This window comes from Lynx canadensis, chromosome B4 (genome assembly GCF_007474595.2).
Source record: "Lynx canadensis isolate LIC74 chromosome B4, mLynCan4.pri.v2, whole genome shotgun sequence".
Taxonomy (NCBI): domain Eukaryota; kingdom Metazoa; phylum Chordata; class Mammalia; order Carnivora; family Felidae; genus Lynx; species Lynx canadensis.
Window position 1 is genome coordinate 76,274,247 of NC_044309.1, and position 69,258 is coordinate 76,343,504.

A 69,258-nucleotide genomic window follows, 5' to 3' on the forward strand; every position below is an offset into this window, starting at 1 on the left:
GTTTTCGTTTGAATGTCTGATTTCGACTCTTTGGGATATATACCTAGCGGTGGAATTGCGGGGTCATGCAGTGACTCTGTGTTTAACTTCGTAAGGAACAGTACACCCTTAGCCTCGCACTCGTGTGACCTCACTTAAAATCCAGTTGTGCGGCATGACAGGGGCAAAGGTGACATCTGAAAGTAAACCCTGTTCTTTTCCAATATTTTCAGTTTCTTTTCATCTCCTCTCATTCAGGTCGTTCAAAGTGGAGGAGAGCAGGCTGGGAAAGTCCATCGAGTTAAAGTGCCCCTTAGACTGAGAAACTGCCCCATGCAGGCGGCCCGGCCAGGCCAGGGATCTTTGTCAGTTTTGTTGCCTGATGTAGCTCAAGCCTAAAACAGTGGTTGGCACATGGCTGGGGCTCAATAACTACTTGTTGCATGAATAAAGAAATACAATGAACTGCTTCAAGTGCCCTAAAATCCCAAGGAAACAGACATTCATCAGCTAGAACCAGAGAGAATGGACCAACATTGCAGCCAGAAGGTAGGTGGTCAGATAAGGAAAGGATTTCCCAGAACCATGGGCCCCTGAGTCCTTGGGGGAAGCCTCCACTCCTGTTTTTGAACACTCACCATGTGCGGGCACTTTTACATTTGTTCACCTGGAAGCTAGGAGAGCCTGTGTGGCTTTGAATCCCATAGCCAGGCAGCCTCAGAGGTAGAATCGGGATCCAGGCCACTGGACATCCAGGCCTTGCCTTGCTCCCTTGGTGGGGACAGAGGTCCCTCCAACCTGAGGCCAGAGCTCAGCTCGGAGCATGCCCGGGGGTGCGGTCAGCCTGAGGGACTCACAAGGGGCCCTGAGAGGTGCTATAGGGAATCCTCAGCCCTCCCTTCCACCAGCAGAGGCTGGAGGGAGGAGGGAAGGATGGCAGCCGAGCGTGAAAATTGGAGGCTAATATTGAATTGCAGCAAAATGAGCAGAGCATTAGCTGCCCCACCTGGACCCACCCCCAGAGAATACCAAGGCCTGGGCTCGTGCTCGTGAGAAGCTGGCAGGCCCAGTACCAGGCGGAACTGTGGTTGGATGAACAGGGGTCATGAGGCGGTGACTGAGGCCGCAGGTGGAAGACATAGTTAGTTTGGCTGAGTTAGAGGCTCTCCTGGGCCCTCCACCCAGGCCTGGGTGTCCTACATTCACAGCGTTCCTTTTAGGTTCTGGGGGCAAAGCTGGGGGCATCAGAGCCAGGCTGAGATGCTGTCCCAGGACCCTGCCTTCAGGGAGCATAGGGGAGAGGGGGGATAGGAACATACCAAACACTCAGGGTTCTGGGGCGTGGGGAGAGGGAGGCGGCCTTGATTAAGTCAAGGAAGGCTTCTTGGAGGAAGGTGAAGGGTGTGGGGCTGGGTTGGGATCCAGGAAGATCTGACTTAGCTACTTCCTAGCTGTTTTGACCTTGGGTAAACAGAACATTCTACAAACATTCTTTGGAGTGTCTACTACATGCCAATCACCTGCTAAGCATTGGGACTACAAAGGTCACTTTGATCCAGTTCCTGCCCTCAGAGCTTAGCCACTCAGCCCGGACAGCATGGTCTGTGCCGTCATAGAGGTGAGGCAGGGGGCTGTGGAGTAGGGACAGAGGAGGTGGTAGCCAGCTGAATGTCCTTGAGCCTCCCTTCCCCTCATCCTTAAAATGGGACGGGTACCCACTTCACCACATAGTTGAGATGACAGGTGGAGAGGAGTGTGAGCCTAGCACCTCACACAGTGGACGAGCAGGGCAGGTCTCCAGGAGAGTGTGACGCTGGCAGAGGCCGAGGGAAGGACAAGAAGGGGTGTAGCGCCAGGGTGGGAGGAAGGTAGGCGCGACGCCACGTGGGGAGGAGAGGGCCCCTGCACAGAATCTCAGCAGGGTCCCACAAGTCACCTGATTGCTGGAGCCCACGGATGCTGGAGGCAGGCACCCAGGAGCCAGGGTGGTTTAGCTGCAGCTGTTCTGAGTGGGGAGTCAAACAGGTTTGGGTGACCTTTACGAACAAGGTTGTGGGGCGCTGCCCGCCACCCTTCCCGCTTGTTGCCACCCCCTTCTCTGGTAATGACCCGGGCACGACCTGGCATCTGCAGCCCCTCGCTCGCCCTGTAGGGCAAAGATACCAGCTCTCCTGGCCAGCTGGCAGATACTGTCCCACTCTGCCCTCGAGCCCTGTGGGAGGGGCTTCCTGGGGTGGATGAAACCCAGGGAGCTGTGGGGCCACCGAGGCACCCTTTGAGGCCTCCAGCCTCCAGCCTCCCCCTCCCAGCTGGTTTCCCCTCTGCTAGCACCCACAGTGGCTCCCAGCTGCTCCGCCTGTAAAGGAGGCTGCCCTGGGCTTCTCCAGGTGGTGGAGCTGTATGGGACCCCATCAGTCAGCTTCTCCAACCCTCCCCTTCATTCAGAAACTCCTGCCTCAGCTTCCCCGGTGTTTGCTCGGTCTTTGTTGGACCCCAAGCAACTGGGAACTCACTACTTCACAAGGCAGGGTTATTAGGGAGGCCCCCCTGCCCCCAGCCCCTTACGCACACCTGATCCTTTTCAAATGAAGACAAACTTGTTCCTGACCTTTCCTCACCCCACCGGACACAAATGCACACACTCACTCTCTCTACCTAAGCTCTGAGCTCTCTCCTGAATCCGGTCCCTGAAGAACGCCATGTGGCTACAACAGAGAAGGTGCAGGACAGGCTTCAAGGGGGCTTGGAGGGACAAGAACTGATGGTTTTGCTCATTTATTCACTGGATGAGCATTAATTGAACACCTACAATGTGCCAGACCTTGCCCTAGCCACTGAGGGCACAACAGCGAGCAAACCCAGATATGGTCTGGGAACTCACAGTCTAGAGGAGGAGGCAGACACTGAGCAGATCATTATGAGCCTCTGATTGATACAAAAGGGCAGGGCACACCACTGGGTGGGTGGTCCTAGGAGTGTGTGCTCCTGGGGCTGTAGGAAGCTCCCCCAACGAGCAAGTGATTTTTTTTTTTTCAACGTTTATTTATTTTTGGGACAGAGAGAGACAGAGCATGAACGGGGGAGGGGCAGAGAGAGAGGGAGACACAGAATCGGAAACAGGCTCCAGGCTCCGAGCCATCAGCCCAGAGCCTGACGCGGGGCTCGAACTCACGGACCGCGAGATCGTGACCTGGCTGAAGTCGGACGCTTAACCGACTGCGCCACCCAGGCGCCCCAAGCAAGTGATTTTTGAGTCAGGATCAAAAGCAGTATTTTTCAAACTATGGGGGGCAACCCATGAGTGGGTCATGAAATCAATTTAGTAGTTGTGACCTAAATTGGCTTTTTAGTGAAATAGAAGAGAGGAGTTTAGAACCTCACAGTTAGGGGACGCCTGGGTGGCTCGGTCAGTTGAGCGTCCAATTCTTGGTTTCGGTTCGGGTCACGATCTCACGGTTAGTGAGACTGGGCCCCACGTCAGGCTCTGCCCTGACAGGGTGGAGCCTGCTTGGGATTCTCTCTCCACCTCTCTTTCTGCCCCTCCCCTGCTCACTTTCTCTCTCGAAATAAATAAACTAAAAAAAAATGTTCCTAACCTCACAGTTAGGAAATGCTGTTTAGGAAATGCTAGTTTTACTTACCTATAACCATATCTACATCTACATATCCATCGACCTATTGAGCTAATGTCTATGGGTTAGGATATTAAATGAGTGTCTTCCCGCAGGCCTCAGTCAAAAAGCCTGGCAAGTCCCCGGCCTGGAGTTTGAGGAAGAGTTAGCAGTGAGAAAACAGCGGTGGCACTTGTTCCGGGCTGAGGGAACAACACTCATCAGGGCCCAAAAGGAAGGAGTGTGGAAGGAGGACGTGTCAAGCCCAAGGTCCTGCCTTGTCCTGTGGGCAGTGGGGGGCTCTGGGAGGCTAGGTGAGTTCCGTCTTCCTTATCCCCATGCCCCAACCCACGGAAGGAGACAGACGACAGGGGGAAGCTGTCTTTGCATCTCCCCAGGAGCCGGGACCTGCAATCTTCCCTGCCCACCCCCCTTCCCCTGGGGGCCTTGGCAATCAGGACTGTCTGACCTTTGAGGTGGGGTTTGGAGGACAGAGTCAGCCGATCAATGGGATAAAAACCTGAATTTCTGAATCTGACAGATCTGTATCCATAGCTCATTTCCTCTACTTACCAGCCATATGAGTTCAGGCAACTTTTACAACCTCTCTGGGACTCAAGTGTCTTACTGTATAAAAATCGGGCTAGTATGACTCCTCCCCCAAATTCCTTGTAAAGGCTTAGTCTGAAACCCAGCTATCCTTGGGCCTTCAGTCCTCTGGGTTCCCCCTTTGCTTTCAATTTTTTTTTTTTTTCAACGTTTATTTATTTTTAGGACAGAGAGAGACAGAGCATGAACGGGGGAGGGGCAGAGAGAGAGGGAGACACAGAATCGGAAACAGGCTCCAGGCTCCGAGCCATCAGCCCAGAGCCTGACGCGGGGCTCGAACTCACGGACCGCGAGATCGTGACCTGGCTGAAGTCGGACGCTTAACCGACTGACTGCGCCACCCAGGCGCCCCTGCTTTCAAATAGAATAGGGTTGGGGCACCTGGGTGGCTCAGTCGGTTAAGCGTCAGACTTTGGCTCAGGTCATGATCTCATGGCTCGTGGGTTTGAGCCCCGCATCGGGCTCTCTGCTGTCAGTGCAGAGCTCGCTTCCGATCCTCTGTCCCCTCTCTCTCTACCCCTCCCCCGCTCACTGTCTCCCTCCCTCTCTCTCTCACAAATAAATAAATAACCATTTTTTAAAAATTCAAATAGGGGCGCCTGGGTGGCGCAGTCGGTTAAGCGTCCGACTTCAGCCAGGTCACGATCTCGCGGTCCGTGAGTTCGAGCCCCGCGTCGGGCTCTGGGCTGATGGCTCAGAGCCTGGAGCCCGTTTCAGATTCTGTGTCTCCCTCTCTCTCTGCCCCTCCCCCATTCATGCTCTGTCTCTCTCTGTCTCAAAAATAAATAAATTAAAAAAAAAATCAAATAGACTAGGGTTGCAGGGACACCTGGGTGGCTCAGTAGGTTAAGCATCTGACTTTTGATTTCAGCTCAGGTCATGATCTCACGGTTCGTGCGTTCGAGCACAGGCTCTGGGCTGACAGTGCAGAGCCTGCTTGGGATTCTCTCTGTCCCTCCCCTTCTCTCTCTCAACTCTCTCTCAAAATACATAAATAAACTTAAAAAAAAAAAAAAGAATAGGGTTGCCAGATTTAGCAAATAAAAATACCGGACACCCAGTTAAATTTCAATTATAAATTAACGAATAACTTTTGAGTATGAGTATGTCCTAAATATTGCCTGGGAATATACTTATGCTAAAAATGTATTTGTTACTTACCTGAAATTCAACCATACTCAGGCATTGTGTATTTTATCCGCAGCCCTACATGGAAATCCAATGGCTCACCCTCTGTCCCAGAACTGCACAGACCTGATGCCCCACAATACTCCCCAGGCCTCCTGAGGGGTTGAGCCCCAGTCTCCCACCTCTCCTGCCACTGCCCCTGGGGCTGCTCTCTTCACTCTGCCCCACTCCAGCTGACCATGGACCTGCCCTGTCCCTCCTCCCTTATTCCCTGAAGGTCTAGCCTCACAGGCTCGGAAGTGTGACCCACTTTTACAGACCTTGTAGGGGGAATGGAAGGCACAGAGCAGGAAACACACCTTATGTCAGCTGTCAGACAGCACCAGTCCTGAATTCTGTCCCTGTGCTCCACATGGGGCCTCCTCACAGGCCCTGCACCGCACAGGCTCCCTCTCCCCACCTCCGCCTTCCCAGGCTCTCAGCCCCTCCTTCAAGCCACCAGCAGATGATACACAAATCCTTGTTTCTTGATCACCCAGAGTCCTTTAGACTTCTTTTTCACCTCCTTCCCATCTTGATGGGTTCAGAAGGTGAGGTAGGGGTTCACTTTCACAATCAAAAAAGTCCTTTTGAAGCCAGACCCCTGGGGTTCTAACTCTGTGTCCACCCTTACTAGCTGTGTGACCTCAGGAAAATCACTTAACCTCTCTGCCTCATTGTCCTCATCTCTAAAAACTGGGATGATCATATTTAGCTCCTAGGATTGCTGTCAGGGTTAAGAGAGTTAACACTTATAGGAATGTTTAGAGCAGCACACAACAGAATGAGCACTAATATTTAACATTACAACTGCTGCATTTCGTCACTTCTAAGGTGTAACTTTTATCCTCATTTTAACGCCTCTTACAGTTGTGGTGTCTTACAGCAGCTGGGAATGGCTGGCACTGCCTATGCATATTTAAATTACTCAGGTGATCAGCCCAGGTCATGATCTCATGGTTAGAGTTTGAGCCCTGCACTGGGCTTTGTGCTGACAGCTCAGAGCCTGGAGGTGCTTTGGATTCTGTGTCTTCCTCTCTCTCTGCCCTTCCCCACCCTGTATCAAAAATAAGTAAACGTTAAAAAATAAAAATAATTAAATTGCTCAGGTGAGTCTTGTGCCTTCTCATTCCTAAAAACTTAAAATGTCTTTAAAAGGTTACGTTCTACAGCCGCTATGGAAAATAGTTTGAAGGATCTTCAAAACATTAAACGTAAAACTACCATATGATCCAGCAGTTCTACTTCTGAGAATATATCCAAAGGAAACAAAACCCTTAACTCATAAAGATTTTACCTCCATGTTCACTCCAGCATGATTCACAATAGCCAAGACATGGAAACAACCTAAGTGTCCATCAATGGATGAATGGATAAACAAGGCTGATATATAGATACACACACACACACACACACACGCACACACGCACATACATACATACCTATATATACACATACAAATACACACACTCATATATATACACATACACACAATGGAATATTATTCAGCCGTAAAAATGAGGAAATCCTGCCATTCGCGACAACATGGATCTCAGTTGAAGACATTATATTAAGTGAAATAAGTCAGAGAAAGGCAAATATTGTATGATCTCACTTATATGCGGAATCTACAACAAAAACACAAAACTCATAGAAAAAGAGATCAGAGTTGTGGTTCCCAGCGTGGAGGAGCAGGGGGGAGGAGGAGCCGGAGGGAGGTGGTCAAAGGCACAAACTCCCAGTTATAAGATAAATAGGACGGAAGGCACAATGTGATGACTACGGCCGGCACTGCCGCACAGTACATAGGAGAGTTGTTGAGTGTAAATCCTGGGAGTTCTCGTTACAAGGAAATACTTTTCCTCTTTCTGTTTCTTTTTACTGTACCTATATGAGAAGGTGGATATTGGCTGAATCTATTGTGGTAATCATTTCACAATATGCATCAATCAAACCATCAAGCTGTGCACTTTAAACTTCTACAGTGATGTGGGTCAATTAATTCTCAGTAAAACTGGGGAAAGCAAGGTTACACTGTGGTTTAGCAGTTAAACAGAGTTATTGTGTATACAGTCAGACATGGAAACAGAAGAGCACAGCAAGAATTCGACATTAGTGAGGCAAGTGGTTATTACTCAAAGATGACCACCATTCCATATTTTCTTGCAAAACAACAGCCAGGTGTCTTAGGGGGCTCGGGAAAGGAAGAGTCCCAGGAGTAGATGTAACTGTGTTATGTTTGATCACTGAGACGAGGGCCAAGTGATTGCCAGTCACCTGTGAAGCAAGAAAAGGCCTGGACAAAGCTGCCGGAAGGAGTGTCTGAAGCTTGGGAAGAAATTCTGGACACAGTAGTGGACAGTCTTGTAAGAAATGGTACATCACTGTCCTCCTGATAGCACAGAAGGTGTTGTGTAAGAAAACATCAAGGACTCTGAATCAAAAAAGAAATTTAGGGGAGCACCTGGGTGGCTCAGGAGGTTAAGTGTCCGACTCTTGATCTCAGTTCAGGTCTTAATTTTTTTAATAAAATTTTTTTACTGTTTACCTTATTTATTTTTGACACACACACACTCGCACACACACAGAGTGTGAGTGGGGGAGGGGCAAAAAGAGGGAGACACAGAAGCAGACTCCAGGCTCTGAGCTGTCAGCACAGAGCTGGACACGGGGCTTGAACTCATAAACTGCAAGAGCATGACCTGAGCCAAAGTCGGATGCCTAACCAACTAAGCCACCCAGGCGCCCCTCAGCTCAGGTCTTGATCTCAGGGTCATGAGTTCAAGCCCCACATTGGGCTCCGTGCTGGGCATGAAGCCTACTTTAAAAAAAAAATCAAAAAGAAATTTAGGAAAGTTGGACTCTGAATGTGAAGACATTTGGGGACTGTTTTAGCCAACTTGTTTCACCTCTCATTTCCTTTTTGATACATGCATAAGAGTGATTTTGACTTAAAAAAAAAAAACACCTGATATCTAAACAAATCTGAAAGACTTCCTTCATTATATACAAAACAAAAATTGGTAAGAAAGCATTTGGGGGGGGCAGTTTCCCTCACTGCTTTTTTTTGAAAAATATTTTTTAAAGTTTATTTATCTTTTTGATAGCGCAAGCAGGGGAGGGGCGGGGGGGTGGACAGAGGATATGAAGTGAGCTCTGAGCTGACAGCAACGAGCCCAACATGGGGCTCGAACTCACAAACTGCAAGATCATGATCTGAGCCGAAGTCAGATGCTCAATCGACTGAGCCAGCCCGGGACCCCTTCTTTCACTGCTTTTGGAAATTATTTTTAACTGTGGCAAAATACACAGAACATAAACCTTCCCATTCCAACCATCTATAAGTGCCAGATAAGTGGTGTTAATACAGACACATTATTGGGCAAAGCATCACCACAATTCATTTCCAAGAAAGCATTTCTCTAATACTCATTAATGGTGCATCAGACAGCTGATGGCACCTTGGAGCTCATAAGACATGGAGTGGTGGTCACTGTAGACAAAATGCAGCCCTCCCCTGGGGGAGGTCTGCTGCCCACCAGGAACCACAGCTTGAACCGCCCCCTCCCCCACCGGCTTTGACAGGAACACCATCCCCCTCCCCAGCTCACAAGGAATGCACTGCACAAGTAGCCCAGTGGTGGTTGGCGCCCAGTCTTGGGCCCAGACCAGAACGGGAGCAAGTCTCAGTCTTTCTGGACTTCAGGTTCTAATGTGTAAAGTGAGATCCATAGGCTAGATGACCTCTACGATCCCACTGGGTTCCAACTTTATGAATGTGACTGAATGGCCACACACGCACACACACACACACACACACACACACACAATACCTACATACATGTACACACGTACATGAATACACACATGCACACATAAATACATACACACACCTACACACGTGTACATATATACACGGATATGCACACGGATATGCATACACACACATATAAACACACACGTGTGTATACCCACACATACACAAATTTGGTTGGGAATTAATGGATTTACAGAGAGAAATGCACCTCTTCTGCATTTCTGGGGAGGGAAGAGATTATCACTTGATTAGATGAGGGGAGGTCCTGCCCAGAATCAAGGGTCATCAGGCCACTCCTTCTCTCTGTCCCTCAAGATCATAAACACCTCGACCAAAGAGGAGAGACCAGAAGGGGCGCATGGTCCATCTAAGGGGCTCCAGCCTACATCTCCAATCCCTCCCAGACTTCTGTTCCTGGGACTGTGACCTGCCTGGGGACCCTCTGGACAGGAGGTAGAGCTGGGTCCGGAGCCAGTCTTCCTAACAGCACTCTGAGCCTAACCCTGCCTTTGGGTCCCCAGCAGAGGGAGCAGGGCCAGAGGGATTAGGGAAGAGCAGGGGAGTGGGCCCTGGGGACACCCAGACCTAAAAGTCTCCTAGATCCCAGGCCAGAGCAGCAGTGACGGTAGGAGGTGGCATTGCCCAGATGCTGGGTTGAGTGGGCACCGAAGCCAAAGAGTCGCTTATCGATCGTTGCAGCCTCCCTGAGCCTGCACAGCTCACTGCCCACAGAAACGTCCTGCCCATGTGGCTTGGGTGGCTCTGAGCTCCAGGGGGTGCCTACAACCTGTCACAGCTTCTGGGACCCTGCCATGTGAGTTTTGGGAGACCTGTTCTCCTCCTCAGAGTCTAAATAATGCTCTGAATAATACCTGATATTCACTGACAGCTTACCGTGGGCCAGGGCAGCTCTGAGCACTTCACATTATTTCACTTAATCCAAACCCCAACCCCGTGTAAGTTTATTACTCCTTGTTCACAGAGATGGACAAGAAAGGGTAAATCACAAAGATGGGGCAGGGTGATGCTGGAATGGAAGCCCAAAGCTTCCTCGGTCAACCCCAGGTTGACCCCAGTCCCCAGGGCCAGGGTCCTAATGCCACTGAAACCACTCCCTGCCTCTAGGCTATGGGAGCTGCTCTTTGGCTGGGGTTCGGGGGAGCAGGTAAAGCTTAATAACTTACGGGTAATTGACTGCAAGAAAGCAAGCACAGAAGAGACAAAACCTTTATGCCTTGGAAGGTTCATGTCACAAGCCAACCAGTTGTTTTCCATCCCCTTCAAGAGGGAATAATTGGAGTTTAACGACAGGAAGGACTTCCCAATCACGAGAAGGGGTAGCACTGACATCCTCTCTCATGGTCAGTTTTGGGAGAGGTGTTGTCCCTGCCTTGACCAACAGTTTGGGTCAGAGGGAGGGGGTTGGGCACAAGCCCCTGAGAGAATCCCCATTCACAGACCCGGTGGGGGTAGGGGAGGCCCTGGGGCAGCAGCCCTGGGGTAACCAGGGAACAAACACGGAAAAACCAGGGGACGTCAGTCCTTATCTGGAGTTCATTAATGGGGAACATTATTCAGCTGTGAAGGCCAAGATGGGGTGATAGGCATGTGGGTGGGCAGGGGTGGGGAGTGGGGGCAGGAGGCAGCCACAGCAGAGACAAGGTAATGGCCCAAACTCCACCTCTACCCCACGTGTCCGAATCCAGGATGGAAGAACTATAAATGCCCACAGCCCAGCCTCCCCAGAGACCCTGAGGGAGCAAGAGAGTGAGCGAGAGAGGGAAAGCACGCGAGAGAGCACTCCACAAGCTTCCTTCCACTCCAACTACTGGGCCAGCCCCTGGAAGGCCTCACAGCATGTGGGAACTCCGGTCCATAGCCTTCTCCAGGGCGGTGTTTGCAGAGTTCCTGGCCACACTCCTCTTCGTCTTCTTTGGCCTCGGCTCGGCCCTCAACTGGCCAAAGGCTCTGCCCTCTGTGCTGCAGATCGCCATGGCCTTCGGCCTGGGTATCGGCACACTGGTGCAGGCTCTGGGCCACGTCAGTGGGGCTCACATCAATCCTGCCGTGACTGTGGCCTGCCTAGTAGGCTGCCACGTCTCCTTTCTCCGAGCTGCCTTCTACGTGGCCGCCCAGCTGCTGGGGGCTGTGGCAGGGGCTGCTCTGCTCCATGAGATTACGCCACCAGACATCCGAGGGGACCTGGCTGTTAATGCAGTGAGTAGCCAGAACTTCACCCCTTCCGTAAGGGGCAGACCCTGGGGAGTCCCTCGTACAGGGTGAGATGGGAGGGACCAGATCTGGGTGAAGGTCTGGGTCGGGGGAGAGAGAGATGGAGGGAGGGAGGGAGAGATGCTGGAGCCAGAAACACCGGTGTCATAAGGGAGTCAGGGTGGAAGGAGGAGTAAGTTCAGAGCAGAGGCAGGATACAGGCAGGGTCTGCCGGCACCTTCTGCCCCGAGCCTCACCGAGGAAGAGAGCATCAGGGTTTCTGTTGACTCGATGCCTGCAATACAGTGAGGGCTGGGCTAGAACTCAGCAGAAGACGAGGTCCCAAAGCGGCTGTGCTTTCTGAACCGGGAGGAACCTCGGAGCGCTAGTCCTAAGGGTCTTCTTGAGGGAAGAAGGACCCGATGTTTCTTCGGCATCTACCGTGCGTGAGCTTCACGGCAGGTACTCCTCACAGGCCACATGGTGACACCTCACAACAGCCCTGCAAGGTAGGGATGCATACATCTGTGGCTTAAAGATGTGGAAACCGAGGTTCAGAAAGGGGGGAGTGTCAGAGCCAGCCTTCAAACCCAGACTGAGCCATCAGCTGAGACTTATTTAGCAAACAGGGAAACTGAGGCTCAGAGAAGGAAAAGGTGGGCCAAAAGTTTGTCAGTACCAGGGAAAGTACAGAAGTCAAGGGAAGGCTAAAGGGGCAAGGTCTCTCCAGACCCCGGAGAAGGTCCCCAGAGCCCGTGACTAATTGCTGATTACACAAACAGTGGTTATTTGGACACCTTAGGCACTTTGGGAGCTCAGGGGGAAGCCACAATCCCTCCCCCTCCACGTTCCCGCCCTCCGCCTCTCCTAGGTCTGTGCAGCGTCCCGGCATCTGAGGCCACAGGTGGGGGGGGCATAGTCTATGTCCCCTCAATACACTTGTTGCTCCACGCACCCCCCCCCCCATCCCCAGCCAGGGCAGCAAGTGCCTCTTTCGTGCCTCAATCTCTGGCCTTTCTTGGCCTGCTCTATCCCTGGGCCACTGGATAAAAGCTGTGATGTCTCCGAAGGGTCCTCCACAGTCTCCGTGGCCACCGCCTCCTTTGCACAGGTGGCCCCTTCTCATGCAAGGGGAAGAGGTGACCCAGTTGGGGAATTTCTTTCTTCTTCAAAATGGAAAATATGATGAGGCTGGGGGCTCAGGGATGAGAAAAGGTCTGGGGAGGATCCCCCAAGTCACTGCTCAGCATTAACATCTTGAGGAACTAGGGCGAACCCTGCCTGGCTGGAATGGGGCAGCAGTGGGGCTGGGTCGGCCTCAGGCTAGAGAGCTAGATGACCCCCAAGGCTGTTCCAGGTGTCCTCGGAGGTCACTGGACAGGCCAGCTAGCCACCAGGAAGACATCACTGATGTGAACCTCTCCTATGCCAGGCCGGATATCACCTACCTCTTGGTACAACGCTGTAAAATGAATTCTGTGATACCTCTACCCCAATTAGTAAGCTGAGGCTCAGCATTCAGTGACTCAAATCACAGAACAAGCTGGTGTCAGCACCTACAAGTGGACACAGAGCTGTCTGACACCAAAGCCACGTCCACACCTCTCCCTCAGAAAAGCTATTTAACAGTGAGAATGGGGCTGGGGCTCTGCCCTTGTCATTTCCAGTCCTCGCACAGTCCTCCAGAATCTGTTTTGTTATCCCATTTGACAGAAGGATGAACTGAGGCCGAAGGAAGTAGAGTCCTATGGCAAGTCACAGGCATCCAAAGTATCTGCCTTTGAAGCTCTTTTCGCTGGCCCCCACTAGAGGCTCTAACATTGGACGACACAGAGGGGACTGAGGTTAGACCCTAGAGACCCAAGGGGGCCGGCCCAATGGCTAGGGCCCAGGGGTGGAGGTTCAGGGCCCGGAGAGGGAGCGTGGGAGCTAAGAGCTGTCACAGTGCCAACAGGTGCAGTGCCCAGTGCTCTAAGGCAGGGTGTAGGACAGGATGACGAAACCAAGGGAGAAATCCAGTGCTGGGTGCGGCCCGGTTATGAAATTGCCTCTTTGCTCAGCCCTAAGTTCTCTCATTACCCAAGGCAGGGTCTACTGGGACCGTGGGCTCCCCACATGGGTGTGGAGGCATCATAGCATAGGGCACCAGCGCCCCCACCCCACCCTCCACAGAATGTGCAGGAAACAAATCCACGGGGCAAAACTGAGGTCTGAAACGCAGTGTGAAGCAGGCAAGATCAAGGGGAACAGGCAAGGTTAAAGGAAAGAGTTGTACCCTGGGCTCACGGGGTGAGGGGACGCCCTAGAACCATCCCCAGACCCAAGTCCCAAGACCCTTGCTGGGGGCCCTGTGCAGGAAGAAAGACGACAGACCTCTTGTTACACCCAGTATCTTAATGTCCTAGAGAGCAAGGAAGGCCCTTCTGTTACCTGCCCTGAAGCTTCCCACTGCAGTCAAAACCTCTTCCCTGTTGTTCAGGAAACAAATTTGAGACCTCAGCATCCTTTTCCTCTCACATCAGGCACACGACCACAGTCCCTAAATCCAACGGGTATGGAGTCAGTTTTCTACCTCTGGCCTGGGGACCACAAGCCAGCCTGGGATCCATCCCCCTGCCTTTGGGCCACAGTCCAGGAAAAAGCCATCATTCATTTGGGCTAAGGTGGCTGATAAGCCCAGGTGTTCCAGCCCCAGTCCAGAAGCCTCTCTGGAGCCTCGACTGCAGATGGGCAGGAGGAGGGAGCCAGAGTGGGGAGCCTGCTCAGCGCTCCCTTCCCCCCTCTCTTTCCCCAGCTCAACAACAACACGACAGCTGGCCAGGCCGTTACCGTGGAGCTTTTCCTGACCCTGCAGCTGGTGCTCTGCATCTTTGCTTCCACAGACGAGCGTCGCGGAGACAACCTGGGCACGCCTGCCCTCTCCATCGGTTTCTCTGTGACCCTGGGCCACCTCCTTGGGGTAGGTCATGGCCACTGCTTCTAGCCTCCCTGGAGGGACAGACATACAGACCTTCCCCCAAAGAAGCAGACACACAGACCACTCTGGAGATAGACACACAGAACCCCCCCCAAAGTGACAGACACAAAGACCCCCCCAGAGGGACTGATACACAGAACTCCCCAGAGGGACGGGCACGTGGCCACATCTCAGAAGCTTCGACTCCCAGACACCCCAAAGGAACAGGTCTCACTCTGGCCTCCAATGAATACAGAGCTCTGTAAATACATGGACTAATTGCCCATCCCGAGGGGGGGGTTCCCTTTCGAGCGAGGCCAAGCACTGCAGAGGGGCGCGAGGACTCCCTGCACCACCCCCATCCTCTCCCTTTCCTTTCTTCTCTGACCCCTGCCTCCCATTGTAGATCTACTACACTGGCTGCTCCATGAATCCCGCCCGCTCCCTGGCTCCTGCTGTTGTCACCGGCAAGTTTGATGACCACTGGGTAATGGCCGAAACCTCCCTCCCTGCCTCCCTTTCCCGAAGAACCCCATCTCAGCAAGGGCTGGAATAGAGTGGGCTCACAGCTCAGTAAACCCTTCCCACGCCTCCCCTCCTCCCCGGGGGAGCAGTGGGTTCCTCCCTCCGGTGTGATGCCCAAGACTTAGTTTCCACATCTGCAGGTGAGGATAGCAGCAGTTGTTAACCTCATGGGCTTTTGGGAAGAGTTAAGCGAAGTTACTTAAGTGAGGTGTGAAACAGCTCCGCACAGGGCACCGCAAGCTCCACAAGTGGTCATACTGATACCAGCTACACACGTGTATTTTTATTATTTAGGCTTACCTAGGGCTAGTATGTGCCAGGCCTCGTTCTAGGTGCTTTGCAAATACTAACTGCTCTAGTTTTCACGGCCACCCTAGGAGGTAGGCATTCTTACCATGCATGGAAACTGAGGCACACACAGTCTGCTTGGAATTCGCACCTCGAACCTCCCCCTGAGCCGTCCTCCCCAACAGCTGCTGCCGTCATTACCAAGCCAATCCGCCGGTGACTGCATTGATCGCGCGGGAGACACCCCCCCCACCACACACACCTTTCAACACGAAGTTGGGGTGGGGAGCGCGTCTCGAGGCTGAAGGGCGCGGCGGAGTCGGGGCTCGGCCCCATCGTGCCCACCGTCCCCCGCGCCGACCGTCCTCTCTGCCCGCCCCAGGTCTTCTGGATCGGACCCCTGGTGGGCGCCATCCTGGGCTCCCTGCTCTACAACTACGTCCTGTTCCCGCCGGCCAAGAGCCTGGCGGAGCGCCTGGCCGTGCTCAAGGGGCTGGAGCCCGACGCCGACTGGGAGGAGCGCGAGGTGCGGCGGCGGCAGTCGGTGGAGCTGCACTCGCCGCAGAGCCTCCCGCGGGGCAGCAAGGCCTGAGCGCGCCGCCCGCCCGGCCCCGAGGCACCCCCGCCCCCGGCTCGGGGGAGCGCCGAGTGACTGCCTGCGGGCCGCCCGCCCCGCCCCGCCCCTCCTCTCCCCAGGTCCGCAGCCGGCCCCGGTACCGAGCAGCCGCTGCTGGGGCTGCGGGGTGGCGGTGAGCCCGGCAGCCTTCCCCCCCCCCCCACCCCCAACGCCTGTCCCCAGGCTGCAGGCAGCGAGCAGTCGACCCTCTGGCCCCTTGCAGGGAGCTGGACGCTTGGGGAGGGAAGGCCAGTAGGCAAAGGGAGGCTGTGGAGGGGCCGACTCGGGTACTGCTGGGGAGGCGGGTCTGGGAATGGCGCGTCAGGTCTTGCTAGTGGGCAAGTGTGAGTGCCTCTCTGTCCCCAAGTGCACGGTTGTGTACGCTCCTGAGTGTGAGCGGCTGTGCCTGTGTTGGTGCAAGTGTACTGGGTGGCAACCTCTCACTCCCCTCTGGACCCCTTCCTCCCCCACCCGCAATAAATCCACTTCTTCTGCAGTCTGATCACCCGCAGGAGCTCTAAGAGAGTGCTCCCCAGGAGAAGGGAAGGGGAAGGTCCAGAGGCCACTGTAAGAGGGCTGAAGGGAGGGGAGGGCCCTGGTTGCCAACCCCTACCCTGCCTCTCGTGGAAAATTCCCCTGGGCTGCAGCGCTGGGCCCCAAGATTTGCCAACATCCACTGCTAGAGACAGAGAAATATCAACCAGAGAATGGCTCCCCTAGAAGTGGCCTCTGGAAAAAGGCAGGGTTGGGTGGCCAAGGATGGCCCGAGGGAAGACCTCTTCGGAGAAGGAAGTGGGCGTATGTGTGCGCATGCCTGTATGTGTGTGTACATCCCCCACATGCGTGCATGAGACCCGCATCTCCAGGGGTCTCCAGCCCGGGAGATTAGCCTGTGGCAGAGAAAACAAAAGCCCTCTGTGGGCCCCTGGCCTTTGTCTTGGGGAGAGGAGATTTGCAACCAGACACTTGGTGAAAGGAGACACTGTTTCGCAAGTGAGCCCTCTCTCCCAACACGCTTGCTCCTCAATGGCTGGCTGGGCAAGGCATTCAGGCCCCAGACCACAGGCGCCCTCCCCAGGCACTGCTCTTCCTCCCCAGGAACCTCTCTTCTCTTCCCCCCCCCCCTCAAGTTTCCACCATAGGACAGTTACTGGGGGGAGAGCAGCCTAGCACTGACAGGACCACGGAAGGGAAATGACCTGTCCAGGCAGAGATGGGTCTGTGTCTAGAGCCTGGGCTTCTAAATTTCCAGGCCAGTGCAATGGTTCTCAAATGAGATTAACTGGGATTAAGTGAGATGATGCATGTAAAGATGCTGTGTGAACTGTAATTCCTCATACCATTAGCACGCATTATTGAGATTATTTCATTATTTCCGCTTCCTGCGGGGAGAATACGGAAGGGGCCCGATCCTCGGCCTCTTTTACCTTCTTTAGTTGGCGGTCAGTGCCAAGGAAAGCCCTGGGAGCCCAGGCAGAAGGAGGTGGGCTTGGGGCTGGCCCCCTCCCCGTCCAGCCTCTTAACCTCTCCTGACCCTGAGCACCCCCTGCCTGTTCTCCCATTTTCTTCCTTCCACCACTCAGTCCATCCATTCTCTCCCTCCCTCTCCAGCCTGCTGCAAAGCTAACCTAAGAGTCGCATCTTCAGCCCCCTTTTCCATGCACTGTTGCCTCCATGCTTTCAAGGCTTTTATCTGTGTCTGTCCCACAGGGCACCAAGCACCCACTGTGCACCAGAGTCTCCAGCCCCTTCCTGACCTCCACTCCCTTCTGAGATGGACTGGGTATGAGGAACATCTGTGTGACTGTGACCACATCCTCATCTATGCTTTTCTTTCTCTTTTCCTCGACCAAAGCTCCCTTTGGGGTCACAAAAAGGCTGCCCTGGGCCACAGGTGCTATGAAGATGATTGTTCCAAACCCCAGACAGCTGGTGACAGCCACCTGGCTCACTACTCACTACCAGGGGAGGGGTTATATCAGAGACTAAAGAGCTAACCTCCAGGGCTGTACTCGTGGTAGCTGAGTGTCCTTGCTCTGGACATTCAAAGGCAGTAAGGCACTGAGCTGTGAGCCAAGCCTGAACGTGTCTCGGGCACCTCATCCCCACTCTACCTCACCCCAGCAGATCCCCCCTGAAGTTGCCAAGAATTTCTATGTCTATTCCACTTCCTGGATTGCACCTCCCCTAGAGCCAGATGTGACATCCCCACAAATTCCTGTCCTGATTGCTCAGATCGGGGTCACTAAGGTCAGAGGTCGAAGCAGGACTCAAAGTGATGAGGATGGAGGGGACCCGATGCCAACTGACCATCTCCTGTGTCCCAACCAGTGTGTTGGGTGTTTTATATGCACTGGCTCATCTAGTCCTCTTAAAACTTCAGGTGGGTTAGAGAAGGACAATGACTTCCAGCTACGCGGGCTTTTAACATTTCCGGCACAATCCCTATCATCTCCTGTGATTATCTCCCAACCCTGTGAGACAGGCGGAACAAATATCGTTCTTCCTATTCTATAGATTAAGGAACTGCATTTCAGAGACTGGTCTAAAGTCACACAGCTGAATGTAGTGGAGCCAAGGCTTGAGCTCAGGCCTTCTTATTCAAAAGCCCATGGTCTGTCCCTGCAGAACTCACAGGAGACCAGGTCTGGTCTGAGGCAAGTCCTGGTTCCCTCTTGGGAGCCCCTGAGCCTGTCCAAGCCCAGCCCTCTGTCTTGTGATGGACATGATCTCTTGGGGATGGCCACAGCAGGGTAGGGAGTAAAGGACAAAGAACACCAGGCTGGTTTCTGCCCTTGAAAAGCTCCCAGGCCGGAGGAGGATGGAGGTCAGACACACTCAGAACCAGACAGAGGCAGGGCACCATGGAGGCAGGTGGCTAGGCTTCCAGGTCCTCGAGCTGGGGACAGAGGGCTTTGAGCTAAAGGGAAAAGGTGGCTGACCACCAGGTCCCAGAAGCACCCATTCCCACATCCTCACTGTGCCTGCAAAATGTTGCCTTGACGTTGTCTTGTATCTTTAAGCTGTGATTCTGTATATATGCAGTGCCTCCCAGGCAAGACTGTAAGCCCTTTGGGGGCAGGGCTCCTTCCGGCTCTTGGATGGTATTCTCCTATCTATCTTCCTTCCTCTGTCTTGTCTGGCACAGTGCACTGTAAATAGTAAGCACTCAATAAATGCTCATTTGCCAATAAGTGCTATTTCTTCCACAACTTAGAAATGGTCAATATCGTCCAAAGTGCCAGAAGACAGACTGGCGTCTCTCACGTGTCATGAGCTCCCCAGAGCTGCTGTTAGGTATGGTCCAGAAGGAATTTCAATGCTGAATAAGCAACTCAACTGAGGTAGCCTGTGGTGGCAAATTCCCACAGCCAACCTGGCCAAAATGGGCACCCTGGGCTTTGTGACCCAGGTGGCACCATGGAGAGAGCACCGAGATACGGGCAGACTGTGTGTCCTTCAGAGAGAGCAAAGAACGGTCCCTTTTGGTCCCCTCGTGCTGGCTGTAGCATCGTGTCGGAAAGTCAGGACAGGGAGCTCCATGGTCTGGGACAACACCTAATACTCAACATGTCCGAAACTGACCTGCTCTGCTCCCCAGACCTCCTCCTCTCACCGTCCTCCCCATCTCAACGGATACATCTCTGTCTTTGAGCTGCACAGGCCAAAAAGCTCCAGTCACCTTGACTCCTTGTTCTCATATGCCACACGGGCTCCATCAGGGGATCCAGTCAGTGCTGCCTTTTTGAGGGATCCAGAATCCCATCACTTGCCTTCAATACCTCCACTCAGGTCCAGGGCACTGTCACCTCTCCCTGGATAGGAGCCTACCTGCTTTTATTCCTGTCCCTCTGGTCTCTTCTCAACACAACAGCAAAGGAGTTGCTGTTAAAAAAAAAAAAAGTTAAAAAACTTTGTCAGACCACCTGGGTGGCTCAGTCAGCTAGGCGTCCGACTTCAGCTCAGGTCATGATCTCACAGTTCGTGAGTTCGAGCCCCACATGGGACTCTGCACTGATGATGCAAAGCCTGCTTCAGGTCCTTTGTCTCCCTCCCTCTCTCTCTGCCCCTCCCCTGCTCCCTCTCTCTCTCTTAGAAATAAACATTAAAAAAAAAAAACAAAACACACACACACTTTGTCAGACCATACCAGTCCTCAGCTCAGTGACTTCTTCCTTCTCTCCAGTGAAGCCTGCAGGCCTTTTGGTGGTGCACGGGTCTGCCCCCCTCCGCCACCTCTGTCTTCACCTCCTTATGCTCTTCCGGTGTTCTCTCTGCTCCAGTAACCCTGGCTGTTCCCTCTGCCTGGAATGTTCTTCTCCCAGATATATGCCTGGATCTCCCCCTCTCCTCTTTCAAGTGCTTGCTCAGATGTCAGCCTCTCAATAAGACCTACACTGACACCCCACTGAAAATTTCAAGAAACCTTCACTCCCTGCCCAGCCCCCTTACCATATTCTTTGCTTCCATAGCACTTACCAGATTCTATCACACTATCTAATTTACATGTGTCCATTGTTTATCGTCTGTCTCCTTTCACTAGAATGTTCGCTCCCGCAGGCAGTCAGGTAGTCTGCTAGCTCATGGCTATACCCCCAGTGCTTAGAACAGTGCCTGCTAAACAGCGACTGCTCAATAAGCCCTTGTGGAATGAATGAATGATTCTTCTCAACGCTGGGGAGTGGGTGGGGCCCCAGGGGCATATCTGCTGCCAGTTACCCTACCATTTCTACCTGTTCCAGGGAATACAGGGGTCCCTATATCGGGAGAGGAGGGAAGGGGGCTCTCCCTGAGAGATTCTAACTCTCCCTGCCGCACACGGGGAGATCTATTTCCCAGCCCAGAGAGGTCGCGGAAAGCATCCCTCTGGGGCTGGCAAGGCAGGGCCCAAGTTCTCAGGGCAAAGACAATTCCAGGACCTAGTAGCTGTAGTAGTTTCTCGTGACAACCTTGGAACAGAGCAACCCTGATGTTTGGAGAGAGATGGACGGACCTCAGGCACAGGCCTTGGAAACGTGACCAGTTGTGCCCTCTGAGGCCTGGGGTGGGGGGTGGGGGGTCATCAGGGTCATTTTTCCAGTCTGGGACAGGCCTGCCCTCAGCCCCAAACCCAGGTGAAAATCCAGGGCACAGCTGTCTCTTCCAGGGGCAGGGCTCCAGGACGCATGGCAGAAAGGACAGACAGACCTCTGCCTTCAGAGGAGAGAAGTGGAGGAGGAGCTGCTCTGGGAGGAAACACGGAAATGAGGAGGAACAATAGCGGGGTTTCTTTGGTCCCTGTTTTCTTTGGCCTCTTAGCTGCCACGGAGCCCAGAGCCCGCTCCTCCAGGTCTTTGGCTTTCCTCCGGGCCCCTCCCCCTCGTCCCCGCTGGACAGACTACCAGAAGGGTACCTGTTTTCTCCTTCTGCTGCACCCTCTGCATAGCTCCACACGGAGCCCTCGGGGGACTTGGAAAATTATAGTCACATACACACACAACATGAGGAAACTCTACTGAGCCTTACTCAGTACCGGGCACTGGGCTGAGTGCTTCCCAAGGACGCCTGGTAGTAGCAGATGGTGGAGTCTTTAGTGGAACTCCTCTCCAGGGATCCTGGGGGTGGGCCCTTGTCCCTCCTCCAAACCCTGGAGGGCCCTCCAGCCTCATTCCCTACGTGCCTAACACGAGACTGGGAAGGGGGAGGGGTGAGAGGGCCGGTGGAGAGCAGCTGGGAGCTCAGGGAGAAGGGATAAGGACAGGAGGAGGGGGTGGGAGCTGGAAGAAAGTGTCACCCAGTCCAGGGATGGGAGGGCTGGAAAAGACCACACGTAATAGAGATGGACATGGAAATTGAGGTAGAGACAGAAACAAAGAAAGTCACAAATTAAAAGGCAAAGGAAAATGAAACAGAGGAGATAGAAACAGAGGTGAAGAGAGACTGAGCCAGAGCCTAAGGCTAAGACTGTAAAAGGAAAGAAGAAGGGGGAAAGAAGGAAAACTGGAAGGAGAAAGACAGAGAGAGAGCCTAAGAGGCAGAGACTCAAATGAGACACAGGGACAAAGAGATCATGAGGCAGACTGAGACACAGACGGAGAGAGGAAGAGACTGCCAGAGGGAGAAGGGCAGGTGGAGAGACTGAAGAGACAGACAAGAAGTCTGAAAGAGAGAGACAGGTTTTGGAGGGAGAGACCGAAGGAGAAAAAGAGCAGAGCAGAGATTGCAAGAGGGAGAGGAATCAAGACTGAATGAGGGTTTGAAGGAAGAGAAGACCAAGAAGACAGAAAGGAGGAGGTGAGCAGCAGAGGAGGAGAGGGAAAACCTGGGATCCAGAGTAGGGGACTCCAGGAGGAAGGCAGGAGAGGCCAAGACCACGCGCAGGAGGTCGGTGGTGCGCCAGCACCCCCCACCTAGTTCCAGGGGCTCGTCTCTGACCCAAAACAAAACCGAAGCCGGTCATGCTCCCTCCCGTCCCGTGGATAAAGTGAACTCCCAGCCGCCATGTCTTCGGGACTCACTGGAATCCCGAGTTCTGCACCCCCGGAGGGGCTGGCAGGGCTGCCCAGGAGAGCGTGCCTCCTGGGGCTACCGGGCGTCGAGGACTGCCAAGCGCAGGACAGGCTGGCACTGTGCCCGCTTTACCCAAAACGCCCCCGCTCCAACCCGGGAAGCCAGCCTGGCCTGGCCAGGGAGAGGCCCACGACGGCCGGACCGCCCCGCACGGCCCAGCCCGGCCACCCGCCCCCGCCATCGCCGGGCAGGGAGCTGAGTGGAGCTGCCCTCTGGGGAATCGCATCATTCCAGCCCTGCCGGAGTGAGGCCGGGTCAGGATGCCCGGGTCGCAGGAGGAAAAGGAGGAGCTGGACCCAGGACCCGAAGAGAAGAAAAGGGGAAGACCAAGGACGGAGATAGAAGGCCAGCGGAGGTAGACGGCCCGAGAACAGTCGGCCCGGCGAGGCCGGAACCGGAGAAGTCTCGCAGGGAGCCGGCACAAGCAGCGCGGAGGAGAGCGCAGGAGCCGCCCGGGGCGCACCATGCGCGGGTCCCCCGCCACCCGGCCGGTCTACACAGCCGCCTGGGTCACGTGGCCCGGGCGGGTCCGCTGCGGCCCCGGCGGGGGGGCGGGCGCCGGGCCGGGGGCTCGCCGGGCCCGGGGCAGCGGCGAGCCGGCGGTGGCCGCCAGGTTCCCTCCCTGCGCGCCGCGCTGCGCCCCGGGCGTGGGAGCCGCCCACTGCTCCCCCCCGCGCGCCCCCCCGCCGCGGGGCGCCCGCCCTCTATATAGCGCGCCCCTGCCGGGTCCGTGCCAGGCCGCTAGCCACGCAGTGGGCGCCGCAGAGCGCGCCGCGTCCGGGAGCCAGCCCCCCGCCCCCTGCGCCGCAGCCCCGACGGGCGTCCCCCGCCGCGGCCGCCGCCGCCAGGCCCCCGCGGCCACCATGAAGAAAGAGGTGTGCTCCGTGGCCTTCCTCAAGGCCGTGTTCGCGGAGTTCCTGGCCACCCTCATCTTCGTCTTCTTCGGCCTTGGCTCGGCCCTCAAGTGGCCGTCGGCGCTGCCCAGCATCCTGCAGATCTCGCTGGCCTTCGGCCTGGCCATAGGCACCCTGGCCCAGGCCCTGGGACCCGTGAGCGGAGGCCACATCAACCCCGCCATCACCCTGGCCCTCCTAGTGGGCAACCAGATCTCCCTGCTCCGGGCTGTCTTCTACGTGGTGGCCCAGCTGGTGGGTGCCATTGCCGGGGCCGGCATCCTCTATGGGCTGGCACCAATCAATGCCCGTGGCAATCTGGCCATCAACGCGGTGAGTGACCACGGGGCTAGGGTGGGGCAGGGACCTTGGGGTGGGCTCCTGACCAGGGCCGTAGAGCCCATCTTGAGGGTGGGTGCCACAGAATGAGCCACTTACACCCTTGCCAGGAAGGGCAGAAAGATGAGTCTCCAGGCTGGTGTGTTTCCCTGTTCAGCCTCCCTGGTTCATGCCCCCCTCCCCTGCCCACTCCCCTCCTGCTGCTCTTCCCGGGAAGCCTCTCCTGTTGCCTGTTGTCCCTCCTTTCTTGCCGGAAACTTCCGGCTTTCTCGTGTCTCAAACCGGAGTTTTGCCTTCCCCTTGGGACCTTCCCTGCTCCTGTCCCGCTCCTTATTGTAGTGGTTTCGTGGAACCATCAGAAAGAGATGGGTTGTAATCCTGGCTTTGGGTGCCCCTGGCTCCTCTGGGTCTCATTTTTCTCAGCCATTCCATGGGGGTGGTCATAACCCACCACAGCAGGTGCCAAGGGGATTACATTTAGAATCCATGCTTGGGAACCCCCTAATGTGGTGTCACTGCGTAGGGTCTGTTGAATATGGGCTCCTGCTCCCGGTCCCTGCCTCCACCCCCTCCCATAGCCCCAGATTCAGTCCCCATGTCCCATGCAAACTGGGTTCATTAATCAAACACAGAGGAGGATTTTCTCGACCATTGTCAAACTGTGAGTCAGCCCCACCGGAGAGACGGGTTTGAGGCTGGCACTGGCAGCGGGTCAGACACGGGCGGGAGGCAGGCAGGGGGTGCAGTCGGCAAACTGGGTAGCTGCCCACAGGAGGGAGGGTAAATGCCAGCTTGTGGGGGTTGGGACTGGGCAGAACCGTTGGCAGGACCTTGTCCAAGAAAGCCTCCCCTCACACTCTGCTCCTCGGCCACAGGCCTGTGCCCTAAGCTTTGCACACCCCGCGAAGTATATAATCTCTTCAGCAAATGACCTCTCCGTGCGCAAGGCTTGGCTTCCAGGTGCCCCGGCTGTCCGTGTCCGTGGAGGCGAAAAGTGCCATCCCCCAAGCCGCTGGCCATAGAGCTAGAAGGCAGGGGTTCTAACCCACCCTCCCCTTTCAGCTCAACAACAACACAACACAGGGTCAAGCTATGGTGGTGGAGCTGATTCTGACTTTCCAGCTGGCGCTCTGCGTCTTCTCCTCCACGGACTCCCGCCGCACCAGTCCTGTGGGCTCTCCAGCCCTGTCCATCGGCCTGTCTGTCACACTGGGCCACCTCGTGGGGGTGAGCAATGCTGCCACTTGGCTGGAGTTGTGGGGAGCCCCTCAGGCAAATAACAGGGCCCTCGCGCAACATCCCAGCAGTTAAGGCCTAGAGTGGGGCGGCCGTACCCTGTCCCAGGCTGGACGCCCCCAAATCTTCTCTAGCCTGAGGAAAGATGGGAGTAAGTGGGAGTTGGGGTGGAGGCAGGAAATCAAGTCCAAGCACAGGACTTGAGAAGAAAGAGTGGCACATAGGGAGGGACCTGTGGAGGGAGAGGTCACCAGCCTAGGAACCAGGAGACTTGAGTCAGAGACCTGGTTGAGCCCCTGAACTTCTGGGTGACCCTGGGAGAGACCAGGCCTTTAAGAGTGGACAAGCATGTTGGCCTCCTCACCACCTGCCTCTCTCTGTCCAGATCTACTTCACTGGCTGCTCCATGAACCCAGCCCGCTCTTTCGGCCCCGCAGTGGTCATGAAGCGCTTCAGCCCCGCTCACTGGGTGAGTCTGGGCCCTCCCCTGGCTCCCTGGCAATGAGAGCCTGAAAACCTGGCCAGGAGCTCCCAGGACTGTCTGGATGCTGTGGGCCCAGAGCTTGGGGGTGGCCCTGGGAGGTGTGGCTGGAGAAAGGACGGGATACAGAAGGGGATGGGATGCAGCCAGCACAAGGACCGGGGTAGCTTGGGGACTATGTGTGTCTGTCCCTCTAGGGAAGGCAAGTTCTGTTCCTCTGTGTTGATCTCTGAGGATTTTGTGTTTGTCCTTCTGGGGTGGGGCATGGAAGGTGGCATGTCTGTGTGTCCTCTCTGATGTTTTATTTATCTGCTCCTGTTGAGGGGTTGAGAGAGCCTTCCCTCCTGTGGGCCTGTCCCTCTGGGCAATCTATCTGAGAACTCACGTTCCCTCTCTTCAGGGTCTCTCTCCCTATGTGGAAGGGAGAGTTCTGTTGTCTCTCCGAGGATCTATATGTCTGTTTCCTCTGAAGGGTCATTTGTCTCTCTTTAGGGTGAGGTTGGGGGGGGGGATCTGTCTCCTTTGAGGATCTGAGTGTCTGTGGTCCATGTCCCTGTCCCTGGAGAATAGGGTATCAGCGTATCTGTTCCTGAGTCAGGAGACAGTCTCTCGCTCTGGAGGTCTGGAACTCTGTACATCCATCTTCTCTGAGGGCCCATGGGTCTGTCCTCTGCAGGGGGAGCCGTGGGTCTCTGAGGCCTGAGACTCAGCTCCCTGATGCTGCCCTTCCCCCTCCCCCCGCCAGGTTTTCTGGGTAGGGCCCATTGTGGGGGCCATCCTGGCTGCCATCCTCTACTTCTACCTGCTCTTCCCCAACTCCCTGAGCCTGAGCGAGCGCGTGGCCGTCGTCAAGGGCACGTATGAGCCTGAGGAGGACTGGGAGGAACAGCGAGAGGAGCGAAAGAAGACCATGGAGCTGACCGCCCGCTGACCAGTGTCAGGCACGGGCCAGACCCTCAGCCCCTGAACCTCAGGGGAAAAAAAAAAAATATATATATATATATATATATATATATGACAGCAAAGCTTCCTTCCCCCACCGCTGGGTCCTCTGGGCTGGGTTGGAGGTGCTGGCTCCCCCAGCTTCACAGTTAGGGATGGGAGCAGGAACCCATGATGGGACTCCGGCAGGGGCAGGGGCCAGGGACTGGGGCCTGATGGGGAAGGGTCTCTCTGGGACAGGGCAGACTGCTGCCCTGAGGTCAGACCTCAGAGACTGTGAAAGTACCACCAAGCTTACAGGCTTCCCCAGGGCCAGGCCAGGAAGAGGGGGGGTGGCCTGCAGTGTGCAAGCCCCCACCCTCCTCCACCCCTCCTCAAGAACCGGAGGGGTCCTAGTCCCTAGGACAGCAAAGGCCGCCCCTCCCCAGATTGCCTTAGGAGGGAGACAGACCGGTTCATTAAATGCTGCCTTATTTATTTCTGCTCAAGAATGCACGGGGCAGGGCTGCTGGTGTTTGGGGTAGGGGCTTCCCAATAAACCACTGACGTTGAAGTTCTCCCTCATCTCTCCCCAGAGCCTCTCTTTGGGACGCCTCTGTCCCTCTGGACAATCTGTCTCCTCTTCATCATCCCCTACACTCCCCATGATCTCCACAGTTCTCTGTGGATAGACAGGGAAGCAGAGGCCAGGGGAGGCTTAGAGAGTCATAGAGACGAGGTCAGGAAGAGAGAGGGTGAGGGAGAGAGACCAAATATGGAAATAGAGCAAGAGGTCAGGAGCGAGCCGTGAGAGCAGAGGAGGGGTCCTCACCAAGCCACCTGCCTGCTTGCCCCTCCCATCTCAGCTATGTCAAGTCTGGGCCACTTGAGGAGGGCCTGGCACTGGGGCCAGGGAGTGCCAGGCCGGGGAGAGGAGAAGTGAACTAGCCAGCAGCCCCTTGAGATGCCAAGGGGGTGATCGGCCAGGTCTGTCATCACGGAGGAGGCACAGCCCTGGACTCCCCTCTGTACACCTCACTGTTCCAAAAAGGTGCCATGCTGGGAGCCTGCAGTCAGAGGGAAAAACCCCCTGTCCACCCCACACACATACCCAGAAGCCACAGCCAGTCCAGCCTTTTCCTGGGCCTCCTCTCTCCTGCCTCTGCCAGCCACTGTTCCCACCATCTTCCCCAGTAGGCCTGTAGCTCTGCTCTTATCTGGCCTGTCCCCTTGTCACTGACACTCTTTAGGCAGCCGCCTTAAATTCACTGAGTCTCCATCTCTTCAGCTATAAAACAAGGTTTAAAAATGCTTCCCTCACAGGGTTGCTGTGGGAATGGTCTAAGATGAAGGGAGTGAGATTCCTGGGACCAGTCGGCTCTCTGTGGGAAAAATGGTGGAAGTCGTGCAGATGAGCAGCTCGGGACACAGTCCTGCGTCATAGTTAAGGAGTCTGGCTTGGAGCTCAAATTCTGCTTTGCAACTTTGGGTAACACAGGCTGAGTTTTAATTACCTCATCTGTAACATGGGCATACTTGTACCCACCTCATAGATTGTTCTGAGCACTAAATGAGACAGTAGATGGAAGGAAAACGCTGGTGCAAACAGGACCAGGCACCTCAGAGTCAGTGCTCAATAAACTAATGCGAAAAGAAACCAGCGCATACACATCTGGGACCCCAGCCACACTCTGGTTCTGGGCCTCTGCTCTCCTGCAGGTGTTTGAACCCGAGTTCCTGGTTCTCTCTGGAATGGACACCTCTCCCCGTGGTCTTCAGTTTTGCCTCGGAAGAGGAGGGGGCAGTAGGGCCAGGAGATGGACTGAGAAGGGGTGGGAGAAGCGATGGACCCTGGCTGGCCAGCGGCAGCCCCAGGGACCGTGGGTGAGGAGGAGCAGACTTCCCAGCCCTCACCTGCCTCATCCGACCCCTGGCCCCTACCCTGGAGCCAGGCCGCAAATGCCCGCTCCGACCAGCAGGGGGGGACCTCGTCCACCGAATCCGCTGCTGCTAGGCTTCCTCTAACACAAGTCCTGGGTCCCGGCTCTAGCCACATGGGAGTACGGGCCTGGGTCGCCTAAGCCACCAGGAAGCAGCTGCCCCCAGTCCGCTATAGAGGTGGAGGAGAGGGGGTGCAGAAGGGAGAGGATCCCTTCCCCTCTAGTCCCCACATGACTCAGGTACAGGCACAGACACGACTGGGAGGCTGGCCTCTCCCTCCAGCGCAGCGACCTGCGTTCCTTTTCTGGATGGGCCCCAGGGGGAGCATAAGGAGGTGAACGGTGGGCCTATGGGAGACAGATCTTCAGGGGTGGGTGGGGCACCCACCTGGCCTGGCCAGAGGACGAGAGGGGTCCAAGGCCTTTGGGCGGACAAGTTGCAGCGGCGGGCTGTTTGGCCAGCAGAGGGCGCTGTGTTCCTTGGTGTGTCATCCGCGCGGCTGGGTCCGGAGCCCACAGAAGCCTGCGCATACATGAACACGCACACAGTAACCCCGCGCGTCTACGCTGACCTTCATTTGTACCCAAGGGGCTGTGTCTTCTCGGCATTGACTGCTCCGTGTGTGTGTGTGTGTGTGTGTGTGTGTGAGAGAGAGCCACATCAACCCACTTCCATTCTGTCACAGGGCTGGTGAGGACCAGATCTAGGAGCCTGGCTCCCTGTGTTCTCAGAGGGGCATATGTGTGCATCACACCCAAGCACACACATGCTCAGTCACCCCTGACCCTCTGCTCCACCTAGAAATGGAACCTGGGGAGAGCCTTGATTCCTCCCCCTCTCTGCCCAGGGGCTGCTGGTTTTCACCAGGTAGGAAGGTGGACTTGGGGACACAATGGGGAGACGGAGGAGGGCTGGGCGTTAAGACAGAGAAAGGACGTAAGGCTGGCTGTCTAGGGGGGTGGACAGGACGAGGGGTTGAGGAGACGGTTGGCTCTTGGAGCCTCAGCTTCCTCGGTCAGGTGTGGATGAGGCCTCCACAATTCGGGAGGACTGGTGAGAGACGCGAGGGAAGCTGCCTTGAACCCTTCCCTTTCTGGAGGGCTTTCGTTCTCCCTGCTCTCCCAGTACGTCCCCTCCCTTTTGCTCCCTCTCCATTCCCCAAGCTGAGAGGACCTCGGTCAGAGCTCACACTGCCCCTTGTGCACATGCACCTACACACACCCCGCTCCCCGACAGACACAGCCACCCCAGCGGGCTGGGGCGCCCAGAGACAGGGCTCTAGGAGGCTAAAAGCACACGGCCACCTGACAGGCATCTGTAGGCAGCCAGGTGTGGGGCCTTGGCAAAAAGCCTCTGAGCATAAGGGACCTCAGAGCTTAGCAGTAGAGCCCAGGACTGGCGGGGTCTGGGGAGGAGCTGGCGTGGGAGCAAGCCCTGGCCAAGGCTCACTTGGCCTCAGGGGCTGAAGGACCTTGTTCTGGGCCAGACAGGGCCACAGGAGGCTCAGCTCTAGGCCAGCTGGAGACAAGAGCTGCTCTTGTACTTGATTCTCTCAGCCTCCAGGGCCCAGAGCAGGAGCCACTAGCCCTGGAACTGCCACACAGCCAGGACCCCTCCCAGCCCAGCTCAGTCCTCACACCCCTCTCACTGGAGAGGTGAGGGGAGCGGCAATCCTAACAGCCAAAATTTTCTGGCTCAGAGACACTCTTCTGGTGTCAGCACATTTACCCCTGATGACACGTGGGGAAGTGGGAATTGTCTCCATTTAAAAACGGGGAGACTGAGCTCACAGAAGTTACATATTGGTCAGAGGTGAAGTATACACGGCAGTGTGCAATTGCTTTTGCTTGTGTTATCTTATCGAAGGCTCTTAACAGACAGGCATTAGTGCTGCTTGGTGGACAGGTGCAGAAAGCGAAGCTAGGTAAGGTGTCGGGAAGCCCTTTGAGGCCCTGTCTGCAGGAAGGGAGAGAGAGAGATGCCCTTGAGGTTCCCTAGGACAGCCCCTAGGCAGAGAACCTACCGAGCTAGGGAGGAATGTCACCTACACTACCCCTGTGGCCACATTCCTTCATTTCTCGAGCATTTATTGAAAGCCTCTTTTATACCAGGCAAGCATGGGAGTTTGCACTGGAACAGGGGAGGCACTAAGGAGGTCGAAGCCAGAAGTAGCCACTGGCTGGAGGGGAATATCAGGGCAGGCTTCAGGGTGGAACTAGACCTGAGCAAAGTCTTGAAAGGGAGACAAAGAGGAAAGGCATAAGAAGCCAATGGTCTCTCTACTACAGGATTTTCTAGGCCTGTTATCAAGAAGCATCCAGGAGATGGAGAAGTGAAAACCCCAGAGGAGACTGGAACGAGCCCTGAGAGGGTGTCTGTCACTCAAAGGGAGCCAGGAGCACAAGGAGGGGCCCCCCGACTGGATGCAAGAGAAGGGCTGCCTCTTCTTCAGGGCCCGAGGGAAGCTGGTGAGGGCACGGGGCAGTGGCAGGTGAGTTTGTGGCTGGCAGGAAGGATGGGAAGAAGTCTTGCCTGCGAGTGTCTCTTTCCAGGTGGGACAGGAGGCAAGCTGATCCTCTGGAAGAAAGCTGGAATGGGGGCACTTGGAGAGCTTGGGCAAGGTTGGAAGTAAGCCTTAGAAGAATGGGGAGAGAGCGAGCAGACTGAGGATGGCATAAGGGTTGCTGAGCAGATCGGCGGCCCCTGCTGAGGCCAGAGACCATGGACTTGTCATGGCAGCAGTCTGCACGGATGGGCAAGTTTCTCCAGCAGTGCTCAGCAGTGCAGATCAAGGCAAAGGGCTGTGGAGGAGAATGAAATGGGAGAGATGCAGGAGGTGGGGCAAAGAGAACAGGGAGCCAGGACGGTGGGGCACTGACCACCTGGGGATCCGGTGGGGGGGGGGGTGCGGGGGGGGGTGAGGCCAGGAAGGCTGGAAGCACAGAGAGGGAATGAGGGAGGCATTTTACAGGGACTGAGATGGGAGAGAGTGGATGGACAGAACCTATAATTAGAGCTGGATGTTCCCCTGGAAGATTTCAGAGGGTTCGATCCCAGGTGAGACAGGTATGAGGCCGTAAGAATAAGCTGGCTGAGATGAAGTAGATATGAAAGTCACCTGCCTCCAGGAGGTCAGGAAGCTTTTATTCGTCCATTTGTTCACTCAACAAATATTTACTGAGCACCAACTATGGCTAATCCCTGTGCACAGCACTCTATGTGGAGATGAGCGAAATTTGGCTCCTGCTCCCTGAGGGACTCACTGCCTCATTAAGGAGGCACATTAACACCATGACAGCATTCTGTGGTGACTGGAGTGTATGAAAATGCCCAGGTGTGGTGGGAGTACGCAGAGGGGTCCTCCTTCACCCAGGAAAGGAGGTGACACTGAAGTTGAGCCTTAGGGATGAGTTAGGAGTTACCCAAGCAAAGGACGTAGGAAGGGCTCTCTGAGAAGAAGACAGGGCATCCGCCAAGGAAAGACCAGCAACGGAGTGTTCCAGAACCACTGGCCCTTTGGTGAGGCCACCGGGTAAAGGACAAAGCAGGGAGCGGGGAGAGGTGAGGTAGGAGGAGCAGGATCCCAGAGGACCTTGTAGGCCAGGCATGAGGGACGCTTTGAAGGGATTTTAGCAGAGGAACAGCAGGATCAGATTTGCATTTTAGAAAGATCACTCAGGCTGCAGTGTGGATAATTGATTGGAGCTGAGTGAGGGAGCAGACAGAGAGAATGGTTAAAGGCCGCAGGGCAGCAGGGGTGGCAAAAAGAGGGCACAGTCGAGAAATATTTAGGATTCAAAATCAGCAGGATTTGATGCCACTACTGGTTGGGGGCAGGAGGGAGAGGAGGGTCAAGGATGCTTCCCAGGTGCCCCCAACAGAGCTGGAGAAAACAGGAATAGTGCATTTGGGGGGGGGGGGTGGGCACAGAGAGAGATGAGGGTCTCCTTCTGAGACAGGCTGCATTTGAGGAGCCTGAGGACTACCGGGGGATATCAACTGAGCAGGGAGATCTGGCCAGGGGCAAGGTCAGGGCACACCCGTGTGGTTAAAAGATGAAAACTGTTATCTTAACAGCCACACCGATTCTTCTTAGGGAGAGAAGGAGCACCTTTGTTTGAGAAAATACCTTGACATGCTGCTGGGGTTAAAAGGGAAGAGCCTAGGGCATGGGTGACCTCAGGGCCAGCATTGCCACAAAAAGGGTTCGGCTGCCCTGTGAGAGGCTTGAGCAGAATTGTTCAGGCCCCTGAGAAAGAGGAGCGCAGATAGTGGAAGGGGAAGGGGCTGAAAGGGAGGGGGTGGGCAAGGGAGACAGAAAGGGGCACGGACAATGCAGTGAAGGACCAGTGGAAATTCCCAGCTGGCAGGGGAAACTCTCCACTGCCATGCGTGTCGTCTCATTAGCTGTGGAATAAACCCCTCCTCCCTCTGTCCCCTCTGCACCCACACAGGCCCATATCCTTAGTAAAGTTGACTCTATTCACATCTGCTTTCTACGACTAGGGGTTTGGGTGGGAAAGGGGGAAAGAGCTTCATTTCACATCTGGGTTTATGGGGCATAGAATAGTGTGAGCCCATCTGGAGGCAGAGCCTGCAGGCAGAGGGGACCGGGACAACAGGAGCCTCTGAAGCAGGCCTTGGACTTGGGGACCTGGCGAGCTTGCTGCCTCTGAGCTGACATCGGGATGTGAGCACCCTGGAATCCCATGCCCACCATGACTCCTGTACCTGCCACCCTCGGGCCAGGCCTGTGCCTGCAGCAGAGTGAGGCCCGTCCAGCTTGGAAACCTGGAGGTTCCAGCTCAGCACCTGGAGGCCGCCCCCCTCCCCCAGCTGTCAGGTGAGCTCAGGGTGGGGCAAGCGTGTGAGCACCACTCCTTATATGAGCCCCGCACCTCCCACCCACCCAGACACACATAATCCTGTGCGCCTGCTCCCTGCACAGTCTGACCAGGTGGGGGCCAGAGGAGCCTCAACACAGTGAGACAGCCAGAGCAGGCCAGAGGCAAGAGGCCCCAGGAGACAGTGAAGATCAGAGGCAAGAGGCCCCAGGAGTAGAGGCGGCAGCCCAAGCAGCAGGACCAGGACACCGTGTGGCCAGGCGGGTGAGGCTCGGCCAGGATGCTGCTGGGCCAGCTCTGGAGAGCTATCAGCAAGGAGCTGTTTGCTGAGTTCCTGGCCACAGGGCTGTACGTGTTCTTCGGTGTGGGCTCCAGTCTGCCCTGGCCCTCGGCGCGTCCCACCATGCTACAGACCGCCATCACCTTCAACCTGGTCACGGCCGTGGCTGTGCAGGTCACCTGGAAGGCCAGCGGGGCCCACATCAACCCTGCTGTGACGCTGGCCTTCCTCGTGAGCTCCCAAATCTCCCTGCCCCGTGCCGTGGCCTATGTGGCTGCTCAGCTGACGGGGGCCATTGTGGGGGCCTCAGTGCTTTATGCGGTCATACCAGGAGACATCCAAGAGACCCTTGGGATTAACATGGTAGGTGCAGGGAGGGTCACCCGGCAGGGCCAGAAAAGGGATGCCCACACAGGTGGTAAGGGTGGAGGACCAGGCCTGAGGAGAGGGGACAGGGAGGTGATAACTTGACCACGTGCTCCTTACCTGCTCTGGGCTGGGCTCTGGGACCCAGGGGAACCAGACTGTGGCCTTAGTGCAGGCAGAGCAGGAGTGGGGTTATGGTACGAGGAACAGGTAGAACAGAGAGAAGCTGCAACTAAGGAGTAAGAGTCAGGGAAGGACCAGGCATTTAAGAGGCAGGGTAGCAGGGGGGGGGGGGGCTGTGGGTAATGCAGGAGACCTGGCATGCCCTTCTTCTCTCCAGGTCCGCCCCATGTGCCCTGCTCCTCTGTGTTCCCATGTTCCTCCTTCCTCAGCACCCTGAGGCCTCACTCCTCCAGATTCCCCTAATCATCTATCCTTCCACCTACTTCCCCAAGTCTCCTCCTTCCACTCCTACCCACGGTCTCCTCCCAGGCTGCTTGAAAACATGCACCCCAGCTGCTCTGAGCCTTCCCTTCCCCACCAGTCCTGAGCCTGTCGCCAGCTACTGGCCTCAACAAACCAGTGGGCTAGGAGGGGGTGCCACGCGTTTCTGCAGGCAGCAAATGTCCAGGGCTGACCCGAACTCTACTGCACAGCTGTCCCCGATCCTTCATCTCCTTAAGTCCTGGACTTGGTGGTGGTGAGGCATCACCTCCTCACAGTGAGGCAATGAGGTCCAATGGGGTCACCAGCCCCTGGCAGAGCCCCCTTCGCCTCCAGCGTAGCCTCCTCCTCACCCAGGTCCAGAGCAACGTCTCAACTGGCCAGGCCGTGGCAGTGGAGCTGGTTCTGACCCTGCAGTTGGTGCTCTGTGTTTTTGCTTCCACCAACAACCGTCAAGCATCGGGCTCCCCAGCTATCGTGATTGGGATCTCTGTGGCATTGGGCCATCTCATTGGGGTAAGAGGCAAAGAGGGCACTGTGTGTATGCACACACTGATCCCTCCTTGGGGAGACTGCAGAGGCCCTGAAGGCCAGGAAGTGTCCCTCCCTGAGCCCCTAATGCGTTGGGCCGAGACTGTGTTCCCACAGTCCGGGCCCAGGATACGGCAGTGCCCAAGGCGGGCAGAGGAGGCTGTCCCCTCCCAGGCCTGCTTTAAACCTCCTCACACCACAAACCTCCACTTGCCCCTCCAGATCTACTTCACCGGCTGCTCCATGAACCCGGCCCGCTCCTTCGGCCCCGCCATCGTCGTTGGGAAGTTCACGGTCCACTGGGTGAGAGCCTGTACTGGCAGCCATTAGGTGGGGAGAGCCCGAGCAGGGGAGATAGGGATTGTGGCTTTCACCAGCGGTGGGTCCACAGGGACCTGGGGAGACAAGGCCCCCTACCACAGGCCATCTTGACCCCCAGAGGAGGTTTCCCTAAGCTCAGAAGACAAAAGCGAGTATCCTGGCTTGTATTTCCTGTCTTTCCAGCTTCAATAGCCCAGAGTACCCAGTGGAATGTCCATAAATGGGCCAGGACAGGAGATGCAGCCTTGGCCCAGGCCTTAAGTCCTGGCTGTTTCCTTATTCACTTTCTCCAGCTGGACCAGTTTCCAAACTTGGATAAAGAAAAAGACAAACAGAAATAGACACACACACCAGCAGAGACAGGAACAGCACTAGCCAGGGCTTCTGGTTGGAACACGGGAGGGGAGAGGAGGGAAACAGAGTGGTGAGGAGACTGGGCCCGCCCTATTGAAGGCAAGGTCACCTCACCTGCAGGGACCTGAAAGGCAGAACACCTGCTTCTCAATTTTGTCAACTTGCAGCAGCTCGAGGGGTCCCGGACGACGGAGCCAACACTAGGGAGGCGGGCAGGGATCCCAAAGCTACCCTATGATCCTCATAGCTCCTGACTGGGGCACCTACTTCTCTCTGCTTTTGCAGATCTTCTGGGTGGGACCCCTGACAGGAGCTGTCCTGGCTTCGCTGATCTACAACTTTATCCTGTTCCCTGACACCAGAACCATGGCCCAGCGACTGGTCATCCTCATGGGCACTGAAGAAGTGGAGAAAATGACAGGGGTGGAGCCCGAGAAGAAAGAATCCCAGTGCAGTTCAGGGGATACTGAAATGGGGAATGCATGTCAGGTGGTATAGAACTTGGCCCCCACCTTCCGGCTTCTGAGAGGCGCCCTTTAGGTGGGTAGCATGCCTCGTAGAACTAGACTTCAGGTTTTACAAGGAAAGCGGGGTTGGGGGTGGATGAGGGCAGGAAAGACGGGGAGGCATGGCCCCTTGTCCTAACAGGGTGGGCAGGGAATGCCACTCCCTATCCCTGGCATTATATTTCTGGATAGAAAGAATCTGGGGAGCAAATCTGTTCAGTTTCCTCCTCCTACATCTCTTAATGGGACAGAGCAGAAGGAGGCAGGGGAATTCATGACTGTCTTACCCTTCTTTCATCCATCTGGACTCTAGTGGGCATCCTGGGCCTCCAGACCCCCTTGTCTTGGGTATTGGAGCCCAGACAGCCACTCAGCTTAGACACTAAGAGATGTAGAGACCTCGGGGAGCCCCAACTTCTCACCCCACCCTTGGGGGAGAGAGCCAGACTTCCCAGAAGAATCAGGTCCCAGGACAGTCTCTGAGCTCCTCAAAGGTATATCTCTGCTCTTGGGTATGGTTTGGGGGCTAGGGACCTGCCCTCAGCGTGGGGGCTTCCTGAGGATAGAGACAGCCCTTCCAATAGATCTTCATTCCTCACACCTCCAAATGCTCAGGAGAGGACCCCATCCTTGGAAAGCGCTGACACAAAGAGGAGCCTTTTCTAGGGCTGGCAGAGGGGCAGCATATAGGCAAGGGAGGTTTGGGCCAAACAGGCCTTTTCCAGGTGTTTGCCCACCTTCCATCCCCCATCCCCATTCATGGGAGCAATCCAGAGAGGGGGGAAGTCCCTATCACAGCCCCCAGCCCATGACCTGGGCCACAAGCTGTCTCCAGCCTCATTCTCAGTTCTACCAAGATACTCAAAAAGCTATTAATTCCAAGGATGGTAAGAACTCAGGAATGACCCAAGAAACCAAGATTTGCCTTCAGTGCCTCTGAAGGACTCCTAGGTCTCAATTGGTTTGCTAATATTTACAAGCTGCTATAAACATACTCTCCCCATGACTTGGGGTCCTACCTGGATCTCGGCTTCCCCAGCTATAAAATGGGCATAGTCCTCCCCCAGGGCCTGCTGTGAAAACAAGAGATTGGAAAATGTTTTTGGAAGTTAAAATGCTTAAAAAACAAACAATAAATGATGATTATTGTAGCTGTTACTGTAATTATCGGGTTTGAATACAATTGCTTTTGGTAATGGGAGGGAGGAAGAAAGAAGAGAGATGGGAGGATGATTGAGAGGGAGGGAAAAGAGAGTACATTTTTCTCCTTTCATCTGTTCCACTTACACGGGGCCCTGCCTCCTTCTCTCCTGGGTCTGCTGACCTGGGAGCTTTGTGTGTGTGTGTGGAGGGGGGGTGAGGGGGGACACCGGAACAAAGAGACAAGCCAATAAAAGTCAGTTCTTCTCATCTCTATGGTGCTCATCACCATGGTACCCTGAGATACAGCAACCAAATCCATAAAAAAGATAGGTCCTTTTCCATGATGTCTCCAAAGGCGCTGGGGATGGGAGGGGCTACCAAAGTCTTTCAAGGGCAGGGTGACAGAACAAGAGCTGAGTCCCCAAGTGCTCGTGGCCACAGCGGCCGTGTTCAGCGTTCTATAATATTGTCAGTGCAGAATACTATTCACATCTCTCCAAGCCGGGCCCCACTCATCCATCTTCACAATCTCTCAGAGCCCAGAGGCTTCTCGTGCCCTTTCATAAGCAGGGACAGCTGGGTGTGTGTGTGTGTGTGTGTGTGTGTGTGTGTGTGTGTGCACACGCGCGTATAGAGGATGTAATTGACTTGCTAAAGGTCACCCAGCTCAGTACCACAGCCCCCTAAGGTCTCCCCAGCTCCAGCTTAGAATTCTCCAAAATAGAGCTCCAGGGGGGCTTATCTGAGCTGCAGCCAGAGGAGGGAAGGAAACAAGAACTAGAAGGTTGAAGAGGGCAGGAGGGGTGGAGCTCCTGCAGTGGGCTCTGAAGCTCCTAGACAAATTGTCTTCGCGTCCCCAGAGCGGAGCACACACTGGGTGCTCAATAAAAGTTTGATGAATGAATGACTGAGGCCGGGCGACTGGGGAAGGAGGGGAGGCAGTAATTGATCAAGAGGAGAATTCAGGAGTTACAAGTTCAGATGAGCCGGGATGAGAGCAGCTGAGGATGCCTATGCTCCAAGGGAGGGGCAGCTGGACGAGAATGCACACCCACACTTGAGCCCCACACCCCCCCCCCCGCCCCCCAACCCAACTACTCCAGAGCAGACTGTGTAACCTCTGTCTCAGGAACTTCCAGGCCAAAAACGTAAGGGGATCTGCTTGGAGAGACAGCTGGGGGCTAATTTCACAACTAGATCTTTAGAGCTGTGCTCTGTCAGAACAGACTAGAGCAAGAAGACACAAGCTTCATGAAAAGTGAGGAAATAGGTTAGAATCTGAAGAGCATCCAAAGTTAGACACAGGAATGAGTAACCAAAGGTTAGTTTCTCCTTCTCTGGAGCCCTTTAATAGGACAGCCAGCCATCTGTTTGGATGAGGGAAGGGCTGGCCCTCAGGGAGCCAAATTCAGAGGTTCCAGCCAGGGGCAAAGAAGCTTCACAGTCCCGGCCCCTAGGTCTGGATGAGGGGCAGGACCATGGGGAGGACGGAGACCCAACCAGGCAGACCCTTGGTGTGCCCGCCCTTCCTCCTGTTTGTCAGGGGAAGTTTTTAATTAATGGTGTGTAATCTGATCTGGCCCTTCTCCCTGCTGAGCACTGCCTTCAATCAGTGGAGCCATCTGCAATTGCAATTCATAATTCTCCCAAAAGGGAGGGGGTGCCTTGGTGATTAATACAATTAGCCTTTTATGTTGATGATTGTCTTAGCAGGAGCAGATGATGTGAGCACAGAGCCTGGGCTGTCGCTCCCCCATTGGCTGGCAGGAAGCCCCTCTCCACTTCCCGCCCCCACTGCTACCTCGGGGCTGTAAAGAGGACACACTGGGACCACACTGTGCTAGGCTGAAGGGAGAGCCCAGGAAGGGGCCAAGCTCTGGAACACATTTACGCTCCTCGGACTTTGGACTGAGGGGAGAGGAGGAGAAGGCTGGAGAATTATCCAGAGACTTCCACCTTCCAAACAAAATCACTTTGACTTAAAGGTTTCTGTGCACCACAGTTTAAATTTAAAAAAAAAAAAGACCACATGAAGATATAATAGGGGTTGAAAAGGTTGAAAACATTTAAAAATAGGCTCAGGCAGTTATGTAGCTGTGTGAACTTGAGCAAGTTTCTTAAGGATCCTGCCTCACTTTCCTCATCTGGAGAATGGGGTCTATGTGATAAGAGGGCTGGAACCACATGGGATGTATGTGTTTAGCAAGGCACCTGACACAGATCTCAGTGGCTGGTAGGGCTGTCCCCATCTCTGCGGTAGACTGCAGTTCCCTCTGCTAATGGCTCAGCAGCCTCCCCGGCAGTTTCAAATGCAGCCCAGTCGCAGCCCAGCCGGCTAGTACTAAAGAAGGAAACACTTCCTCCCCATTCCCCAGCCTTAGTTAGCTTAAGCAAAGGAGTGTGTGTGTATGAGTCTGTTGGGGGGAGGAGGATCCCAGAGGAAAGGAGTCAAGAATCAAACCCAAATGGCTCCTGGCTGACTCAGAAGAACATGCAACCAGATCTTGGGGTTGTGAGTTCAAGTCCCACGTTGGCTTTTATTACTAAAAATAAGTAAACTTTAAATTTTTTTTTTTTAACGTTTATTTATTTTTGGGACAGAGAGAGACAGCGCATGAACGGGGGAGGGGCAGAGAGAGAGGGAGACACAGAATCAGAAACAGGCTCCAGGCTCTGAGCCATCAGCCCAGAGCCTGACGCGGGGCTCGAACTCACGGACCGCGAGATCGTGACCTGGCTGAAGTCGGACGCTTAACCGACTGCGCCACCCAGGCGCCCCATAAATAAGTAAACTTTAAAAAAAAAAAAAAAAAAAAGAATCAAACCCAAGAAAGAAAGAAATACTTCCCCAGAACAGAGAACTGGAGCACTGGAGTGATCATGGCTGAGAGCTGGTTTGTGGAAAGATTGAGGGAATGAGAGTAAGGAGTCTGGGCAGATATAAGGGGGTAAAAAGATGCAGGGCTTTGAACATCTGGAATTTTATATGAAAGCTAAGAAAACATAAGGGGAGCAGCCATCGTTGCTGAGGGTTTAAAAGGTAGCACATATCAAAGTCTGTGATCTCTGATCTGTAATAAGGTCAAATGATCTGCAACAAGCTGATTGGGGTCTTGATGGGAGAGCGCACTGGGTCAGGAGAAGCGATGGGCTCAGTCCCTCCAGGCCCACAGCACTGCACTTCACGACCTGAAGCAGCGCGAGAAGAGAGCTCCCTATCGAGAGGGATGTTAACCCCAAGCCAGTGCCAGGCCCCAGCAATGTCAGGGGGAAGACAGGGAGTGAAGAAGGGAAGGGAGAAGTTAAGAGCTAATCAAGAAGCATCTGGCCAAATAGTGGCCACTTGGGCAGCTGGGGCGGGGGGTCTGCACAGCCAAGATGTGCAATCACCTCTCAGGGAGGGGCAGCTACACTCAGGAGCAGTGCATAGTTAGCAAAAGCTGGAGGGGAGCTCGGTTAGTGAAGGTGGTTTATGGGAGTGTGGTGTCCGACAGCACTAATTAATAGACTGCAGTTAATGCGTAGAAAAGGAGGAAGTGAAAACTGTGTCAGAGCTCTGATTAAGTCAGCTAAAGGGGCAGTTATCGCCAGAGCTGGGTCCCTGGTGGCAGGGACCAACAACTCCACTCCAGCCGCACGGACATATGGAACGAGGCCCAGCCAGGCCAGGGCCCGGGCCGAGATCAGAGGAGAGGCCAGGACAGTCGCTGGGGATGTCCAGTTATGAGGCACCAGGCTGGAGGTGCCTCTCCGCCCAGAACGTGCTTCCCGGCCCTCTCTAGCTGCCCTGTTCATCCTGAGATGCAGCTATAATGTCATCACCTCTGAGGCTCTTATGCCTCCAGCCGCCCACTCCTGAGCTCCCACAGCACTCTGCACACACACACCTCCATCCTGGCACTGAACACCCCTCTGGAGTTGTTTGAACACCTCTATTGGAACATGAAGACCTTCTTAAACAAAATTATGTTTTTATTCTACTCCTTGTCTCAGGGCAACAGTTTCCTTAACTTGACTGTCTTTTTTTTTTTTTATGGATCCCCGAACCATGGCCTTCCAGTTTCAAGGGAGGAAAGACCTCTGATACTCTGGATTTGGTGAGCAAATTAGACAAAGGATTGCAAGAAATACTCCCAGCTCCCTGCCCAAACAGACCTCTAGTCTCTTTTACGTGTTAAAGCACCCCAATGTTTCAGTACTATGTACTGATTTCAGAACTCCACCAGGAAGTACTATTATTTTGGTCATAGCCTCACTGATTCACAATGGCTTTTCGCTACCTTTCCCCAACTCGGGGGTCACATGAAATGGCTCCAGGATGGGTCATGACTGGGACAGATTTGGATCCTATCCTACACATTGCCTGCCTGCCTCTTTGTGCTAGATGTCCCAAGGCTGAGCCCTGCTTTTCCTATCCCACAGCCTCCTTCAGATGCAGGGAACTCCCTGTTTTAAAGCTCTTCGACCACAGCTAAGTAGCAGGTTCCCTGGTCTCCACATCTGGTCTAGCCAACAGCCTACCTCCCAGGAACAGCTAACGCTTCTAGCCCAAATAACATGGTTAATAAGATGCACCACTATTTTATGAGCTACTAAAAAAGAAAAACACTGCACTGTATTTGTAAGATGTCATTGATTATAAGATATCCCAATCCTCAGAAATATTTAAAAAATATATTTTAAGTGCATCATATGACCAAGAAAATGATCATTTCTCCTCTGGATCTTGGCTCTTTACATCAGATTTTAAAGTGAAGGGGAATGGAAGGCCAAAGTGGGAACCACATGAGGGTCTCAAGTCTTCTTCCTCTAAGGGGGATGGGCACCATTGTCCTCGTACGCTCTCAACTCTATTCCAGCTTTTAAATACCCAGGCCACCCAACATGGTAAACATCTCCTCTCCCTCAGTGCCAGGGAGGCCAGTGAAGAAAACCCCATGTTTTTTTATGGAGACAAAATAAAACACAAACCATGTCAAGCAGGGACCACCATTTTTGAGGGGATAATCGCCTAGCACTCCAACACCATTTATCCAACCACTTCCCACCCTACCGGGTTATCTTCCCCAGAGCCTCCAGGCCAGTGCCATGAGAAGATGCCGAGATTAGTCATTTCCTCCTAATCGGGCTAAAACAGCTCCGTTAAGCTGCCGACTGCAGGCAGTTCCCGTTAAAGCAAAGCAGCTGGAAAGGGCTTAGCCCTTTAATGCCAGCAGCTGTATCTCCCCAGTGCGGCTGCTCTGCTGAGGGGCTGGACTCTGTCCAGAAGCATCAGGCGTTTAGCCCCAGTCAACGTATATTAACCTAAGAGGAGAAAGCAGCCAGCTCCCTGGGAGGAGGAGAGGTGGTTCATTTACGCAGCCCACCTGAGGCCTTGCTTTCCAGTGAGGAAGAAAAATCCCAGCCCCTTCGTATGTCTTGCTCTCCTAAAATCTGCACAAACTGTACTATCGCACAGGCAGGAAGAGCTTTCTCTGTGGCAGGAGCAACTTCATTTTAGTTTATTATTTTTTAATGCTTATTTAGTTTTTTGAGAGAGAGACAGAGTGGAAACAGGGGAGGGGCAGAGAGAGAGAGGGACACAGAATCAGAAGCAGGCTCCAGGCTCTGAGCTGTCAGCACAGAGCCACACTCGGGGCTTGAACTCACGAGCTGTGAGATCATGACCTAAGCTGAAGTCGGATGCTTAACCGACTGAGCCACCCAAGCGCCCCAGCAACTCCATTTTAAAAACTTATCTAAAGACAAATCCACTTGTTTTGACAACAAAAGACTTTAGGCCACTGACCACACAGACTCATTCTCCTTTGAGCTGATTTTGTTCCCTCTGAGGCCTGAAGTATTCTTCTGATGCCAGGTGTGCATATGTGTGGACACAACAGACTACTTCTTGGAGAGCAACGGGTCCTGGGGTTGATGAGGAAGAAAGCTGAACAGCCCTCAGAAAGCCCTGGCACAGAGCAGGCTGCTCAAGAGAGATCACTTGAAGACTTCTTACTCAAAGCCAGATGGTGAACATGAGATGGGGTGAGAGCTAATGCCACTCAGGGGGAAAGCCAATAAGCTAATCCGCTGACACGTTTCTAGAAGCAGGCTGATGACTTTGGCTCAGAGACTTGCCTATTCTTGGCTCTGAGCTTCAGAGCACACAAGATGCACATGGGTGACCCGAGAACCGACTCCCACAAGGAGAACGGCAAACATTCACACCAACACATCCTCCTCCTTCCACACAGAAAACGGCCCTGGAGGGGCGCCTGGGTGGCTCGGTCGGTTAAGCGTCCAACTTCGGCTCAGGTCATGATCTTGTGGTTTGTGGCTTTAAGCCCCACATCAGGCTCTGTGCTGACAGCTCAGAGCCTGGAGCCTGCTTCAGATTCTGTGTCGCCCTCTCTCTCTCCCCTTTCCCTGCCCATATCTCTCTCTCTCAAAAATAAATATTAAAAAAGAAGAAGAAAATAGCCCTGGATCACCATGCCCAGGACTTCCACCTCTATAAGACAATAAGCCCAACCATTAAGAAAGACATTCCATTCTCCTGTCCCAAATGCTTTTCCCGGCAGTCTAGGCCACCCTGCTCCTTCTGGGTCATCTATACATAAGCACATCCACATACAGCCCTGAGTGGAATCATTTACATACCTAATAATATTCCAACAGACCCCACAATGCTGATTTAAATAGCAAGCACCACAGCTGAACTCCGGTGGGAGCGCTAATCCCCAGGTTCTTATCCTAGCTAAACTAGAGATTAGTTTGTGGAAATTTATGCCAAATCACCCCTCTGAATTTACCAGTTGGGATAAGATCACCTGCCCACCCCACATGGGTGTTGTGACATCAAGTAAGATGATGAATGAAAGCACTTGATATATTGTCGATCACCGTATCGCATTTCCTAGAGGAATCAGTTAATTCCATCTTTACTGATGGCCGGAGAGGATATTAACTGGCAAGTGCTTTATTAGAAATCTAAATATCCACTTACACGTGTCTGAGCCTAGCACGCAGATGGTGTCCAACTGTGTGAGATGTGAGAGCAATCTGTATAAAAACAATGCAACTATGGGGCGCCTGGTGGCTCAGTCGGCTAAGCGTCCGACTTCAGCTCAGGTCATGATCTCACAGTTTGTGAGTTTGCACCCCGCATTGGGCTCTGTGCTGACAGCTCAGAGCCTGGAGCCTGCTTCAAATTCTATGTCTCCCTCTCTCTCTGCTCCTCCCCTGCTCACACTTGGTCTCTCTCTCCTTCAAAAATAAATAAAAACATTAAAAAACAAAAACAAAAAAAAAAAAAACAATGCAACTAAATGAAACTGGCAAGAGTTACAAAGGGAGAAGGTAGACAAAAGGAAAATTCCTGCTTCCAACTCTGAGTCCCTGAAAAGTGGCCTCCTTTCCCATCCCACACAACTGCGGAGGACAAGGCTCCCACACACTACAAGGTTATTCCTGGTGACGTCAAACTGCCTTCTGCCTGACTTCGTGAATAGAAACCATCAACAAATACAGACTCTGAGAACCAGAGTCTAATAAATTACACAAGGTAAGGACCCCCTGGCTCGGGGCCTTCACTTATTTACAAAATAGACCACCTACAGGGAGACTTTTTTTTTTTTTTTTAATCACTAAATTCCTAGGTTAAGTGACCAGTCTCCAAATCCTGTTTACACTAAAAGCACAATGACTAACATGCCCCGACTCTGCATGCTTAACAGCTTTTCACACCAGTGGCTGAAACCGGAGTCGTGATCAAGGAAATCATCAAAGCACATGGATCAAGACACCCTACTGTATGCACTGTGCCGACTTGAACACTGAGCTCTGTGCCTCCCTTCCTTCCCAGATCGGGACTCCATAACAGCTCCTTCCCTGCTCACAGCTGAGCCTAAGAAAAGGTGACACGTGATTAAGCAAACCGCTGCTCAGTATGCCAGGCTTGCCACAATGGGTCTTCCAGATGCTTTTCCAACGGGAAATCACATACCATATGTATATGAGGTGTGTGTGTGTGTGTGTGTCTGAAGCTTGAGGTGGGCAGGGAGGCCCTGCTGTAACAAAACAAACCCAGCAAGGCTGATAGCTTTGCTCCCTGCACTCACTCAGCATTCGTCACTTTGTGCTGCCCAGTAATTTAGGCATGAATTTAAGAATTCAAGACCTCTTTCAATGCCACAGGTGCAGTTCGTAGCCAAAACTGACCATTTTTGTCACGGTAAATCACTTGAACACTCTTGTCCTGTGATGGAAACTCAGGTGCCTTCTATTTCTGCAAGCAATGAATTTGCCTTCTTAAGGAAGGAGAAATCATTACACACCCAGTAATAAATGCAAATTGTTGCTGCTGAATCAAACCATGTAATGCTTGCCCAGTTAAATAAACATCAAACTTAGGAGTCTTACCTAGACTGATGGAGAACGGATTTAAAGATTTAGATTCTGGTTATTAGCAGGTGAGAGAGGAAAGCTGCATTAACTGCATTACAGGCAGAGTCAGAGGCAGCATCAGAACGGGGGAGGAGCAGGAGCCAGTGTGACGGCTACTCCAAAGCACCGGACCCTTTCCTTAAATCTCACATCAAGGCGACACAACTGAATTAAGAAAGCCCTCGAAAGTCGAGCTGTTCCACATGAAGAACTATTAAAGAAGTTGAAGGTGGGTACATATTTCCCTTTGCTAATATCAGAATTATTTTCACGGCTGAGGTCTCTTGGCCTAGTCCAAAACCGAGCAACTGGCTGCCAACATCTGACACACAGGACCATTTCCTTTTTCGTTAATGGGCCATCAGTTCCTGCATAGGGTAGTCTTGCCTTCACTAACATTCTACAATCCATTTGCTTCCTCCACATTAGTGACTTAAAATGCACCGAGGGGAGATACTACAGAACAGCAAATATGGAACCGGGCCAACACCAGGCTTGCACAGACGTAAGAAAAGAGATGGCATCTAGGACAAAGTTAAAACAATTAAAAATAAAACTTAACAGGCGTGTGTGTGTAAAGGGGGTGGGGGAAAGAGGAGAGAGGACCCATCCTCTTTCAATTTGCTGAGGCAAAATCTCCCTGCTGTGAGAGCTGCCACCTCCCGGGAAAAGAGCCAGTAGGTTGCCTCCTCTCTCAGCGGTTACATATTAAGCCTGCAACTGTTTACGCTCAATCTCAGATACATTCTGTTCACCAGCTTCAGAGTTCCAAGTGCAGGTGCCCTCAGTTAATCATCCCAGCTCACTCCAGAGGCACTTCCAGCAGTGAAGGATGTTCCAGGCAGTCAGCCAGCCAGAGTCGGTTTGTTTTTTTTTTTTTTTAACTGCACCATTCTGGTCCCTAAAGACTTGTTTAAAAAGTTTGGTTTTTGTTTAAAGTGGTTTCCTCAGATGAGAGGTAACAGTCAAAGGACAAATCTAGGACTTCAATTTGGACGATGAAAGACAATGAGGAATGAAGAAACAAACTCTTGGTGGTGACAGCATTGGGGGAGGGAAGGGAATGGAAATGAATAGTAGACCTAAACGCTGAGGAAAAATATTTTCTTAAAAAAAAGTGTTGAAGGTTACCTTCCAAGACAAGAAAATCAACCTCATAGTCATTTTGAAAAAACTATTTACTTTTTTCCAAATATGTGTTTTACAGAAAAGGGTCGCTATGGGTCAAAAACATTCTACAGAAAAAAGCATTTTTATAGATATTGGAAATAATTTTAATAAAAGAACAAGTTCATATTTATCTAGCTGTGGCTGTGTTCCATAGGAAGAGTTTAGCAACCAAAGTGCAAAGACAAAATGAGTGTGGCATTTCTTGCCACACAAAATATTGACAATCTCCCTTATAGCCTACTCTTAATTGCAAACTGGGACGCCAAATAGATGACATATGACCTTTAGAAGTAGGGCTCCAATGGACAAGGGGACAGGAGGGTCAAGCATCAGAATGAATTCAACCGAAGTGCAAACTGGCTTTGACCCCAGCCAAACCCAAAGTCCAGCCAGAGGCCCGTTAGAGATAAATACAAGTAGGAATATCACTTTTACAAGGTTGTGCCACTTAACACTATTAAACCTAATCGATCCAAATCAAAGCTAAGCAAACCCCCATTACTAGTTCTGTCCTCGTCCTATCCCATTTTTATGAAGGCTCCACATGATAGCTTAGTTCATGCCGGGGGAAGATCTTCCAAGTTCTCAGAAGGAGCCCTCCCAAATCCTCTGTCCAACCTTTTTTTACCCTGCCCTCCCACCTCCCACCCTGAGACAAGTCAATCTTAACAAAGAGGTGGGGATTCTGTCATTGTCTCAGGGAAATTAGTTCTAAATAACACCAGAGAAAGATCACTTCCATGAGCAGCATTTGGCTTTAAGCCAAGGGGATGCACCTTCTTCCAGCCTCCCCGCAAAATCACAACGAATTCTGTATCATCCTTTCTACCGCTGGAGAGATCTCCCAAGTTCCCAACAATGACTGCACAAGGTGTTGATATTACATTACTTGAGGAGAAAGAGAGGGAGATATATATAGTTTTAATAAAACCCCCATGCACAATTAAACTTGATTAAAAGCCTGGAGAATGCTAAAAGTAGTAATGAGTCCAGGAGGCTGCAGAGCGGAGAGTACAGGTGCAGCCTTCCTGCAGTCAGGAAATGCTGGCAAGTAACAGGAGACATGACTTCACTTGAGCATTGGAGAAGCAAAAAAGTTGCCTTGTCGTCCTAAGTTGGTGGCAGATTTGCTTTTGCTCCCAAATCTAAAGGAAAAGAAAATGAACTGAAAAAGGAGTCTATAAAAAAAGGTAAACTGTAACATTATTTAATATTATCATCTAAAAATAGGAAGCCCTCCACAACTACTCTGTAAATGACTCTTTGTCACCTGAGATGAGAGAGGGGAAACAAAACCTTTAGACCCTTTTAAAAAGGGGGTTGTTATGGCTCCAGATTACCTTTTAATGCCTACTTGCTAGCTCAGGTCTCATTCAATTTTTCTTTCAATAAGCTTCGGTGTGATAGGAAAAGAGGCCTAAGGAAGCAGCCCTATTTTACTTCCAAAGCCAGCCAGTTCCACATACCTGGGCGTGTTCTTGGTGAGGGTGGAGCGGACTCTCTGCGACAGGGAACTAGATGAAGGAGTCTTGAGAAGCTGATGCTCAGGAGTGGTCACGGGCCCCAGTAAACTCACTTTAATCAAAGTTAAGACATATTTTTAAAGGAGGCACAAAAAGGAAAGCACCCTTGTCAGTGGCCAGTTTTAAGTTGAGTATGCCATGAAGCACTTAAGAGCTAAGGTTAGAGGCCCAAAGTCCCAGAGATCATTTCAGTCATTGTCTTGTAACACAGCAGTATATCTTTTGAACTGTGCGGGCAACTGCTCAATGAATAGCTGACTTTCACTTCCTGATTGAGGCCATTCTCAAACTCCAGCTTTCACAAATCTAACATCTGATCATTTGGTTCTTACCTGTATTAGAAAAAACAGTATGCTTTCTTAAAAAGGATCTTGGGGCACCTGGGGGGCTCAGTCAGTGAAATGCCCGACTCTTGATTTAGGCTCAGGTCATGATCTCATGGTCATGGAATTGAGTGAGTCCTGCATCGGGCTCCACGCTGTGTGTGTGTGTGGAGCCTGCTTGAGATTCTCTCTCTGTCCCCATCTCTTTCCGCCCCACCCCTGTTCGTGCTCTCTCAAAATAAATAAATAAACGTTTAAAAAAAAAAAGGGATCTTGCAAAAATAAAGAATAGGTCTCCAATGCCAGTAAAAGTTGGAAGAAACCAGCCTCGTGCATTTTTGGTGGCAATACAAATTGGCAAAAGCCTTTAAGAAATCAAGTTGGTTATCAACAATAGCCAACGTATGGAAAGAGCCCAAATGTCCATCGATGGATGAATGGATAAAGAAGACGTGGCATATATGTTATAAATAACACCAATTCTTAATAGAACATGTAACTAAATTATAGTTTACAACCATAAAAGTGATACATAGTAACAGGAAAAGTCCTCACAATATGCTACGTGAAATAAGATCAAACTATATCTGAATTGTTACATTTTTAAAATATCCATATGTATATAAAGAAAAGGAGAACCATGTTTCATGAACATAAAAAAAAATAAGGATAGTAGAACTGTACAAATTTTCTTTAATGTTAGAATCCTCATAATGAATTTAAAATTTTTTATTGAAGAATATGAATTCCAAATAGCTCTAGCAAAGGCACGAAGAGAGTAAATAGCCAGAACTAGAGAAGAAGTCAGGTCCCTTAAGAAGCATAACTTGGGGGGCACCTGGGTGGCTCAGTTGGTTAAGCATCTGACTATGATCTCAGCTCAGGTCTCAAACTCAGGGTCATGAGTTCAAGCCCTACTTTGGCCTACTATTAAAAAAAAAAAAAAAAAAAAAAAAAGAAAGCACAACTCAGGCCTTACCTTTAATATCTGGGGTCTGTGGTGTTGAAAAGGCATTTGAATTTTCAATGACATGCATGGGGTCAACGTTCTCTTGTTCTACCATCATGAACCGACTCCAATATTCCAGGGGCAGTGAAAGCAGGCACTCTACCACCTAAAAAGCCACCAAACATGTTAGCACACCCCCAAACCTCAGGGCTTACCTCTCACCACTCTCTCATTTTATCATGTTATACAAGTTTTTATATATATATGAAATGTTACACAAGTTTTTGTGTATTTATGAAATACATTAAAACTCGCATAACATTAACACACATACGTGTTACACACACACACACACACACACACACACAATGCACTTCTCTACCTTGGGCTGACGTTTGATGTCCTGCAACATTACCACTGGATCTGGATTAGGCACAGCATGGGCAACTATGGTAGGCCCAAAGACTTTAGCCAGATTAGCCACATCCATTTTAGTATTTGGGCTCTGAGCCACTCTAAACAAGAGAACAGTCAATTAGAAGACTTTGTCCATCCACTTAAATGCAGACCAAAATATAAGATCTACCAGAAAACAATTCACCCCTCACGTTCCCTCCCTAACACCCAACCCACATTATGCTCCCAGTGGCAAATTCCCAACCTCTCAGAAACAAGTTTCTGCTGTACTCACCTCTGCAAGTGAATCATAAGGAAAGCTAATGTGTCTCTGTTGGCCTGGGGCAGGTCACCAATAGCCTGGTACATGGCAGCTTTGCTGTTGTCCTCATCTGGGATTTCTGTAAATGAAAGGAAAGCACCAAGAGGCCTAGACTTCTTTCTCTTGACAGCGGGCTTCCAAGTGATCGACCACAAAGTGTCATCTATACAGTAAGCTTCTGAAACTTCTGATTAGGTTCATGACTGAAACGAACTCCAGTTTCATTAACAAGCAGGACACTAGCCAACAGCTCAATATTAGAAATCGGAACCTTCACAAAAATCGGCCCCTGCAGTTAGGGAAAGCAGCTAGCAAGACTTGTGCTGGGAAGGCAGGCCTACAGCCGCAGCGACTACAATTACCAAGAAGGTTTTCATCTATAAAACATGTTCAAGGGCCCACTATGTACCAGGTACTATTCTAAGTGCTCAGGTAAAGTGGAATTAAGCAAAGACTTTGCCTCATGGAACTTACATTCTATTAGAGGAGTCAGTCAAAAAGCAGGTTATCTATCAGGTAGTGATACACAGGGGAAGCTAGAAAGTAATGGGAGCGGTTATTTTGGACAAGGTGGTCAGGAAAGGTGTTTTTGAGAACAAGACACCCAAGAAGAAACCCAAAAGAAAGAGAGGGAGGAAGGAAGGGCATATCATGCAAATACATTCCAGGCTGAAATAATAACAAATGCGAGGGCCTCAAGATGGGAGTGAGCTTGTCAAGTGCTAAGAGTCGCAAGAACCCCAACAAGTGGAGAAGAAGAAAGAAGGGAAGGGCATGGAGAGAAATGATGCTAGAGACGTAAGGAGCCGGCTCATACAGGTGGGGTCTTTGGGGCCATGTTAAGGGCTGTGGATTTTATTCCGAGAGTGATGGGAAGCCACTGGAGATACTAAAGACAGAAGGGCTATCATCTAATATAAATTTTAAAAGGCCCCTTCTGGATACTATATGAGGATCACAGTGTCGAGGGCCAGAGTAGAAAAGGGAAAACACTAGGTTCTTCTGTCACTCCAGGATGAGAGATGTCAAGAGGGGTAGTAGTAAGAGTGGCAAATTTCAATTTTAAGATAAATTTTACAAGACCTCTGCTGACAAGATTTGCCAATGGATTAAATGTGGTGTGGGGGAAAAGAAACCAAAGATGGCTCCAAGTTCAAAATGACAATCTCAAACTCTACCAAAAATAACAACAACAATAAACGCTGTTAGCGCCCTGTATAGTTTAGACAGGAAGAGGACAGGCACCAGGAACATGGATACAGGCATTCTTCATCAAAGTATTTGAGCATCTACTATATGGCAGGCACTGTACTGGGCAGTAAACAGAAGAGTCAAAAATTCCTGCCCCTGGGGCACTCACATTCTAGAATTAAAGAGCTACTCTTACCTGCTGCTTCCATGAAAGTCTTGTTTAGCCGAAAGGTCAGAAGGGGTTCTTTGAGATTTCGAAGGAAGTCCTTCAGGAGGCTACAGATAGCATGGATATCATCCACTTTGCTGAGGAGGGGTACAGTTTTCACTCTGAGGAATTTCTCTTTCAGCTCTTTTACTGTCCGGTCACAGCCAGAGATCCGATACAGGCCTGTCTATTATCAAGGTGACACTTTCAGAAAGAACCTCCTAATCATTAACACAAATTAACAGATTCACGCTCTCTGAATGTTGACTCTTACCTCTGTCAGCCCTCTCTGCTCAATCTCATTTACGCAATGGACAACAATGGAGGGAATCATTGGAGAAGTCTGGGACACATAATCTGCCAGGATTCCCTGAAAAGGGAGAGTTTTAAGTTATTATTTATTACCACTTAGACCAGCAAATGAAGGTGAATAGGAAAAACGTCTCCAAACTCATGCTCAGGTTGGGATGTCATGTTTACTTTTAAATTCCTGTTCCCAAAGCATACATTAGAACAGAGACTCTCCGTTTGTTGTTTTTTTTTTCCCTACCTCCACACCAGGACTGGTTTCTGGTCACGTACCACATTCTTGCATGAACAAGTAATATGACCACTATCTACAACTCTACTCCTGCTTCTCTTCTACTCAAGGGCCTCAGAAAACAAGCAATGACAAGATTACAGGTATAGCCTTTAATATAAACTAATTTATTATTCTAAAAAAGAAAACTTTTTACACTTTTATTACTCTTAGTAAGAAATATTATTTAACACAAGTCACAGTTGCTCGGGACACAAACATATCTGTAGGGGAGAACTCCATGGTTCTATATCAGAGTACAGAAAATTTGTAACCAATTACAGGCACAAATAAGAACTCCTAAGATTAAAAAAAGTAACATTTGATTTGCTGGGGGCTGGATAGCAGCATAATCATTTTGTTTTGAATCTTAACACTGGTCATACAATAAATAATTTATTAACAGATTGAATCAATGTTTAGAAATAAGCAATCTAATCTTAATAGCCTAGTATAGAATATCTCTAACATAAGAGAAAGTACATTCACAGATGAAATTACAGGATGGCTGGGATTTGTTTCAACACAATTCACTACACAGGGCCAGGAGGACATGGGGGTATTGATAAACCAAAATTGGACATGAAGTAGTAATCACAGAAGTTGAGTGACAGGAACCAGGGATTATTCTAATCTCTCTACTTCTGTATATGTTTGAAATTTTACAAAATAGGAATAGAGTGTGGAGGGGAAGGAAGAGAAGAGGAAAGGAAAGGAAGGGAAAGGAATAAGGAAGGAAAGGAGGAAAGGGAAGGAAAGGAAAGAGTATGAGTAGGGAAGAGGGGACAGGGTGGGAGAAAGGGAGGGAGGGAGAGAAGGGAAGGAAAGAGGAGTGTGGTGTAGAAAAGTTATTAAATAGACAAACCCAAGCAGGACTCTCCTGCAAATTAACATTTTATAATTTCTCTTCAACATTCATGGAAAAAAATATGCTTCGTATCACTTATTTTAGGATAAAAACAGACAGTAAGCTTTGGAAAAGCTAAAGAAGCCATAACACAAGGACAGCTCCCACAGCTGTCATACATGTGGTCATACCTCTCCAATCTTGACAGGTGTTCCTATCAGGGTAGGAATGCAGGGAAGGGGACAGCGGTCCCGACATTCTGGATGAGAGACCACACGACAATCTCGACACTTCAGAGACAGCTTGCCAAACTTTATCCGCTTTCCACATGGAACACAAGATTCAGGTTTAATAACCTGAGAACAAAAGAGAGCAGAAAGAACAGAACGGTCTGAATTAGAAAATTATCATCATCAACAACCAACAACCTCCTAATTCCTTTACACTTATTTGTGTAATTCTCGCAATAATCCTACAATATAGGTTTTGTTTTCTTCGTTTTAAGATAAGGGAATAGAAGCAAAAACAGCCTGTGTAACCTGCATAAGGTCATCCACCTGGAAGTGGGCAGTGTAGAGTAGTGGAAAGAATCTGCTGACAAGGAGTCACAGAACCTCCGTGTTAACTCTGCCACTTACTGTCCTGTGGCTCAACAACGCAATTGATTCTTCTGAGCCTCAGTCAGTTTGCTTGGGTTTTTATGAGGAAATCCAATGGGACAAATGTAATACATGCTATTTTTAAGAATACAATGTAAATATGTATCACCGAAAAGCATATACAATTGTTTCTGAAAAATTGGCTTTGTTTTAATTTAACATTACTCACAGAATGGAAAGATACACACCTTCTGCAACCAGCAGTTAGCCCTGATAAGTGGAAACGAAAGAAGGAGACGTGACACTTAACTTTCTAACACTAAGTTATTTAAATCTGCTCCTGGTATATATTAATTTCACAATCAAAAAACTAAGTGTGCCCTAAGGTGCCTGGGTGGGTCAGTTAAGCATCCAACTTCAGCTCAGGTCGTGATCTCATGAATTGTAAGTTTGAGCCCCACATCGGGCTCTCTGCTCAGTGCAGAGCCCGCTTTGGAAACTCTGTCCCCCTCTCTCTCTGCCCCCCCCCCACTCATGCATGCTCTCATGCTCCCTCTCTTTCGAAAAAAACCCAAAAACTAAATTAAAATTTTCCATTAAAAAGATAAATAAACAAACATTAAAAGAGAAGAAAAATTAAGTGTGCCCAAAAGAAGGAGAATCACGGATCTACCGTCTTAGAGACAAAGTCATGCAGGCGCATCCCTCCATTATTCTGTGGAGTGCCGGAACTGTCTGTCTCCGTTCTTGGCTCCAGCTGCCTGCTGCTCAAGGTAGAGTCGCTGTTCCAAGGTTGTAAGGTACCTAGAAAACAACCAACTTTAAGCCTTTGTGTCTTAATATTTTGTCCCTTATGAATTTTAACCCTGATTCTAAAATAACTGGTAGACAACCAGTAATTTGTAACCATAATCAGAAGTGACTACAACAGCTATGCAGAAAAATCAGTTCAAGAATAACAAGTTATACACAAGTGGCCTAGGCCAGGCTAGCAACCCAAAGGCAGAGTATGATACTGTGCAGAAACATGCAAGAAACGAAGGAAGGATTCTAAAAAACCAAGTCTCCCCAAATTTTACCAGTTGCTTTACACAGGCAATTTAACCAAAAACCCAGCGGACCTGTTTTCCTTCGGCTTCTTGTCCAATATGGCACAGTCTCAATTGTAGACACAGCTTCAATGGGCCCGCCATCATTGGGAACAGTCACTGTAGTTTTTGCAACTATGGATTCATTCCCCTGAAACAAAAACAGAAATGAGCGAAGAATAAACATGTGAATCTAATTTCCTCTCCGCTAAACACCCCTCCATAGGGTGTTTTGGAGTGGTTGAAAAGTTCCTGAATCTTGGTCAGGACTTAAGGACCCAGCTCAAAACACTCTTAAGTTGAAACCTCATACTTCAGAACAAAAAAACAGGGGCACCTGGGTGGCTTCATCAGTTAAGTGCCCGACTCTTGATTTTGGTTCAGGTCATGATCTCATGGTTGTGAGATGGAGCTCCCCCTCGGGCTCGGTGCTGGGCTGGAGCCGACTTAAAATTCTCTCTCCCTCTGTCCCTCTCCTGCTCACACACACACTCTCTCTCTCTCAAAAACTAAAAACTAAATACACAAATAAAAATAATATTGAAAAAAATATATACAGGGGCGCCTGGGTAGCTCAGTTGGTTGAGGCTCCGACTTTGGCTCAGGTCATGATCTCACGGTTCATGGGGTTTGAGCCACGCGTCGGGCTCTGTGCTGACAGCTCAGAGCCTGGAGCCTGCTGCTTGGATTCTGGGTCTCCTCTCTCTGCCTCTCCCCCGCTCATGCTCTGTCTCTTTCTCTCTCAAAAGTAAAAAAAAACTGAAAAAATATATATATGTGTGTCACAGAGGCACACATACAAGCAATGAAGAATCAAATATAAAGCTGAGAGTTGTTTATTCAGAGTAATTCCATTCATAAGGATGATGAGGATCCTATTACATTGAAAAACTCACCAAATCTCTCTCTCAAAATAACACTGCAATGTTGACTCAGGATTTTTAATGCTTGGGGCCACTAATCTCTGATGTGTTCACAACCACAATTCTCTTGGCCTGAATCTTCTTACCTGGTCTACTGTGGAGCCAATGGAACGAGTCTTCTTTACAGGTCCAGGGGGACCATCAATGAATTGTCGGCTACTAGAACGCTAGAAAGGAAACAAAGACCAATAAGTTCAGTGCCAAATAGAAGATCTGAAGCACAGAAGACAAAATTATTCCATTAGACAACCTGGTGCAAGTCCTAGCTACCAGGGCTATGGTAAATGACAATGTGCTCTCTCCCATTCTATTTCCATTTCTTAAAGCTTACATTGTACCAATACAAAAGTGCCCTCAGTGCCCTAGAAGAAACAAGCAAGCTTTGGAAAAATCTAGATGACAGCACCAGAAAGAGTACAGCTGTAATCCTATCTAAGTACATGAAGACTCTGGAAACATATGAAGTACCCTGAACAATTGCACACAGACAGATCTCCGCATATCCCATTATACACACATTTCATCTGAAAATTTTATTACAGTACAAAAGTACTGCGTAAAAATACATATGACAACTCAAAACAAACTTAAGCATATCCTTTTCTACCCCATGAATGAACTGAAGCAGCCAGAACAGTGAAATAGGACAAGATTCTGTCCTGAGTTCCCACCTTAAGGAACATCAATGCTGCCCCCCAGCATAAATTCATTTTGTAGTCAGTGTTTAACAATGACTAGAGCAACAGCTCAGGAATGCTGTATCTAGGCAAAAATTCTAGAGAAAATCTTTTATTGCTATTTTGTAAAAACGGCAACAAAAATTAAACAAAACCATACCTACCCTCTTTTCTCTCTTCTTCAGTTTGAAAGTCTTTACCAAAGAAGAATCCCAATCCTGTTGACAATTACAGTGTATTAATTCTTTCCTGTGGTTAGGCCTCCCCTAAACCCTGTGCAAATAAACTTACAGAGAACTTTAAAGGCTTTCTGACTCAGGCTACCTAACTTACAATTTGAGGAGAGGGGGAAGGGAGGGTCTCAAGTGTAGCTACAGAGCGATAGTATGTTAACATGCTTTCTTTCCAAAATTGAAGCTATTATAATAGAATCAGGAATCAATACCTCAGAGGCAGAAAAGGTTAAAGAATCAACTTCTGTCGTGATTATCTCCAGTGCCTGGTCCTTTATTTCTGATTATTTTTGTAATTAGTTTTAGAACTTACAGAATCTTAGGCGCTATACTGATCGTGTTGTATGTGATTCTTGCTCTTAAGGGATTATTATTACTTAATCAGATGTTCTGCACAATATATACCCACTTTAGTTCCAGTTTAGGTTTTGTTTCTCAAACATCCCTCTTCCTTGGGCCCCAACAAAGACATTCACCACTAAAGAATTATTTTTTACTGTAGTCTAGTTTCACTTCACTTATTTTAACCATTTACATTCAGTTTTAGTAGCTACCTGTAACTTCCTTACTCCTCATAATCCCTTGAAAACACAAACCCCAGAAACAGTAGTACATAGCAAATAGTAGCTTAGCTAAATAAATTTAATCTCTCCAATTCACAGTCAAGTAATTTAGCTACTCATGGTTTGATTCAGTTTCGGTTACAACAGATATACCATAAATAGGTCTAGCTCCAAAATCAGCTATGAATATGTTCTACTTTTTTTTTTTAAGTTTTTACTTATTTATTTTGCGAGAAAGAAAGAGCCAGAGAGAGGGAGAGAGACAATCAAAAGTAGGCCCACACCGCCAGTGCGGAGCCTGATGTGGGGCTCGAACTCAAGGAACCATAAGATCATGCATGACCTGAGCTGAAACTAAAAGTTGGACACTTAACCAACTGAGCCACCCAGGCACCCCATTCTAGTTTTATTATATATTCCAGACCTATTCATATCATTCCTTATTTCAAAAAGGGGTACTTAGTATTAGTACTTATATCTATAAAATGGCAATGATTTCCTCAAACACTGATTTGGGACACAACGCTCCTAACCCACGTAACAAGTAGCTGTCACTTATTTCGCTATCAGAAAACCAACCACGGATAACCTCCTGATTTATTGATTTGCTAGCTTTCAGCCAGCAAAACAGGAAAGATACACAAACCAATAAACCACCAGCTTCTGAACATCAAACAAAGACTGAAATCTCAGGAGATGACCTTTTATGCAGAAACACCACCTTACGTTAAGAAAAAGGTGCTGCCCCACAAAAGTAAGGTAACAAAGAGTTTAGATACATTAACCACTGTTGAGCAAAGCATTATAGAGTGTCTGGAAACTCTTGTCAGTCTTCTTGGCAAAAGTTCCAGAGCATTGGTTTCTTTCTAATTGTGAAGTTAGTTTTCCTCAAGAATCAAACTAATTCTGAAATAAGGCACAAGTCTATTATTTCCAAGAGCAGAAAATAAACCCTGACTGGGTAGAGTCTGGGTAACTTTTTTTTTTTTTTATTGCTAGCTGGGGCTTTTTAATAAGCCAAGATATAGTCAATTAGTACAAGTAGTTCACAGATCCGCTAAAGATATTTAACCTCATGCCAAACCCTGAATTCTATATTCTCGCTTCCAGAAACTAAATGTATAAGCCAGTCTCTTACAGCTCGTGTAGACTTTTATCTTAAAACGCTAGCTCAGTATCTATAACACATCAACTATTAAAACAGTAATAAAGGAACTTCAGAGGACAGGAGATATTCCTAAGGGAGCAGGGGTTGAAAAAAAAAAAGACAATTCTCAGAGATCAAATGTTCATTACCAGCGATTCATCAGTCTTGTCAAAGCTGATATCTGATAAAATGGAACCAGATTCGTCAATAGTTGACAATCTAGATGAGGCAAACAATACAGTATTAGAGAAGACTGTGAATACAAAATCCATGAACACCCAGAACGAGTCACAGTGGTCATGTAACACCAGCAATTTCACAGCAGTACTTTCCTATGGAGACAACTACAAGCTCAAAGCCTAGTTGTGGTGGTTGCTTGCTATGGTTTCCGTGGGAGAGCGCAGCTGCACGTGCATGAGTACACACGCAGCAGGCTGCTTTTTCAGCAAAGACTTCACAGCAGCAGTTGAAAGTTACAGTTGGGAGCATGGGTGCTACTCCCTGCGGAATAGACTACTAAAAATTCACAGGCAGAAGAATGAAGTTTAACCTGATCCTAATTGTGGTTGCTTTCTACAAGAAAGAGTATTACCCAGCATTAGCTTTTGAAGAAATTAAGCCCATATATCTTCTCAGTTATAAAGATTCCCCATAAAACAACCAAGCAACAAAATAAATAGCTTTAAGAGTGCTGACCTTTCCCTACGTATTGTATTGGGGGTGTTAAATTCAAAGCCTGGTTGAGACTATTTAAATAGTGATGCAGTGGAACCAAAATTATGGTCTGGTCTTGTCTAAACCCGAAGAGCTACAAGAGATCTCTGGAGAGTAAACACTGAAAGTATTGCTGAACTGTCACTTTCACCTTTAGGTTTCTTAGCAATGAGTAGGATTAGTTATTGATGTGCAATTTAGCGCCAACATCAAAATTTTACCCAGGGTGAAACCACATCCTAAGGAAAGATCAAAAACAAAACAAGATAAAAGAAATAGGGAGGCCCTTGTGCCTTTATTTCCCACCCACCCTTCCTCCAAAGTCTTTTTCTGCTTTATTCAGCACACATTCCAGAAGCTGTATATTTAAGAGTTCAGATAACAAGAACTTCTGACAGCTGCATTGCTTGTGATCAGATAACAACAGATGCAGTTTCCCCACCTTTTGTTCCCAGCATTGCCGCTGGATGGTTGGCCCCTGTTGAGAAAAGCCAGAGCTGATTTTTGCTCCTCACTTAGTTGAATGCTGCCAGATGTGTCACACATGAGCATCTCTCGAATCAGCTGAATCTGTCTTTCCTGCAGACCAAAGCAGAGTAGAACATCCTAGCTAACCAGGGGAGAAAGCTTCACCTCAAATTTATGGGACAGACAGACCAGAAGACATTAAAATACAGCATTATGCAAATGAGCCTCCAGGAAGTCTGCTACACCAATAGCATATTAATTCACATCAAGCCCAGATTGTGCTTCTGATTTCTGACTGGTAAAATGAACTCCATATAGAATAGTGGGGTTTCTGCTACTAGACTTTTGGGTCAACCTGCTAATCCAAGACAGTATTGCAAAATGAGAGTCCTAAAATAGATTTCACATAGCAAAAACAATTTAGTGTCATTTTATCAGGACAATTATTGGCCTCTTTTATGGATCAAAGCAGCCACCCACCTTTCTAAACGGTGGAACAAAATGCATTAAAATGGATACAAAGCTGTGACGCACTGGAACCAGTCAATTTGAGCTTACTGAGGCATTTAACACTGTACCAAGATGGATTAGTGCCTCCTCGTAAAGGCTTTCCTTTGTATCATGACCCACCCTGGTACATCAAAATGATAGTGTTCCCCGTTAGTCACATTGCTCAACTGGCTGAATACGCCCAGCCCCTGACCCTGAATCAGGAGCGGTAATGAAGGAAAAACCTAAGAGTTGTCTTGCCTGTATCAATAACAAAGTACCAGCTACTGACAAAAGGATGAGGACATTCTGGGTAGCAGAAGAGAGAGCCAACATCTTGTGACAGATCAAGCATACTAGGAATTCCCTAGTTTTCTCTAAATTCTCATTTGAAATGTATTAAGTCAGAGTTTCAAGTGTAAAAGAGAAAAAAAATTTCAATTTCAACCTATGAAGAACAGGATTTCCTACACTGCAATTTCACCTCCCATCAAGGCCAAGTTGTCATTGGACAGGTTGCTTTTAGTTCTATAATGTGGAAGAAAGGGAGCGTAACCGGCGGGTGGAAACGTTACCAGATGACGCTGCCCCCTCCCCCCACCGCACGGTTCTGGCATAGAGAACAATACACACCAGCTTCTCACAGTCAGCCTCAGCTCGCTGTCTCCGTTTGATCTCGACATCCACCTGATTGCGTGCGTGCTTCAGCTTAACATCCAGCGCACTACGCTCAGTCTCTGCTTTCATCAAAAGATCCTTGTACTTCCCCAGCTCATGGTCTGTTCTCTGCCACTTTTTACGGAAATCTTCAAAGTCCTTTGCCAACTGGATGAATTCTAAGGAAAGGGGGAAACTTCAGTCATTCAAGCACCAAACAGGGTACAATGCTCTAACGAATGAGTCCTCTAGTTAGTTTTCCTCCAAATTTTTAACTAAGGGATCAGCTAGACTCTGGGCAAATCTACCTGAAAATAACCAGGAGCAGGTCTGGATATATGTTCATCACCCGACATGTCAGCTTTGTGGAAAGCAATTCCTGTTTCGATAGGCTACTTACTTTGGCTTAGCCAGTGGCATCTGCTATGGAATAAGGAAATCATTAGTCACCTGGCTCCAGATGTAATACCAACACTGAATGCTCCTGAACAGAAGGCAATCAAAGGGGGATACCTTTGGGGCAGCTGTCACGCACCAGGACAGTTACAGCTATAAAACAAAAACAGCCTCCTTTAGAGTCACGCATTGTTGCGCCAGAGAGACGTTAAATAGCAAATTCAAATATAACTGCTGTAATATGCTCCGGTAGATGTAGATTAATATTATAGATGTCTGGGCCTGCAATTCCATTCAACTATATAATTATACAAATATTGATTTGAAAGTAAAGAGCCAATTTGCTTGTGCTGTTTAACACTGCCCTGAAGGGTATGCAAACATTTATGTGGGAAAGACACAGTAAGAACAGATCATAGTAACTTAGGGTGAGTCACTGATGGCAGAATGTGGACTCTCCTCAAATGTCTGCAGAGACAGCATCACTTCCAAGGCAGTGCCTCAAAGCAGGATAACCCTGGTGCATTCACACTTGCCACCTGCTATTTGGCAAAGACTATTCAACACTGCCTTCCTATTTTCCAGTTACCTTCAATCTATCTCTAGGCATCACTCCCCACCACAGTCATGGAGGAAGTTCCCAAGGTGTACATCTGCTGCTGGTCAAACTAACCCAGTTTACAGTCGAAACTAGGCCACAGGCACACAAAGCTAGCAGATTCTTGGGTAGTAAGGGCACTTTTCCTATTTGAATTTAACCTAAGAGCACAGAAACATGAATACAGTGCCCTTTTAAAGCAGTTTTAATAATTTGACTAAATTTCATACCTACAAACTAGGATGCCAATTCAATCTAGAAAAAGCAAGTCTTACACATAAGGACACTTCAGTTTATAACAACAGGTTTTAGCAGAACAGGGTATTATGACCTAGTTATCTTAGACAATGCAAATATCAAAGATACACACACACACAAGTATGTAACTACATATAGCTTTAAATGGTATGCTGGTTTTGTTAACAGTTTAGAACACATTACTATGTTTTTTCCTCCTGAATTTAAAGAAAAAGAGGGGCACCTAGGTGGCTCCATCAGTTAAGCATCCAACTCTTAATTTCAGCTCCGGTCATGATCTCATGGTCCTGTGAGATTGAGCTTCACGTTGGGCTCTGTACACTCTCCCTCTCTCTCTCAAAATAAATAAACATTTAAAAAAATAATAAAAGAAGGGGCACCTGGGTGGCTGAGTCAATTGAGCGTCTTACTTCAGCCTGGGTCATAATCTCACAGTTTGTGGGTTGGAGCCCCACATCGGGCTCTCTACTATCAGCTTGGAGCATCCCCCGCTTCAGATCCTGTCTCCCTCTCTGCCCCTCCCCCGCTTGTGCTCTCTCTCACAAAAATGAACATTAAAAAAATAAAGAAAAAGAAAGAAAAAGAAAACAAACAATATTTCCTTTTGCATATTTATTTCAACAATGTAGACTCACAAAACTTTTTTTTTTTTTAATTTTTTTTTTTCAACGTTTATTTATTTTTGCGACAGAGAGAGACAGAGCATGAACGGGGGAGGGGCAGAGAGAGAGGGAGACACAGAATCGGAAACAGGCTCCAGGCTCTGAGCCATCAGCCCAGAGCCCGACGCGGGGCTCGAACTCACGGACCGCGAGATCGTGACCTGGCTGAAGTCGGACGCTTAACCGACTGCGCCACCCAGGCGCCCCAATCACAAAACTTTTTTAAAGAGCTCGTTCTTAGCCACATTCACTCTGGCAATTCATCAAGTGGTACACTTTACGATTTGTGTACTTTTCTGATGTATGTAATAGCACTTCAATATCAAGAAATAAAGAACAAGAAACACACTTTTCAACTATACATCCAAAATCTTTCTAGCTCCACATTGAGGTCAATTAAATATTTCTAAATACAGTGCTGCACACACACTCAAATATTTAGTGAATTGAAAAACAATTTTGAGGAAAGATTTCCATTGGACCTAATTGTGCTGGTTTGTTTGCTCTTTAGGATACTCCTCCTTGAAGTCTTGTTAAATTTGAGTTTTAATCCCTATTCATTGTTAATTGGCATATATTATAGGTCCAACCAAATTGGACAAAGGAACTCAAACCAAATAAAGTATAAGTACATTTCAAGGGAAGACTTCCTATATTCATCGTACAAAGGACTAAATCATTAGTGCAACTTGATTTATGTTAGACCAAAATCAGAACATCTGTGTACCTACGATACTACTTACATACAATTCTGTTATGAATGAACTAAGTTTGCTAGAATGGATCAAAATGGCATGTTAGGGACATGGGTGGCACTGAGCCACTGGGTGGCTCAGTCAGGTGAGCATCTGACTCTTGATTTCGGCTCAGGGTTGTGGGATCGAGCCCTACACCAGGCTCCACTCAGTGTGGAACCTATTTAAGATTCTCGCTCTTTCTCTCTCTCTCTCTCCCTCTGCCCCTCTCCCCTGCTCACACCATCTCTCTAAAATTAAAAAAAAAGAGGGGGGGAGCACCTGGGTAGCTCAGTCAGTTAAGCATCCAACTGTGGCTCGGGTCAAGATCGCAGAGTTTGTGAGTTCGAGCCCTGCATCAGGCTCTGTGCTAACAGCTCAGAGCCTGGAGCCTGCTTTGGATTCTGTGTCTCCCTCTCTCTCTGTCCCTCCCCTGCTCACACTCTGTCTCTCTCTCTCAAAAGTAAGTAAACTTAAAAAAAAAAAAAAAAAAGGCACTTTACATCACAGATCAGGAAAAATTTTGATGTTGGAGATCAACAAACATGGAATTTTGGGGACGCCTGGATGGCTCAGCCGGTTAAGTGTCTGACATAGCTCAGGCCACGATCTCACGGTTTGTGAGTTCAAACACCGCATCAGGATCTCTGCATTCAGCACAGAGCCTGCCTTGGATCCTGTCCGCCCTCTCTCTCTGCCCCTCCCTGGCTCACACACGTGCTCACTCTCTCTCTAAAAAAGTAACAAACATTTTTAAAAAATGGCATTTTTTGGTCAGTTTGTGAATCACAATGCAAATTAATGTTAGCCCCCGTCATGAACTACATGTACAAAAGATTAAATTCAAATTAGCTCCTCTAAAAAGTTATGTATATATTAAACTATGAAATGCATCTATCAGAAAGGTGGTAAGAGAAAGGAGAATTCTTTAAAACAAATTGAGGATTGGGGTGATTGGGTGGCTCAGTAGGTTAAGCATCTGATTTTGGCTCAGGTTATGATCTTACGAGTTCAAGCCCCACATTGGGCTCCATGCCTGTGATGCAGAGCCTGCTTGGGATTCTCTCTCTCTCCCTCTCTGCTCCCCTCTCTCAAAATAAACAAACTTAAAAAAAAATTGAGGATAATCTTTAAACACACACACACACACACACACACACACACACACACACACAAACAGAATTTGGTTCATAGTTTAACAAATAGATTAAAACAGTCCCACAGATCTCGTTTTCTCAGCTCACTCCTCCTGGGGCCTTGCACAGGCTCTTCCCTTTGTTTTTCCCCCTACTCTCTGAGCTTCTTAAGGGCAAGGGCCCTGTGTCTCTTTTATTTCCAATGCCTTATAGTGCACAGTAGGCACTTTATTCATTGAACAGATAAATGAAGAATTGCTGCTCAGATCAAATTTATTTATTTATTTGTGAAATGTTTATTTATTTTGAGAGAGAAAGAGAGTGCAAGCAGGGAAGGGGACAGAGAGAGAGGGAGGGAGAGAGAGAATCACAAGCAGGCTCCGCACTGTCAGCGCAGAGCCCAATGCGGGCTCAACCTCAAGAGTCAAACGCTTAACTGACTGAGCCACCGCTTAACTGACTGAGCCACCGAGGAGGTGACCCCAGACCAAATTTAAACTCCAGGCATCCAAGCCCACCTCACCATCTATTCAAACTTACCTCCCACCGTTACACATTACTCTTTCTTGTCCCTGCTCCCAGAACAGACCCATGCTCATTTCTGCCTTCTCTCATGATCAAGCTATGTACTCCAAACAGAATGCCCTACCTACACTCTTCTTTATGTATCCATTCTTCTAGTCCCATCTGTTCCATGAATCCTTTCCTAATCTGTTTGCTCCACATTACTTTTTTCTATACTTCCCAGAAGCATATATTTTAATACTTGTTTTATCTTCTGTTTCATAAGAAACCTGTCTCTGAAACTTAAATACCATAATCTTCTTGAAGACAGGTCATGTCATACACACTGTAATATCACCTAATATATAGCATAGCACAAACCCAGCATTGTGTTAGCACACAACAGGCACCTGATAAATATTAATTATATTTATTCCTAATTTACACACCAATGACCTCAAAAAATTTCAGGCAGCTCATGATAAAATAAAAATCATGTAGACTAGGGAAAACAAAGATAACAAAATACCTAGGCTATTAAAGTCATTTTATTTGAATATTAACCTTCACTCTGATATTTCAGGAATCTAGGACTTAGCTTTAAAAAAAAAAAAAAACTATACAAAAAGGAGAGAGAAGAATGAAGTTACTATGATGAAAGACAAGAATAAGGAGTCTGGATACTTAGTCATAGGAGGAATTCCTAGGACCAAAGAAGAGGACAGACTTAGGTGGTTGCAGAAAGGAGATTCTAAGGGAAACATGGGTAGCTTAGATGGTTAAGCATCCAACTCTTGATTTCATCCGACTCCGTATTGGGCTCTGTGCTGACAGCACGGAGCCTGCTTGGAACTCTCTCTCTCCCCTCTCCCTGCTTGCAAATGTGCGTGTGCCCTCTCTCAAAATAAATAAACATTAAAAAAAAGAAGAAAGAAAGAAAGGAGATTCTAGAGTCTAGAAAACACGAAACCACTCTATTTCCTCAAAAGCCAACGTTCTGAGTTAAGGATCTGGAGAGGGAGGAAAAACATACCTCTATTCTATAACAGTAATCAATGGGAAGATAAAAATGTGTTTATAAAACAAAGATACCTGTAAAAATAAATATCTTTTTTTTTTTTGGCATAATTACTTCCAAAGTATTTTCACAACTGGTATCTCGTTTTATCCCCCAAATGCTCATAGCACTCCCACAAAGAAGATAAAGACATTTGAATTCCTATTTTACAGATGGAGAAACAGACACAAAAATAACAGTTAAAAGCCAGCACTAGTTATTGAGATTCTAAACCTCAGATTCCTCCCTCTGCCCCCACATCCTATCAGCTGCCTCCTCCTAGAGATCTTATTACCACAGTCTCTTCTACCCCTTTCCCCTTATTTCCATCTTTACGTCACAAACACCATTCCAGGGGTGACTGGGTGGCTTAGTCAGTTGAGCATCCAGCTTCGGCTCAGGTCATGATCTCACGGTTTGTGAGTTCGAGCCCTGCGTCGGGCTCTGTGCTGACAGCTCAGAGCCTGAAGCCTGCTTCTGATTCTGTGTCTCCCTCTCTCTCTGCTCCTCCCCCACTCGTGCTCTCTCTCAAAAATAAATAAACATTTAAAAAACAAACAAACAAACAAACACCATTCCAGTTAGGGCTTCTCCTGCCTCTTTCCTGAGCTATGGCAACTGTGCCCTCATCGGTCTCCCAGCCTCCACCTCTGCTTGGGTAATCTTCCAAAAGTTCTGCTGGGATCATCCCATTCCCCTACTCCTACTCCCCTCAAACCCTGCACCCACTTGCCTCCACGTAAATGCCCTCTTTCATCTGTCTGCTGGGATCTCACCCTACATCTAAGGTTCCACTCAAACCCTACTTTTGTCCATGAAGCCACTCAGCCAGTCATCCCTTTTCCTCAACTCAACATGTACTAAAAGCTGTTTTAGGTTTTCACTAAATATTTGAATGAGCCTGAATTTGAAGATCTCTTATTCAATACTCTTCCCCACTAGACTCCAAAGTAATCCATCTTCTGAGATGATATAACCTCAAAGAGAAGCCTAATTAGTATGCCATCATGGTTACTGAGCTGGTATCAGATGATAGAGCTATGGAACAGCTATTAAGAGAGAGAAAATAGAATATTGTCTTAAAAGGCCTGTAAGTGGATAAGAGCTATTAAAAACATCAAATTAAAGAAAATGCTGAATGGCATAAGCAAGACACCATACTAAGCACTGTGAAGATTAAAAAAAAAAAAAAGTTGAAGACGCAGTTCTTACATTACTTTTATACCAGTGAGGCTGACTTAAGAGCAACACTTACTAAATTAGGTATTAATGAAAATCTGAAACAGGAGAGGATGGCAACCCAAAGAAAAGCTGATAAAAATAATTCCCTTAGATCACTTTAGTCAGGGCCGTCAGCCCTACCTCCTTTCTCACTAATCTACTTCCCAGCCCACTATTCTATCACCACCTCCTTTTTCTCCCCAGCTCTCTACCCAATTTCAATCCTTTATTACTAAGAATCAAATACATGAAATAGGTGAAAGCAAATGAACAGTCCCATCTTCAAAAAGAAATTATGACATTTTTCTCCTCTTCAGTTGAAAATGTTTTACATCACACAGGGGAAAAAAGCCCAGGATAAAAAATAAAGACAACTACTAAAAAAAAAAACATCCTTGGACCTTCAGATTCTGCCCAGTTCTTGGTATGAAAATGAAATTGGCAACTAATGCCAACTATTCAATGGAAAGAGAATCTTTATAATGAAAGAAGTCTGCGTGAACACATTTAAGAACAACTATCAGAAAAAAGTGACCGGTTAGAATGAGTGTCCATTAAGCTTTGACCATGGATAAGTGACCATCACTTTCTTTTTAGGCAACCCAAATGAAAAACAATTTTAAGACTGGAACACACTTCAGCTTTGCAGAAAACTCAGATTTGAAATCTGCTTTTCCTCTCCACACAGGCCAACTCAGAATGACTTACGGAGTTCATTTCCTTCACTGAGAATCTCCACCCGGCGTACAAGCTGCTCAAACAGATTCCGCAAATTCAGCATCGTCGTATCCATCTTTCTGCCAAGAAATCAAATATACATTAGGGGTCCTGCCTTCTCCCCCAGACAAAAGATTCAGTAGCAATGCAACAGCCATCAGGGACTAACATCTGGACTCTTCCATTTGTAGCTACCATTATAAGGATCTCAAGCCAACAATTGGTGTTTTGTACAATCTTTATTATAAAAACAAAGCTGGAATGTTTTTAACACTCATTTGAAAATCAGAAAAGCATTTCAGACCTCCGAATATAACACCTCCCTTCCTGCCTACTTCTTTCCCCCCACTCTGCAATCATTCTGGAGCTCTGAGGAAAGCAGTTAGGGACAAGCATGTCAGTTGATTACTAGGTGACCAACTATAAAATGTGGTTCTCAGTCTACTGATTAATATAATACTTTTGCCACTTTAATCCTTCTGGACTATGAAGACCTTCAACGTAACTTAAAAGGTTTATTTTTTATTTCACTTTTAGCTAGTACCCCTGTTGCAACTGCCTTTTAAAATGCAGGACATGGTCAGCACATTTCCTACCAACGGCACAGATGACGTCACACGAGTGATTAAGTGAGGAAATCGCCAGCTCAGCAGCACAAGAATTATTTCTGTAATGCAGGGCTCTCTGGACTGTGTGCAGGGACTATGTCTAATAAATTTATACTAAGTATAGGCAAAGGATTATGTTGTACCACGTTCTGGCATCAAGGAGACAATACACCACCTTCACAGTTAGAAGGGCAAAGGAAAAAAATCATTTGCTACTGTATTCTGTATAGCGAATTTCAGGCTTCATATTTCCCCCCCCAAAGACCTGCTGATATTACATTAAAAAGGAGTGTCCTTACAGGCAGTTCTGTTCTGAATAGACTTTAACTGGAAACACTTTGAGGAAATAAGATCTTCATTTAACAGTCAAGAAAAAAAAAAGACATCAACTGGATGTCACAAAAATTATCAAGGAAATGAATTAAAAAATAAATTTCATTTGAAAATTGAATGTCCTCAGAAATACCATTAAAGGATTCTTATGTTTCTCCAAATCACCCCTTCTACATTCTAGTACAGGTCCTTATTTGATGCATCTAAATAAAATTTTAAGAACTCTTTTATGAAGGTTTAGTGATTTTACAATGTATATAAGATTGTATTGTAAGCTAGGAGGGTTGAACAGGGTGTAAAAAAAAAAATCCACAAAGGATAAAGGAATAGATAAACATAAAGATATTTTCTATTAAATGTTAATTATTCATTTGTACTCATAGGATGATTGTTCTAGTAGCCAAAAAGCTTTCAGTTCAGTTCTAAGCTTAGAGGCAACATATACCTGAATCAGGGCCGGAAACCAAGATTTTCAAATGGCAACGTGTCTGTTCCAAGCTACATAATCACAGCAAGCTGCTAAGCAACCAGACTAACAAATTTATTACAAAAACCTCTCTAAACTAAGAACAAAACTAAAAGAATAGCATTAAAACTGACAGAAAGAGTCTG

General features: G+C 49.5%; 4 protein-coding genes across 6 annotated transcripts in view; 3 read left to right on the forward strand and 1 right to left on the reverse strand.

Annotated features, from left to right (window-relative positions):
- The first annotated feature begins 10,410 nt into the window (after positions 1-10,410).
- AQP2 (aquaporin 2) lies at positions 10,411-15,755 on the forward strand. Its single transcript, XM_030321625.1, has 4 exons — positions 10,411-11,400; positions 14,189-14,353; positions 14,757-14,837; positions 15,546-15,755. The coding sequence occupies exons 1-4, from the start codon at positions 11,041-11,043 to the stop codon at positions 15,753-15,755; spliced, it is 816 nt and encodes a 271-aa protein (XP_030177485.1). The 5' UTR covers positions 10,411-11,040.
- A 7,416-nt stretch (positions 15,756-23,171) lies between these two features.
- Positions 23,172-26,783, forward strand: AQP5 (aquaporin 5). The gene is made up of 4 exons (XM_030322563.1): positions 23,172-23,554; positions 24,623-24,787; positions 25,182-25,265; positions 26,023-26,783. Exons 1-4 carry the CDS (start codon positions 23,192-23,194, stop codon positions 26,206-26,208), a joined length of 798 nt encoding a protein of 265 aa, XP_030178423.1. The 5' UTR covers positions 23,172-23,191; the 3' UTR covers positions 26,209-26,783.
- Positions 26,784-33,107: 6,324 nt separating this feature from the next.
- Positions 33,108-36,908, forward strand: AQP6 (aquaporin 6). Its single transcript, XM_030322562.1, has 4 exons — positions 33,108-33,626; positions 34,431-34,589; positions 34,827-34,907; positions 35,565-36,908. Exons 1-4 carry the CDS (start codon positions 33,264-33,266, stop codon positions 35,775-35,777), a joined length of 816 nt encoding a protein of 271 aa, XP_030178422.1. The 5' UTR covers positions 33,108-33,263; the 3' UTR covers positions 35,778-36,908.
- Positions 36,909-46,514: 9,606 nt separating this feature from the next.
- The window catches only part of RACGAP1 (Rac GTPase activating protein 1), a 28,212-nt gene continuing 5,468 nt past the window's right edge, over positions 46,515-69,258 (reverse strand). The window contains exons 2-17 of one of the 3 annotated variants that reach the window (XM_030322556.2): positions 67,697-67,785; positions 60,399-60,601; positions 59,251-59,387; positions 58,244-58,313; positions 56,316-56,369; positions 55,561-55,641; positions 54,585-54,702; positions 54,137-54,267; positions 53,056-53,220; positions 51,712-51,807; positions 51,426-51,624; positions 50,012-50,117; positions 49,703-49,835; positions 49,351-49,486; positions 47,992-48,100; positions 46,515-47,670 (exon numbers count right to left, since the gene is read on the reverse strand). In XM_030322556.2, coding sequence (XP_030178416.1) covers positions 47,595-47,670; positions 47,992-48,100; positions 49,351-49,486; positions 49,703-49,835; positions 50,012-50,117; positions 51,426-51,624; positions 51,712-51,807; positions 53,056-53,220; positions 54,137-54,267; positions 54,585-54,702; positions 55,561-55,641; positions 56,316-56,369; positions 58,244-58,313; positions 59,251-59,387; positions 60,399-60,601; positions 67,697-67,781 — 1,899 coding nt within the window. In that variant the 5' untranslated portion in view covers positions 67,782-67,785 and the 3' untranslated portion in view covers positions 46,515-47,594. The remainder of the gene's footprint in view (positions 47,671-47,991; positions 48,101-49,350; positions 49,487-49,702; positions 49,836-50,011; positions 50,118-51,425; positions 51,625-51,711; positions 51,808-53,055; positions 53,221-54,136; positions 54,268-54,584; positions 54,703-55,560; positions 55,642-56,315; positions 56,370-58,243; positions 58,314-59,250; positions 59,388-60,398; positions 60,602-67,696; positions 67,786-69,258) is intronic. The other 2 variants (XM_030322559.2, XM_030322557.1) reach the window with 2 other exon arrangements.

Bases quoted from the DNA above. Each gene is read 5' to 3' on its own strand.
- AQP6 (XM_030322562.1), top strand. From the start codon at position 33,264: ATGCTGCTGGGCCAGCTCTGGAGAGCTATCAGCAAGGAGCTGTTTGCT. The intron at 33,627-34,430 runs GTAGGTGCAGGG...CTCCTCACCCAG, and splicing joins AGACCCTTGGGATTAACATG to GTCCAGAGCAACGTCTCAAC. The intron at 34,590-34,826 runs GTAAGAGGCAAA...TTGCCCCTCCAG, and splicing joins CATTGGGCCATCTCATTGGG to ATCTACTTCACCGGCTGCTC.
- AQP2 (XM_030321625.1), top strand. From the start codon at position 11,041: ATGTGGGAACTCCGGTCCATAGCCTTCTCCAGGGCGGTGTTTGCAGAG. The intron at 11,401-14,188 runs GTGAGTAGCCAG...CTCTTTCCCCAG, and splicing joins GGGACCTGGCTGTTAATGCA to CTCAACAACAACACGACAGC. The intron at 14,354-14,756 runs GTAGGTCATGGC...CTCCCATTGTAG, and splicing joins CCCTGGGCCACCTCCTTGGG to ATCTACTACACTGGCTGCTC.
- AQP5 (XM_030322563.1), top strand. From the start codon at position 23,192: ATGAAGAAAGAGGTGTGCTCCGTGGCCTTCCTCAAGGCCGTGTTCGCG. The intron at 23,555-24,622 runs GTGAGTGACCAC...CTCCCCTTTCAG, and splicing joins GCAATCTGGCCATCAACGCG to CTCAACAACAACACAACACA. The intron at 24,788-25,181 runs GTGAGCAATGCT...CTCTCTGTCCAG, and splicing joins CACTGGGCCACCTCGTGGGG to ATCTACTTCACTGGCTGCTC.